General features: G+C 34.4%; 4 protein-coding genes across 6 annotated transcripts; all 4 read left to right on the top strand.

The window, feature by feature from the left end:
• Nucleotides 1–20,733: 20,733 nt before the first annotated feature.
• LOC142521651 (uncharacterized) lies at nt 20,734–33,600 on the top strand. 2 transcript variants are annotated; one of them, XM_075624768.1, is made up of 8 exons: nt 20,734–20,990; nt 21,489–22,771; nt 23,429–24,776; nt 25,532–25,811; nt 28,143–28,250; nt 28,324–28,602; nt 32,638–32,781; nt 32,980–33,600. In XM_075624768.1, exons 2-8 carry the CDS (start codon nt 21,553–21,555, stop codon nt 33,166–33,168), a joined length of 3,567 nt encoding a protein of 1,188 aa, XP_075480883.1. In that variant the 5' UTR covers nt 20,734–20,990; nt 21,489–21,552; the 3' UTR covers nt 33,169–33,600. The 2 variants fall into 2 exon arrangements, with proteins under 2 accessions (XP_075480883.1, XP_075480884.1); XM_075624769.1 differs by lacking the exon at nt 20,734–20,990 and adding an exon at nt 21,044–21,283.
• Nucleotides 33,601–35,023: 1,423 nt separating this feature from the next.
• Nucleotides 35,024–44,638, top strand: LOC142523397 (uncharacterized). The gene is given in 11 exon segments (XM_075627180.1): nt 35,024–35,582; nt 36,086–36,848; nt 37,534–38,158; nt 38,993–39,167; nt 39,752–39,791; nt 39,793–40,113; nt 41,038–41,148; nt 41,703–42,045; nt 42,835–43,060; nt 43,163–43,384; nt 44,201–44,638. Coding segments are annotated over 11 exon segments (3,492 nt in total). The 5' UTR covers nt 35,024–35,070; the 3' UTR covers nt 44,355–44,638.
• Nucleotides 44,639–51,233: 6,595 nt separating this feature from the next.
• LOC142522550 (putative cyclic nucleotide-gated ion channel 20, chloroplastic) lies at nt 51,234–56,878 on the top strand. 2 transcript variants are annotated; one of them, XR_012814489.1, is made up of 12 exons: nt 51,234–51,252; nt 51,963–52,474; nt 52,539–52,730; nt 52,973–53,071; nt 53,307–53,444; nt 53,742–53,990; nt 54,130–54,390; nt 54,538–54,683; nt 54,786–54,863; nt 55,025–55,154; nt 55,363–55,572; nt 56,173–56,330. XR_012814489.1 is itself a non-coding variant. In XM_075625998.1 (12 exons), exons 1-12 carry the CDS (start codon nt 51,968–51,970, stop codon nt 56,561–56,563), a joined length of 2,328 nt encoding a protein of 775 aa, XP_075482113.1. In that variant the 5' UTR covers nt 51,963–51,967; the 3' UTR covers nt 56,564–56,878. The 2 variants fall into 2 exon arrangements, 1 of the variants encoding a protein (XP_075482113.1); XM_075625998.1 differs by lacking the exon at nt 51,234–51,252 and adding an exon at nt 56,446–56,878 and having other exon boundaries at nt 55,326–55,572; nt 56,173–56,335.
• Nucleotides 56,879–61,441: 4,563 nt separating this feature from the next.
• On the top strand, nt 61,442–65,584 carry LOC142522968 (homeobox-leucine zipper protein HDG11-like). Its single transcript, XM_075626585.1, has 10 exons — nt 61,442–62,143; nt 62,336–62,453; nt 62,571–62,759; nt 62,855–63,325; nt 63,429–63,530; nt 63,605–63,817; nt 63,907–64,087; nt 64,182–64,450; nt 64,527–64,616; nt 64,711–65,584. The coding sequence occupies exons 1-10, from the start codon at nt 62,022–62,024 to the stop codon at nt 65,116–65,118; spliced, it is 2,163 nt and encodes a 720-aa protein (XP_075482700.1). The 5' UTR covers nt 61,442–62,021; the 3' UTR covers nt 65,119–65,584.
• Nucleotides 65,585–72,089: the final 6,505 nt, after the last annotated feature.

The following is a 72,089-nucleotide window of genomic DNA, read 5'->3' as shown; positions in this document are numbered from 1 at the left end:
TTCAGCTAATATTTTCAAAAACTTTCAAATACGAAATATTTTTCGGGGGTGTCTTTGGATTTAATGAGCCAACTTTAAGCTCTTTGGACTTAAAACTCTTTTAATCTTTTAATTAAACCATTTAGGGCCATTATCTATTTGATTAATAATTAATTAAATATTATACTTGCTACCCTACACCAATAATAGAACCAGCCGACACCCACCTTCTCATTCAGACATTTCTTCCTCGATTTTACAGCAGCCAACCATGGAGAAGATTCGTTGGTCAATTGTTTTGCAAAGGGAAATTCATCCGGGTTCCCTTGTCTCGTTCTTGCACTTCAAATCACCAAGGCACGCCATGTATCTTCTTTTACGCATCATTCACGTCATATATGTGCTGTCATGTGTGTTATGTTTATGCATTTTTTGGTATCGGCATGGCAAAGCTTTTATGCTCTTGTTTTGGCACAAAAATCGTATGTTGTTGCATATATCTCACGTTTTGTTTTCTGTGGTGCAAGGGGCTGCTGTTTTTAGTTGTTTATGTTGGATCTGGGTTTTCTACACGCCCAAATGCTGCGAAAGTTTTTAAAAATTTTTAGATCTTGACATTCAAGATGTGTTTTGCTTTGAGCGCTCGTATGATTTTAACATAAACATTCATAGGAAGTTTAAAAGTTATATCTTTTGTGAATAAATCACGTGGCACGGACTGATTCGGTATTACGGATCTAGCTCTTGATGAATCCCTACGTGTAAAGGGCCAAAAACTCCTTTCTTGAAAATTTGCGAAAAATTAAAAATTTTTCTTTTTTTTAAAAAAAAAAACTTAAATGGCCTCATTCATAAAATCGACTGATGAATCAAGTTCAATGTTTAAAATAATAGCAGCGGAAGAAAATAAAGTTTTGCCAACAATAACAATTTAAAAATTATCCAACGACTGATAAAAATTGTTTGCGGAATAAAATAACAACTGCTGCACTGAGGTCCTCGGGTGCCACTACTGCCGACCCAAGCTGGCTCACTGTTCCCCGCCCTCGGCCCTGGCCTCATCAGTACCTACAACAATCAAGTCTAGTGAGCCTAAAGACTCAGCATGCATATATCGCAAGTAACGAGTAAAAATCTGAATTAAAATATGCATGGGATAAAATATCATGTCATGAGGCATGCTGAAAATAATCTGTACTGAGCAATTATAATACGTGCATAACTGAACTGAAAATCACTGTAAAAATATTTGCTCCTTGGAGCCTGTACTGAAATATCTAGTAAAATTTTCTGTTGAGATTATGTTTTACGCCTGTGGCCACTGCACTAAGCTGAACTGATCGGTAACTGGCTACCGGGGAGGCTGAAACTGAACTGAGCTGGCCGGTCACTGGCGACCGGGTGGTACCATACTGAACTGATCGGTCACTGGCGACCGTATAAAATAACACTCCCACATAGTGAATGAACCACAAGCCATATCGCATAAATATCAAAAATAATCATTTTCTATTTAATGCACGTAAAATAATTAACTGGCATAATGAAAATGTCCCGTAATTTTACCAACTGGATTGGATTGGATCGTCCCTAGGCTCGCTGCAACCTAACTGTGCCATGAAAAATATGCAATAGCTTAAACTTGACCAACTATGCAATTTAGTTCAAAAGATGCGACTATGACGCCTAATGACTTCGCATTTAATCATGACTCCGAGCCAACCTGAACCGACACCGAACTGACGTATAGTCATGATTAAAATACGCTGAAAAATCATAAAATAATGCTCCTAAAATGATAGGGTCGAAATCTAGGTGGAATGGATGCCAAAACACGAAACGCTCTTTCGAGAGTCAATTTGGCACATTGCACCGTAAATTCTCGTACGACCTCAAAAATGATCCGAATCACGAACGGTCAAAAACATGACCTTTCCAACTCAATGAGGCACTGTACAGTCCAAGGCCATGGGCTAAAAGCCAACCAAGAACTCAAACGAGCCTTCTAAACGACACAGCAACTTGCTGTAAATTTCCTAGCAGCTGCACACCCGTGTAACTTGTGTTGTTTTCGAGACTACCGGCCATTGGGGCGTGAACCACCGACCAGAGACTCTTACCAACATCCCAAGGAATGATTTGAACCATGGCTAAGGGCCCTAGGCCAGCCACAATCCGCATCATACCAAAACTCAACCGAAACTCCAACCGAGAACCAACGTGCATGCGTGTGTAGTGTTTTGCTTAGATCGATGTCTTGCGTCGTTCCAGTGGTCATTTGATTGACCATGGCACGATCTAGACATATAGGGGCATGGTATGAACCGTGGCTATGGGCCATAGGCCAACCAAGATCCATACCAAGCAACCAAAAACCGAAACCATATGCTGAACCAATGAAGAAGCCGAATGGGGAAAGGGGCTGTTCTTGTTGATTATTTAAAAACCGATGACCCATGGACCAAGCCACCAAAAGGGCGACTTAGTCACGTCTTAGACATGTTAGGGAAGTGATCCAACCATGGCTAAGAGCCCTTAGGGCAGCCAAGATCAGATCCAAACCCCTTGACATAAAAACTGAAATTTTCGAACTCAAAAAGGGACACAAATGGTGTTGCTGTCATTTCTTGCTTTCCAGCGAGCATGGGCTGAAACCGATGGACAAATGTGGTCCTAATGCATCCTATTACATGTATATAAGTCGCCTTGGGAGCCTGGAGTCGAACCAATCACCTGAAACTCACAAACCAAGAAAAACGTGAAGCTTGCCAAGGAATATCAAAAATTCTGCATGTGTTGTTTCAAAATGTTTTGACATGTATCTCGGTTTTTGCTTGAATAAACATGATCATGTACTGAAAAATAAATGATAATATGACTTGATTGAGGTTTGAAAGAAATCTAGACATGCCTTGTTATCGTTTGAAATAGAAACGAAAAGAAAAGACGAGACGGCGCGGAGGAGACGGAGTGGCTTCCTTTTCTACCTTGCCTAACCTCTCGATTTTTTCTTCCCTTCCCTCTAGCTAAGACTCACGATTTTTCTACTGAAAATGAGTGTGAATTCACTCTGAATTTTTGAAAAGGAGAGGGGGGGAAAATGGTTAGGAGGGTGAGGGAAGTGGGTGCAAGATATAAGGAAGATCCAAGACCAAGTCTTCCCATTTTGAATTTTTGAATTATGGTTTGATATCAAATGAGTTGGTGGATGCTTCTAGGAGGTAGTGGCCGATTTTTGCTTATTTTCTAGTCTAGGATATGTCCATTTATTTAATTAAATTGTGCTCCCAAAAATCCTAGAATTATCCTACTAATTACATGCAAAGAATTGGTCAAAGTTGATGAGTTGGAATGAATTGCTTAATAAATCCAAGGGGCCGAAATCATGCTAATAAAATGAGTGGTAAGTGTTGGTTATCTAGTCAACTAATAATCCTTGAAAGCCTTACTAATCCTTTAAATAATTTAGTGAGCTAACCCCTTAATTTAATAACTTAAATAAGTTCATTTCTTAATCACCTCAAATAATTAAATTAAATCCTCAAACCTCCCTTTCTAACTTAAATGAACTTAGTTGCTAGCTAAATTAACTTCTGGAAATATTTCTCGAATCTTAAATTCTATCTCAAAACTCCAACTCCGGTCCGGCCTCACTGAAATAACTAAAATGCTAAAAATCAAACTACTGAACTGAAATAATAAATAATTAACTTCAAACAAATGCATTTAAAATAATTATGCAATGAAGTCAATTAAATTTAAAAATCTAGAATTATGCATGACTTATACGTCTACTGATTTACGGGTTCTACACTACGAACTTTCTTCAAGAGACTCCTTTCTTTCCTTCTAATTAGGTCCACGACTGGATGATCTATTCCTCTTCCAATTTGCACTAGAAAATATGGAAGATATTTTGCGTAGGAGAGAAAATAATTGAGAGACGACTCTAACCCTTTCCCTACAAGAGGTGGCCGAAATTCTTAGGGTTTGAGAGACTGATTTTTGAAATTGGTTGTCTTGGTAGGCTAGGGTTTTGACTTGCATCCCCTATTTATAATTAAGTCATAGCCTAATTACATAATTAACATTAATGAACTTGATTTAATTAATTGGGCTAGTCCAACTAATTTAATTAATTTAATCAAGGCCCATTAAAACTTTAATTAATTATTATGTTGGACTTGTACTCCTACAAGCCCATTAAACATATTACCCACCATATTTAATTTATTAATTAATCAACTCAACTTTTGAGCTTAATAAATTAAATACATTATAAATTCAACATTTGAATTTATTATTTAAATTATAAATTCAACTACTTGAATTTTCATCACCTCCAAAATTTAATATTTAATAAACCTAACATTTGAGTTTAATAAATTAAATTCTCAAATTTTATAAATTCAACTACTTGAATTTATTCTCAAAATTTAATTATCATAAATTCAACTCATTGAATTTACTATATGATATAAATTCAACTTCTTGAATTTATTCTCTCAACGGGAACAAACGATTCAGTGCTTGTGTGACCCTAAATGGTTCAGGGATACAGCTAGCCGTGGGTTCACAACTCTTTGTGATTCAGGACATAGTCCTTTATTTGGGCTTACCCTAGTTAGCCCCATTCTTTTCATCAATACCTTGATCAAGAATGTCAGAACTCATTTCTGAATGCATCCATCGGATCATGGTAAAAGCGTCTAGTAGCATCGCCCCATGATCCCCTAGGTATCACTGATAGTGCCTGCAAGAACCAGTCGATTATGATTAACGTACAGTACGATCCCTTCATCTCATATATCCCGATCGAATCCGCAACCATTGGTTCATCGAGGGTTGCATAATAATTCGATGACTATATGATAACTATAATAGTGGCATCGCGTGTACTATTTGAGAACTCCTTCTCTAACGTACATCTCATACTCTGGCCATAGATTCCATGCACTATTATTTCATCATATCACATAGGATATCCACACCCGTAGGTGAGTGGTGAATCCCCGACTACAATGCACTGGCTCCTATATGTGTCGCAACTGTACCCAACCTCGCCACCTGATGACTCTCTTGGAGCCGATAAATGAGTCAAAGCACAAGCCCTAGTATATAGAGCCTCAATGTTGTCTCGGATCGTAAAGACTAATGGTATACAATCATAACCACGGACTTATCCTCTCGATGAATGATAACCACTTGGAAAGTTCGAGGGAGAGTTGTTCGGTATAATCATCATATGACTACCCATCTGCATGTTTGGATATCTCTATGCCCTTACCAAGAAACGCAGTACATAACATCAAAGATGCTAGTCTCAAGCTCAAGCGACCTTTATCCATGTTTTAGGCGGCTGAATCGACTAGGAACGGATTTAGATTTACAGTGTTTACAAACGAGTTTCAACATCGAATTACGATTCATTTGTATTAAAGTATAATCAAGGTCTTTATCTATGTTTGATAACATGGGTATACAGATAAAGAAATAACAAACCATGAAATAATGAATTATATTAAAATAAAGATTGTTAATTACAACTGAGTCAATAAAATCCCTAGCCAACTGTTGGCTTGCAGGACATCTACTCTAACAGTTTAAGGGCTGTATTTGATGTCAAGGAGTTGCCTTGTGAGTTAGATCAGTTGCTGGACACTGCAAGGGAAGGGCCGAGAGTAAGGTTTTGAGGGGGTGTTTCAACTCTTGTTGGCTTCAGCTAGCTGGTAGAGGTTTCGATTGATTTGCTTGGACCATTGACACGGGGGGCTGAACCAAGCTATGGACCAGGCCCTTGCGGGTCTGAGACACGGTTTAAGGAGGCCCGAGCGCTGCTGGACTAGCCCCGTAGGTGATCGAGCTTGGTTTAGGGAGATTAGTTGCGCATAGCTTTTGTGAGTGGGCCTCGAGCGTACGAGCTGCGTTCCGTGCATGGGGTTGTAGCCATGGTTGCCTTGGGTCCAAAGGAGTCTTAGGATGGTCTAGGATAAGCTGAGTAGGGGTTGGTCCAGTTGGTTTTGGGTTAGAGATGCAAATAGCGAAGAGGGGACACTTAGGGTCGAGTGGGTTTGTGGGAGAATATTTCCAGCAGCATTTATGGGCTGGCCGAAAGGTTCAGGGGCTTAGTCTTGATGATTTTAGGACTTTTAAGTGTTCTTAAGATGTGGTAAAATGTTGGGAAAATTTTGGTTAAGTTTCGGTTCGATTCGGGTTAAAACCGGGACCCGAGTCCAAGTTTTAAAATAGTTTCGGTTAAGTTATGAAATGAGCTCGAGTTTACGTATACGAATGATTTTAATTATGTTATGGGATATTTTTTAGGAGTTTAGTAAGCTTCAAATCAAAATAATGAGTTTTGGATTTATTCGGGATTTAGTCGCCGCACGAAACTTAAATTAAAGAATTAATTGAAACACATAGATTTATGATTAATAAAATTATGAAAAATTATATTTAAGCTCAAATAATTATTTGAAGTCTAAGTTTTTAAATTGAGAATTTTATGCTAATGTTTGGTTTAATTCGGGATTAAAACGCATTAATAGGTTATATTTAAAGATTAATTTAAAAGTCATAGATTTAAGCCAAATAAAAATATGGAAAAGTTTATGTAGGCTTAAATAATTATTTGGGACATTTTAGAGTCAATGAAATTAAGAAAATGTCAAAGAAGTAAAATTTTACGTCTAGGGGCAAAACGATAATTTTGGGTTTCCAGGGGAAAAATGGTCATTTTCCACCCAGGTGAGATTTTGGTCCTGGCAACGCCCTGATCACATTTTATCATGTTTTAAATGTTTATGCATCACGTTCATGAATTTTATGGAGTTACGATAAATACGTTGTATGCTTGGTTTAAAGGAAAAAGTTACGTATATGCATGTTTTTATTAAGTGGTGAATATGATGATGTTTTTGAAGGATGAGAATTGGTTGTGACTCATGATGTATATGTATACGATGATATGAGATATGATGAGCTCAGGCCCGGGCTCAGTGGATGGGTAATGCTGTCGCTGATATCCCTCGCCGCCCGGTACCGTGGTTATACGTAGATGGATCCATCGATAGAGCTGATACGATAGAGCTGATACGAAAGTCACAACTAATGAACTGAATTCAATTAAAAAGAAAATGTTTACGAATATGATGACATGAGATGACATGCTTTAACACGTATATGCTGATACGATGATACATGCTATGATTATTGTCATGTTTTGAAAGGATACGATACGTTTACGTATATGATGACATGAGATGACATGCTTTGACACGATATGATTTTATACAACACATTTACGTTATGCTTTTAAGTTCATGATAGATATGTTGAGTATGATATTTTTCACTGCTGTGTGCTATGTATATGTACTTGTTATTCCTGATACAGGTGTGTTGAGTCTTTAGACTCACTAGGCGTGTGTGATGCAAGTAAGCTAAATGTTGAGGAGACTGGAGGTGCCGAACTATGAGTAGGCAGACCTGGTGCGGTGACACGACCCGAAGACCACATGTTTTCCGCATTACGATTTATGAGATTGAGAAGAGATGAATATTTTCATACGTTGATGATTTTAAGATTTTTATTAATTTATGTTTTCGTATGTTTATGGGTGAGTTTGGTTATTTTTATTGTCAATTTATTACGATTATTTTAAATGTTATTTCGAAATACGAGCTTCATAAAAAAAAATTCCGCACTTTTAAAATCAGTAGACGTTTCATCTTTGTTATGAGAAACGGGATTTCATGATTGTCTACCATTGTGCAGCTACGTTTTTACATGGAACATAGCAATCTCAGACGCAAGATGCATTACAATATATCAAAGTGGACTGAGTGACAACCAAGTGCAGCTCTCAAAATTTCTAGGCATTACTTATATTAAAATTTTGTGATTAATACTCCTAGCCCAGGGGGTTTGTTTTGGTCTCCAAACCTTATTTTGTCCCCTGGATGAGGCCATTATTTCACCGACGTTACTGTGAAGATTCAAAATCTGTTATTGTGAGGCGAGTTATAACAGTCGGTTTAATGAGCATTTGACCATCATTAGTAGCCACTAAATGCCCATAAAAATCGAGATTAACATGCATTAAATCAGCATTTTGACCAAACTTGCAACAACTATAAAAAAAATCAAGAAAGAAGGATCCAGAAATGCAGCTAAAAAATTGAAATTCAAAAGGGCATATGCAGTTGTTAAGAGTGAGTTGTAACAATACATTCAATGGACATTAACAACCTTGAATGAATAGTAAAGGCTGCACCTTTCAGCTGCTCATATTGGCCCATAAATAGTGGCCAAAGGCTAGATAACTCAGACCACAAACCAAGCACAAAAGCTGTCCAACTTTGGAAGCATTTGCAGGAGAGCCCCTGGCAACAATATTTCAAAAGCATCTTGGAGCTATATCCAATCTAAGTTGCTGTCCATTTTCCGATCAAAGTTACTGTCAAGTTCGAGCTAATTCCTGTCCAAATTCGAATCCTTGCGGTAGCTGTTTTCGAAGCAATAATCGAGCAGCCTTCCTTCTCGCAGTCTCGATCAAAGTTCGGTTCCAACTCGAGCAACCTTCCTTCTCGCAGTCTTAAAGATTTACAAACGGTAAGTGGGTTTTTGCTATACTTTTATATACAATTGCATTTCATAAGTGTACTATGTATATATAAATATATATATATATATATATTGACATACTTGTTTTTCATAAGTGTATCCACACTACAAGAAAAATGTAAAAAACCGTTGTCGTAGCCCTTTTAAAACTGTTGTTAAATAGTTCGATCAAAGACAACAGTTTTTCACCGTTGTCGTAGCTACAAATGATATTTGCGACGGAATCCATATATAAATCGTCGCTATTGAGCGACTGTTTGTTACACCGTCGCTAAACTTAGCGACGGTTTACTAATAATCGTCGCTAAATATTAGCGACGGTATTAATGTGCAAAACCGTCGCTAAGTGGTTTATACATCAATTCCGTCGTTAATATTTTAGGTAAAATAAAAAAAAATTTAATAATTTAATAAATCTGTGTTGTGAATTGGTACAATCGTATAAGAGATAAAAAAATTTAAGTGTCGTGAAGTGATAAAATCGTGTAAGAGATAAAAATTTTAATTGTTTTGAAGTAGTAAAATCGTGTAAGAGATAAAAATTTTAAGTGTTGTGAAGTGGTAAAATCGTGTAAGAGATAAAAATTTTAAGTGTTGTGAAGTTGTAAAATCGTGCAAGTGAGAAAAATTTTAAATGTTGTGAAGTGAAGTGGAAGAAAATAGAGCGAATTTGAAGGTATTTATAGAGAGTGATGGAAGAAAATGGAGGGAATTTTGGGCGGTAAGGAATTTTTGAAATAATTAGCGACGGATTTCCTGCAACCGTCGCTAATATTAGCGACGGTTATAGCTAAATCGTCGCTAATTTCAAACTAGCGACGGTTTTACTTGATTCTGTTGCTAACGTTAGCGACGGTTATAGCTAAATCGTCGCTAATTTGTCGATTGTCCAAAAAAACACGCTAATAGACAACGGTTCATGAAACCGTTGTCATAAACGTTCAAAGACAACGCTTTTACAGAACCGTTGTCATTGACCCTAAAAACCGTTGTCTTTGACCCCCAAAAGACAACGGAAACCGTTGTCTTTTGCTTAAAAAATGATCTACGACAACGGTTTTAGTTAAAACCGTTGTCGTATGTGTGTTGTTGATTCTGAAATTTCTTGTAGTGCCATGTTTGCACAAAAATAAATTATGTATGTTTTTTGAAATTCGATCGGCGTATATTATTCCTTTGATTTGCTAAATGATATTTGAAAGCATGTTTGAGAAAAATATTGTTTAAGGCACTGGTATGATTGACATTTGAAATGGTCATGAAATTCCGACATTTGATTTGGCTCTGATGTGGTGGGATATAATAACGGATACTATGGCCTCACCCCCTTAGAGGATATAAATTAGGGAACTGATCAGTTAGCCATGTAAAATAAGATGATATATATATATATATGCATTTGTTATCAACTATGATTGATCGGCTCCTACTTGCTAAGAATTTACCCAAATACTCACCCCTTACTTCCTACTCTTAGATAAGAACAAAGAACAAATTGAGGAAGAACAATAATATTTTTGGGGATGATGAAGATGTCAATTCGTAACGAGACCAGTCATGTTATTTCGTTTTTATTATTTTACGCTTTCGCATTTCGTTCAAGTTTTGTAAAGACATTGATATGAATATGAAATAGACTGGTTTTGGATATTTGATTACTACGAGACTAGTTGTTAATAGTTATATGATTATTGACAATGCTGGATGTTCTATATCTCGATCTCGAGGCGTGACAGTTATGTTCAACGTATAAATCAAAATCTAGTATTTCTGTCTTGTTTAAGTATTCGAAAACAAAATAAATGGCATTTTTGTTAGTATCATCCCTTGAATGACTTCGACAAATGAGTGTCTAGTTGAATCTCACACCCATGTGACTTCGCTGGTTGGTTTAGTATATGCATTTTTATAGAAGGGAAAGAGTTCAACTTTTATCCGGTCGATAAATTCTATGTTTATGAAAAGGAGAAGCCAACTGGCATATGATATGCATCTTGAACTTGGATCTTTGGATTCCGGGCCACATTTTGTCTCGAACATTTTATATTAATGGATTGATTCTGTCGAAAGAGACCCCTCAATGCGCGCAAAACTCCAATTGGAACTGGAGAATGTTCTTAGTTTTTGCCGTCGTGTTCTAACTTCTTCTGCTTGTCTGAATCGTATTTTTCTTCCTTAGATGGCTGTCAGTTCTTTAAATTCCGAGGAGATGTAAACGAATCCTAAACATGGTGATCATCAGGATTAGTCGAGGCGTGTCATGGCTAAACGATTCAAGAAATATCAAATCGATGCGCTAAATGCAGCTTTTGAAGAATCTGAACACTTGACTAAACAGAAGAAGCTTGAGCTTGTGGGATTGACAGGACTGGATGTGGAGCAAATTACGAGCCGGTTCAACCGAGAGCGATCCAAAAGACGAACCAAGGAGAAGATGGAGGACTTGGAACAAAAGAATGTCCATCTCCAAGAACAACTGCGCGAGAGCAAAGAGAGGGAAGCTGTGCTCCAGAAGGAGCTGCAAGCAAGCAAGGAGAGGGAAGCCGAGCTGGGGGCCGAGAATTGGAACTTGAAACAACAGCAGCTGGGAATGGATGATTGCAACTCGCACTATGATCCGATTCTCATGTTCGTGAAAGGGTTAGCAAAGCATTAGGAAAAATGGTTTTTTGTCACACACAAAAAAAAGAAATTGGATTATGAAATAAAACAATTTACAATTGACAAAAACTTGTGTGAGACGGTGTCACGGTTATATTTTGTGAGACGGATCTCTTATTTGGGTCATCCATGAAAAGTATTACTTTTTATGCTAAGAGTATTACTTTTTATTGTGAATATCGATAGGATTGACCCATCTCACAGATTCGTGAGACCGTCTCACAAGAGACCTACTCTTTACAATTTTATAATAAGCTTTCAAGAAACCCATGTTTAATCACATTCCTTAATAGATGTTATTTTCAATATTTATCCTTAACCAGCTACCAAATATAGTATTTGGGATGCAGTATTTAAAAATTTTCAATTATACTCCAACCACAAGTAATTTATTTTGTAAAAATTCAATCATAATATTACACAAGTGATAATGTCTCATGTTCGATTCCAATAAATGATAATATATACAATTATTGAGAGATATGTTGTTATGAATTAATAATTGTCTAAAGTGGGAGATCAATCAAAATATAATATTTTACACTTCTACTGTTGTATAATTTAAAATTAAATATTTAAGTTGTATCATTATACAAACTATGACTTTTGGAGAGACGACAAAATTTTAATTCTATTATCTTTATGATTGACATTATTCCCAATTTTTCTTTTAATAATTCTGTTGTCATCGTCACGGATTTGTCTAGAAATATGTATTTTAGCTGTTACTTTTTTTAAATGTATTTTGATTGCCCCACTGCTTGCTGGTGGAATCGATGATTTTTTTTACAGGGAGGTGGGCCCGGATGTGAGAACCTGAAATTCCAGCAGTAGCAGTAGCAGCAGCTAAAAAATTCCAGCAGAAGCTAAAAAAATTCCAGCATAAGCTAATATTTCAGAAGCTTGTATTTTTCCAGCAGATTGGAATTCAGCAGCAGACAACAGATAAAATCCAGCAGCAGCAGCACGAAATCCCAGCAGACAGTTACTAATTCAGACCATAGCTTGTAACTGAAGCATTTAACACGAAATAAAGATTGTTAATGTCAGATTATGGCCTTAATTGGGAGGCTAACAGTCAGTATTTCACCTATAAATATCACCCTCAAGTCTCTAAAATGGGTTACACAAGTTTTGAGATTATCACTTAAATTTTCGAGTTAAGAGAGAGTGCCTTTGTCAAGCAGTAAAATCCAGTAGCGAGAGCAGCCAAATTCCAGTAGACTTCAACCGAAATTCTAGCAAATTACGGTAAGTGGGCTTATATATAAATATCTTGAAATCAGTTTGATAATTCTGTTTTAAAGTACAGTTTCTGTATGTGTATTTCTGATATATGATTTTGAAGCACTGAAACTCCCTAGTGAACTAATGATAGGAATATATATTCTGAACATTTCTGAATTCTGATTCTGATTCTGGCCTCACCCTTAGAGGAGAGAACATATAGGGGACTGATATCAGTTTAGCCATGAAATTCATTAACGTGCTCAGTGCTTACTAATTCTGATTTCTGTTCTGAAACCTGTGATATCCGAATTCTGATTTCTGTTCTGAAAAGATGAGTTTCTGTATATTATTGTATTACTGTTTTTGTTGAAAATGGTTTCGAAAACTGGGAGTTATTCCCGCCCCTACTTACTGAGTGACAACCATATTACTCACCCACTAAACCCATTTCAGATAAGAACGAGGAAGAAATATTAGAGGAGAAAGAGCAGATCCAGTTCTGGGGCTGGTGAAGAAGATTATTGTTTTCAGTTTATGTTATATTATGTTAATTCCGCTGTATCTGTTAAGGCAATGTTGTGTCTGGTTTTACATTTCTGCTGTAAAACATTATTAATTGAGTTGTATCAGACATTGAACATTCAGTATTATGAATAAAAAACTGGTTTTCTGAATTTTGTACTTCTGAGGCTTGTTGTTTTCGAATGTAAATTTGAGAGAAACGTCAGTGTCAACCAACCCCCGTCCCGGGGCGTGACACCGGATCACTCATGTGGAGTGATCCGGGCCGTTCATTGCCCGTGCAGGCACTGCCTGCACAGGTAGGCTGAAACAAACCCTGCTGAGGGCCGTGTCAGCTATGGTATCTGTATTCCTGACGTTGCAATAAAAATAAAGATAAATATGATTTTATATAGAATTTAAAAGGTAAATTATTTTTATCATTAAAAAAAATTATGTTGTCATCTGGAAAGTAAATTGGACAAAGATATAGTGTACTAAATCCAAAATTTGAAAAATAGTAAGATAATTTTCGTTATTCTTTCGGCATTTTTCAATCTCACGTCAATATTTTTCAATATCACGTTAACATTTTGTGATGTTACATCAGTAATTAGTCCAAAGTTTAATAAATCAAAACCAAATTTCGAAAACTTAGTAAACAAAAAACAAAAAATTTAAACTATTTCAAAATTTTATATTTGTTATCGTGACTGATAGATCGATGCTGACATAATTTAGTTTAGAATTTGTTTATCTTGAACTCTCCACTTTGATGAAGACCGATAGTCGTAAAGATGCATGTTTATGCCTTCAATCATTGTTTTGTGATTGTTAATTTAATAGTACCAAAGTTCAACTTGAGTTAAATAATAGTTGAGATATTTAAATTGAGTGTGAGAAGAATTTAACTATTTGATATTTAATATCATGAATTATCTGTAATAATTATTCACACATAAATGTTGTACTCCTTCTTTTTCTATGCATAATAAATCATAATTTTTAAAAATATATATATTTCAATTAATAAAAATTATATTTATTCTTTTATAAAATATAAGTAATGAATATTTAACTCTATGAAATGTATAAATTGATAGTTTGAATTGATTGTATGAGTCATTATAATAGATGAGATGTTTAAATTGAGTGTAGGTTTCATAAAAAAATGTTATTTAGGTTTTATTGATAGCGGAGAGTTGAAATGAGGTTTTTTTTTACGTGGCGTTGATGCGGCGGAGTGGAGACCACAAAAAATCGGTTGTAAGGTTTTTAGGGTTGTGGATGGCCTTTTATTCGTAATATTATGATATTTCAATAATAATTTTTATTCAAGTGTTAGAATTTAAATAACCGCATAGTTCTGCTACATATATCAAGAATTATATATGTGTGTGGGCGCGCGACGTTAAATATATGTACGTAATTATTATGAAATATAATCGAAGACATAAAATATAATTCCGAGCATAGGATAAACAACTAATATCAATCTTTTCACCACAATAGTTAGATAAATATGATAGTTTTAATATTAACATTGAACTTACTAACGTCCAAGAATCTAAATAGCGCGAAGAGTGAAGAAGTATTGGTGTCAATGCTAATTCATCTTATTGCACTCTTGTTACATTTCCATATTTTTCATTGACCAACATTAATAAGCCACACATAATATTAAATTTTGGCTCATTAAATTTTCGAAGTTCGATTTTGATGCACTAACTTTTTTTTTTGGGCTACTAAGTCTATTTCGCCGAAGTGTTGATGTGCCACCAGAAAGTACTCCGTACTGACGTAGAAGCATAAATTGTTGTCTCATCGGATGACATATCAACGATTTGACCAAAATAACCGAAAATTACAAATTAGTGTACCAAACCAAACTTGAAAACTTAACGGACTAACCCAAAATTGGATAAGTTGTAGACAAAAATAATTATTTTCCCCCAAAATTTTACATGAAAATATTCCTTCCAATAAAACTTATGTTATTCTTGGTCACATGCACCAAACATAAAGAAAGGCAAGCCATTGAGTCAAAGATAATATTTTTAGTCTGCATGGGCCATGCATAAGCCGAATAACAAATACAGGCCGTTGATTATGGAGAATCTCCGCTAACGTCACCGCCACACAAATTTGAAATGATTCCCGAATTGCCAACCATCTTCTACTGCTGCGAGCCAATGGGACAAAAACCACCCAGGCATTTATTTATGGCGAAGATGCCATTCTTCTATGTATCTGCATCATTGCGTAAGACCCACAATGGCGCAATGACTAATTAATTTACACCTATATATATATACGTGGGTGTGGGTGTATCGGCCATCATCGGCGGAAGGACTTGTCCGGGGCTTAGATATGAAGTTAAACTTGTATTTCTTTCAATTTTTTGGAAGAAAACAAGAGGGTTTTACTCCATATCCAGTCCTGGGCGAGTTTCCTTCAGCCGCTGCTCTGTGTTTGCCCAAAGGATCAAATTAACCCACAAATATGGAGTTTTTTTATCAGAACAAATATGGAGTTAATGTACGGAAGTTTACTTTGTTTTTGGAAAAAAAATACGTTTGAAATCCACTGTGTTTTCCACTCCTTTTTTTTTTTGGATACGTATGGCGGTGCAAGCTATTTTGCCAGGCTTTTAGAGCTTATTTTATGGCTTTGCTTGAAAGAAATTTTTGCCAACTTGATCGGTACCACTGTCGAATACTCATACAGGGACTGTGTGTGTATACATATATATTCAGCATATACAGTCTCTGTATGACTATTATATATATGTGTGCGCGCGCGAGCACAGAAATTCAGCAATTATTGGGATGTAATTGTATTATAAGCACAAGTTGGGTTTGAACTCAAGACCATATGAGATTTAGGACCTCTCACTCGGCTAAACGATCCTTGGTTGTTGATTATAGTTTTGACATTTGTTAATTTTGATTTTCTGTTTTTAAATTAAAAATAAAATAAAAATCAAACCGATCATTTTATAAATAATATATGCTCAAAAAGTTAAATAGGGTAATGTATCATAAAGATTTTTCTTATAGGATTTGATCGATTGGGTGATAGAATTATTCAACTACATCATATCCAAAATGATTAAAATCAATTAGAGTAGGTCTCTTGTGAGACGGTCTCACGAATCTTTATCTGTGAGACGGGTCAAACCTACCGATATTTACAATAAAAAGTAATACTATTAGCATAAAAAAATAATATTTTTTCATGAATGACCCAAATAAAAGATCCATCTCACAAAATACGACCCGTGAGACCGTCTCACATAAGTTTTTGTCAATTAAGAATCACAACAAATACCTATTTTAAATTCTTGATGTGTAAAATAACTAAAAACTCAGTTTGATTGTATGTAATATTTGTTTGGAATTTCTCGTTCTGTATAATGACGAAATGTTCAATATTTTAGAGATCGTAAAAGAGTTTTCCAATTTTACGAGAAATTCATTAGTATTTTACTATTTTAAAACATATAACAACCGAATTCATAATCAAATGATCAAATCATAGCTCAAAAGTGCAAACTCGGATGGAAAATGTTACTTTACACTCTAAAAAGTGTTAATAACACTAGACCTTAGTTATAAAAAATTTCTTACTCGAAAAATTTACTCTTATTTATTTATTTCGTTACATTACAAGATTTTAATTTGATATTAAAAACAAAAATGTAATATTTTTGCATGTTAGAAAGTATATTTTTTATATTATAAAATTTTTCATAATTTTTTATCATCTATGAATAAAATATTTCAGGTTATTCTTAAAATTTAATATTTTAACCCAAGCATTATTAGTAGTATAAAATATATTCGTCAATTAATTTAACACTCAAAACGTTGGGATGTATAAATTTTTTATTTACCAATATTGTGTTACATTTTGTTGATAAAAATACAAAAATATAAAAGGATTTTTGTTATTTTATATCAATTTTTTTTAACCGAATATGTAAATTTTTGGGAACATATTTATTTGAATTATACTCATTTACATATACACATACTAAATTTTAAAATAAACCCATATTTGTTTTGGCTTTATATTCTGAAAATATTTATCTACAATTTAACTATAAATTTGGTAGACAATATTTTATTTTATTATAGGTATTGATATTTCCTTTATTAAGATAGAAATAAAATATATAAATTTTTTAGCCAAATACAATTAAATGATATGGAATAGAATGTTAAAAACGGTTGAGAAATGCTAGTATAAAAATAGTACCCTCACACTACATCCAATGGTCCAATTTTAATTGGCAAAACTTGTGTGAGACGTTCTAACGTGTCATATTTAGTGAGACAGATCTCTTATTTGGGTCATCCATGAAAAATTATTACTTTTTATTGTGAATATCGGTAGGATTGACCCGTCTCAGAGATAAAGATTCGCGAGACCGTCTCACAAGAGACCTACTCATTTTAATTTGGTTACGTGAGGTCCATATATTTTTTTGAACCCAAAATGTTCAAATCAATTTTGAATTCTTGGATTTAACATTAAGGTACGGCTCTTATTCTAGCATGAATTATACAGTTAAGAACATAAAAGTGTTAAAGAACTTGATTCAAAAAAATTGAAATGAAACATAAACTAAGATGAAATAAAATTAATGATAAGTTTAATAAAAAAATGTTTTAAATATTTTTTTTTGGTATTTTCTAAATTTAAGAATATCGACAAATTTAACTATAACCTTTTAATTAGATAACAATTGTTTTAGGAATTTGAGATTACTAATAATTTTACTAAAAATAAAAAACAATTAATTGAATGGCTACATTGTCATTTCATGATATAAAAAATTGACGATGGAGTGTATTTAACAAAAAATGGAATGTGAATACACTCTTGCTTTTCGGATTACACATTTCAAAACTAGAAAATCGAAAAACCAAACCAAAATTTAATAAAAATCCATCCGAAACGACCGTTGCACACCCTTAGCGTCCGAGACGCGCTTGACGCCTGCGGATGATCATTGATCTTTCGGCACGAAGAGGGGTCATCTAGAACTTGAAGACGTGAATGAATGACACACATGTTTTTGTATTATTGTTAGATGCTAGGACATTTGCAGGCTATAGCTCTTTTACTATCGCCATCTCCTGGTGAGTATTACAAAGAAAAGAAAAGTTAATGCCTGGAGTACTTGGAACTATCCATAAATCCAGAAATGTTGCTAATTAACATCCACCATTTTGGCAATACTGATGGCATTTCTTTGGGAAAAACATCCTCCTACTTTTCGACTGTCTTTCGAGTCCCTTTCGCTTGTCGTAATCAAGTTTTTTTAATCATCTAATATTGATACTAGGCATTCCTATAAGTATGGAACTAACGACGACTGCCGGCTTGGCATGAGAAGCCATGGCTAAACTGAGAAGTGTCAGATTGTTGAGGCTCTCATGTCCACATTCAAAGCCGAGCCCGAACACTTAACCAAGGAGAAGACGATAAATTTACAGGACTGGATGCATAAGGAGCAGATTGTTAGCTAGTTTAATCCTAAGTAAAAGGTTGCGCAAATAAAGCTTCGAAAGGAGCTTGTTCAAGACAACATACCAAGGGAATTAAAGGGATCATGGAGAAGAAAACAGGCGTATCCTTCGGGTGAATCGAAATTCTATTACGAAAGTTTGGATTGAGAGCAGACTTATAGCTCGTCAGATACCAAGGTCTCAGTTTGAGACGAAATATCGAGTTTGAGATTCATTTATTAGAACATCTCCCCGCTAAAAAGAAAGTGTTTAACTGAAATAGAGATAAATTGGAAATCTTTTACAATTATGATTTTAATCATCGTATTCTCCTGTTAAAACCCTTTTGTTGGTGTCTAGACATTACAGCTTTTACAAACATTTCCCTGCTAAATGTTAGATTGAAATACGAGAAGCTAGAAATATTATTGATAAGGGTAAATGTGGTGAATTCAAGAACATTTCTAATGTAGTTCAATTTATTTTGTCATATTTTATTATCATGCATATATACAAAAAATTAACTTTATTTTTTAAAAAAGGGAAAATATAATATCAAAAAAAAAAAAAGGGAAAATATTGTTTTCATTAAATTTTCAAAGTTTAATTGTAGTACACTATCTAACTTTTAATTTTCTACAATTTTTATTCAATTGTTGACGGGACATCTAAAAATTTAGCCATTTTCAAATGTCAGTATTTATCAGTGGCACGTAATAAATTAGACCAAAATAGTTGAAAAGTAAAAATTAATATATCAAAACCAAAATTTTGAAAATTAGTAAACCAATTAAACCCCAAAATTGAACAAGTAAATGGACTAAAAAACAATTTTGTCTTATAAAAATAATTCATAACAAGATGAAAAATGATTAGAATTTATCGTTAGAAAATGATGTAATGTATTATTTAAAATTAAAATTTTGTCAAAATTTTTAACATAAAAATGTTGTGCTGCCCTGAAGCGTTTTTGTTTCCAAATATAAACATTTTAACGAAATAGTTTACAGGTCATTTTAGTATATGACCAACTAATCGCGGTTAATAAAATGACGATTTTAAAATTGTGGAATGCCAAAATTTACTTGGTCTGCAAATTTATTGAGTTAGGACTGCGATTTATATAAAGATATCGATAACAGATACCAGAATTATATCACAATTGAATAATTATCAAATTATATGGATAAAAATATGTAATGTCTCATTATCTATTATCATTAATTCAATTTTTAGAGGTACAGAAAATTACTTTACAACAACAAATTTATCCTCCTTTAATAAGTATATAGAATATAATTTTCGAAAAAAAAAAAAGAGAAGAAAGAAAGAATGTATACTTTCTTATGGTTAAACATTAGAAACATTCCAAAGAAAAAGTCGGATAAAACGACTTAAGCTTGTTTACGAGCAGAAAAAAAAAAGATCGAGAATAGAAACTAAGAATATTTTGTGTGATAGTAAAATAAGTAAAAAAAAAAATGTTCTTGTTCGTAGTTTGGCATGCGAAAAAATAATAATAATACCAAAATTTATAGGATACTAAAATTTAAATTAAATCATATCATATAATCATATAAAATATAAAAGAGTCAAGCTAGAGCATGGAATATGTTTGGTACAACTAGTGGCCTAAGTTGTACCATAGATTCTTATTCATGTAATTCATTTATTCTTGGCCTAGGCTAGATCTTGATTAGATCAGTAACATATATAGGAGTAAAGAAGAATCAATCATTAATTTATGTTTACATAATGGAAAAATTATAATTTCAGTTCTTTCAAAAAAAAATTTGTCCGAAGTGTTGATGTCAATTTTGCATTAGAGTCAGCAAAAAAAAATGATTTAAATGAAAAATAAAAATAAAAATTTGAAAACAATAGATATAAAAAATATAGACAAAAACTTGTATGAGACGGCCTCACCGTCGTATTTTGTGAGACGAGTATCTTATTTGGGTCATCCGTGAAAAAGTATTACTTTTATACTAAGAATATTATTTTTTATTATGAATATCGGTAAGGTTGATCCGTCTCACATATAAAGATTCGTGAGACCGTCTCACAAGAGACATACTCAAAAATATATAATTAAAATTGAAATTCGATAACATAGTTAATCAATTTATAAAATATCAAATTTGATTTTATTCGAATACCGACAAAATCTTAAACAATTAAATTCAGACCAAACAAGGGTTCCACTTAACTCCCAACCCCAATTCGGAAAAAGCCTAACTTCACAAAAAAAAAAAAAAAAAAAAACCATTAAAGATTCAAATTAAATGTCTGAGATTTGATAAGAAAAGTGGACAAATTCCTTTTCTTTTTTAATTTTTTAGCAACTTTATCATACTACTCTTTGCTTCCATGTTTTGTTGAACCAATTCTTCAGTTTGGGGCAATGTATTCAATAGCACCGTGTTTGGTTTCGCAGGAGGAATATTCTTCGATCCGCCAGCTTCGTTTTTACTCCAGGTTTACTCTATTATATTATTTCCTGTTTCGTGTTTTCTTACCCGTTTGATTTGTTGTGGCTATCGTTTAGCATTTTTGGTTTATATTTGTATATTATGAAGAATTATTGATTCTTATTAGGGTTCGTTAAAGAGCAGATCTTCATGCAATCTCCGTTGGTTTTTAATGTTGAATCCCGATAAAAGGGTTTTTTTTTTTTCCAAAGTGTTGTGACTGTAAATCTACTTCTCTATGTTGGGATCCATGAAGTGCCGCTGCTACTTTTTTTCCTTAGCTCTTGTTTCAGTATTATGGTACTTGTAGATTGATTTCTTCTTCCTTTATTGTGGTATTTGTTATAGTGAGTAATGCGTGTTTCTTTTATTCAGTTTGTGGGAGTTAAAGAAAGTTTACTCCATTGAATTTCTCATTTGTGGGAGTAATCTCTGATTATGGATTTGAAAAGTAGTGAATCTGGTTTAACATATTCGATATCCTCTTTTTGTTTTTAATTTCCAGGGTTAATTGAGTGGTGGTATCTCTAGGAACTGGGGGTTGGATTGAGCTAATTGTATCTGTATAAATGGCTGATTCTAATCCCGTTGATGGGATACTAGAATTTCTGCGAAGGAACAAATTTGGAAAGGCAGAGGCTGCTTTACGCAGTGAATTGAGTAATAGACCCGATTTGAACGGGATTCTTCAGAAGCTTACTCTTAATGATAATGAGCCAGCTGGTAGGTCAGGAGAAGAAGCGAATGCAGGAAAAGTGGTTGAAGAGGATCGGAACGCGTTAAGTTGTCGACATGGTGGAGAAGGTTTGGATGATTCAAAGATTTTGAGTAGCGCTGAGGCTTCTGAGGAGATAATTGTGAAAGAGGTGGAGTGTGGAACATGGAAAAATGCGTCTGAGGGCAAGTGGAAAAGTTGTGGTAGTGTTGGCGAACGGAGTAAGCTCAATGAGTTTGTTGGAATCAGTGATAAAAAATTTACCTTTTCCAAAACTGCTGATGATGCTGTGCTTGATTTGTATTCATGGAGTTATAGCACAAACAATAGTCCAGTTACTTCATATCAAAATGATGGTGACAGTGCCAATAAAAATGATTTATTGGGATTCAGGGTTACTGGGAAGGCGTCGCTGAATTCAGCTGAGGCTCTTGAGATTTGTAATGTTAATTCCGTATCTGGGGAAGATTGCTTTGCTAGTGAGAAGGGATTGTCTTGGCCTGGTAGTGTTAGTGACTCCATTGTAGAAATGAGGCACAAAAGCGAGAAAAGTGAGCTCAAGGAAGTCGATCAACAACGAGAGCCTAGCATTACAAGCTCTAAAAATGACATTGTGGGTAATTCCTGGTCCAAAAGTGATGTATCTGCTCATCTTCCTTTTCCCATCAAAACTGTTTTTCCCTTCTCCAGGGAAGGTACTTCAACCAGTTATGATTGTCCTGTCTCCATTGTTGATAAAAAGGAGGAGAAAAGAAAAGTAGAACGGAACGACTCCAGGACAGCTATAAAGGAGCAAGTGGATGAGGTGGGAAGAGCTCTGTACTTTGGGAAGACTCAGGGTATGCCAAAAGGTTTTGATGAATTAGAATTTCATCTTGCATCCGAGAACCGAAAGGAAGAGTTGCCAAGGCTAGCACCAGTAAGACTTAACTCAGAAGACAAGTCTTTCAATATTCATTGGGAGGAGAAATATGAGCGTGATGATAGTGATGCAAAGATTTTAAATGCTGACAACGCTTATCTCATAGGATCATTTCTCGATGTGCCTATAGGCCAAGATGTCAATCCTTCAGGTATACGCTGAAATCTTCAATATTTAGTTGATTATTTTCTCTTTGTGCTGTTACTGATAACACACGCAATGAGTTTTTCTATCCCGCACGTCGTTTGCCCCATTAACTCAAATGCGAACAAATGAAAAGTATTGTCGTGTAATTTACCCCTGTATCAGAAGCGTGGCTTAACCATGTATGAACTTATTATTGGATTGAAGAACAAATTTTTTGAATGTGCTGAATGTGTGATGTGTACTTGTAGATGCACCCCAATAAATCAGTTCAAAAACTTTCAATATGTCAAATTGTGTAAGATATTACCTGTTTTGAACAATGTGGACCAAAAGTTACTTGATCACAATCTTGATGCTACTTGTTATGAGATTCACTATTTTTATGGTTAGGAACGAGCTCTCTACGATATCTGGAGAGGGAGAACTTATAGAAGTAGATTTTGGGTAAATTAAGTTGTGTAATTTCCTCGTGAGTGTGCTGTTGTCTATTCTCTCCCTTTCCTTTCAATTTTTATTCCCCAAATCAATTAATACTTGGAACTATTTTACACTCTTTTCATTCCCACAATCCCATCTTATTATCATTAATAAAACATTTCTTTCTGCCTCTTCCATGAAACCAAGAGACCTTGATATGAAGTTGTCTTGTATCGTTTTATAGGGAAAAGGACAGGAGGGAGTTGGCTCTCGGTGAGTCAAGGCATTACTGAGGATGCTTCTGACCTTGTTTCTGGTTTTGCAACTATTGGTGATGGATTGAGTGAATGCATTGACTATCCGAATGAATACTGGGACTCTGATGAGTATGAAGACGACGATGATGATGGATATATGAGGCAACCTATTGAAGATGAGACCTGGTTTCTAGCTCATGAAATCGATTACCCGAGCGACAACGAAAAGGTTACAGGTCATGGAAGTGTTCCGGACCTTCAAGAAAGGGAGCAGGCGAAGGATGATGAAGATGATCAGTCATTTGCTGATGAGGATTCTTACTTCTCTGGAGAGCAGTATTCCCTCTCAAAAAATGTTGATCCAGCTGTATCTTCAGATGATCCTCTTGGTTTGACAAAGAAGGAGATGTACCAGAAAAGTAATGAGAATGGGTTGATTGGTCAATATGATGGGCAGTTGATGAATGAGGTGGAGCTAAGTTTAACGTGCTCAGAGCCCGTCTGGCAGGGCTTTGTCGCTCAGACTAATGAACTAAGAATGCTAAGAGATGGAAAGGTCATGGATGATTGTGGAAAGCCAAATCTGGATGATATCTGCTTGGATGATGATCAACATGGTTCAGTTAGGTCTATCGGTGTTGGAGTCTGCAGTGATGCTGCAGACATAGGCAGTGAAGTGCGGGACAGTTTGGTTGGAGGTAGTAGTGAAGGGGACATAGAGCACTTTCACTATCACAGTGGTGGTTTCAATGGATCTAGACACTCACTGCATGAATCAGATAAGAACACCGGTGAAAGATCCAAGAAACAGATGCACAGAGCAATGAAAGATAGTTCTGACAATTATGTAAAGTGTAATGACAGGAATGCATATATACAGGCAAAAAGCCACATGGATGGGGGCTTTTCTTTTCCTCCTCCTAGAGATGGGAAGTTGGTGCAAGCAAGTTCTGGTAAATCTTTGTTGTCAAACAAGGACACTGCAGTCAATGGTGTGGGTGGAGAGTCTGTAGTGGCTAATGGTGACATATTTTTATCAAGAAGACGTAAAAGCAGCGACTCTTCTCCGTATAAGAGTTCAAGGGAAGGAACTAATGCTTATGCTGAGGAATCAGCAAATTCTAGTCCTTCTTCTCTTTCAAAGTATGGTTATATTGAAAATGAACTTGCAAAGAAAGAAAAGGATGCTTGCATAGAAGATGGAAGAGGAGAAGATCCTTCCTCATTGTTGGAGGATGAGGAAGCTGCTGCTGTGCAAGAGCAAGTGAAGCAGATCAAAGCGCAAGAGGAGGAGTTTGAAACCTTCGATTTGAAGATTGTTCACAGGAAAAACAGGCATGCAAACTTTTTTACCGCTGATCATATAACATGATGAATAGTCTTTTTATTTAGAATTAAGGTTTGTGAACGAACTCTTACCGTGGTTCGCTATGCTAGTCTTCACACCCCATAGATTGTCTTAAACTAAAAATAGCAGTTCAATTTCTATATGACTTTTTAGTTCTGATATGATTATATAACAGGTTACAGCAAACTTTGACGCGTGTCTTGTTTTAATTTAGCAATTTCAGAAAAAGCCTGGGAAATTGGTTTCAAACTCTGGTATTGGTGGCAATCTATCATGAGTTGAGAGTGCAGCACACTGTTAACTATATTTAATCTTGTTTCTAGTTTCTATGCAACATAACTTTAGCCTTTACGATTTGCGGATGGGAAGATATGAAGCACTGGGTTTGACTGAAGTATTGTGGAAATGTACTGTCTGCAAAGTTAATAACTCTGAAATTTTTCCACAAGATTGAGTACATTTTATGTTTATCACCAGGAACCACATTCTTTTCTATGTCCTAATTAGCCTAATTGCTCATGCTGCAAATTGTAGTTTGTTAGAATTCGATTTAAGTAGCTTTCTTCTGTTAAGTGGCATCTTTGCACTTCGCTTTTTAACCTTTTTATGAAATTTAGTTTCAACTATGATTGTTTTCATCTCTTCACACTGCCTAATGTTGGAATTCCACTTATTCAAGTCTCTCATTTTTACACGTGTAATTTTGGAATGTGTTTCCTTATTTGCTTTGCTTTTTGTTCAGAACCGGCTTTGAGGAGGACAAAAACTTTAATGTTGTTTTAAATTCGGTCATTGCTGGGCGCTATCATGTTACCGAATATCTGGGATCAGCTGCATTCAGCAAAGCCATTCAGGCACATGACCTTCACACAGGCATTGATGTCTGTGTGAAGATCATAAAGAACAACAAGGATTTTTTCGATCAGAGCCTTGATGAAATCAAGCTTCTCAAGTATGTGAACAAACATGATCCTGCTGACAAGTATCATCTTCTTCGATTGTATGACTATTTCTATTATCGAGTAAGTTAGCTTTTCCTTCATCCCTTTGGCGAACACAATGCTTATTGAGTCTTGAATTTTCAATATATTATTCTTTAATAGTTTACTAAGTACATACCGTTGATTTTTAGAGCTTGGATCTAAGGTTTGAATTTTGAACATACTTTCTCTGTGTCGGTTACTCCATGGTGGGCTGGATTTCCTTCTTTTGTCTAGCCTTCTTCATTTCAGAGTAATTATTTTCTTGAGTTTGCTTTCCATGGGAAAAGGCAGTGCAAGATGTAAATGTCCAAAAGAATCATGTAGAAAGGTTATGTAGTGCTTGGCAAAATACGTATTTTGTGTCATTGATACAATCATGCTGAATCGTCCAAATTAGCCCTTGGTTGGCATTAAAATGAGGGAAATAATAGTACATGCAATCAAAATTTTCTCATCTCGAGCACACTCACCTGGTGTGAACATGAGCTTGATAGAACTGACTTGTGGTGACTAGCGCAACAAGCACGTGTCGCTTTACCGTCCTTACAGCTGATCCACTCAACCAAAATCCCATTTGATTGCCGAATAACCTCAGATCAGCATAACATATCTATTAATAGCCCACAAGGCATGCATCTAAACTTAAGACTCGTTGCAAGGCTCTGCCTTTGCACCTCAAGACAAGGTAATGTACAGTCCTTTAACGAAGTGGGCTCCTTAACCATAAAGCCATGGTGTTGGTGCATGATTTAAATGCTCGAGACCATTTATAAGCACGCCTCCAGTATGGAGATAGAAAATTCACGATGAATGCAATACAATGAACTTATATAACATATTTTGTTTTGTTGTTCTTTAATACTTTGTAAAATACATGTTTAGATTCTAGCATGTCGTTATTCAGGGTGCTTCACTTCAATGACTTGCCTTGCCTTGTGTCTTGCGTCTAGGCTCTAGGATACATACTTATGAGCTTTAGTGTGTCTTATGGTACTAGAAACTATGAAACCATAAAAACCAGATTTATTTCAAATAACTTGCAATGTCATATCTGGTATCAACCTGTTAGAGAAAGGGTAGAAGACTCAAATGAATTTATAAACTAAGAGGCTGAGACGCAAGTTGAAGTTGTGGCCCGAGAAAGAACACAAATCTACAAAGTGTACACAAGAAGGCAAAAAGAATAAACAGGAAGTTAAGTTACTGCATATTGGGGGGACTTGGGAATTAAAATAGGGAGTGGGGAGAACGTCAAGGGAGTTAGGGAAAAATATTTGTTAGTTTGAGTTATCTCTTAAGATAGGGGCAAGGAGAGGGTTTGCAATCTGAATATCTGATGATCTCCTTATTGTTGGTTTATTCCTTGTAATTATTGATGAACACTGTTTCTTGTTTCCTATTGTAAGATATAATAGCACTATGATATTTTCTATATATTCTGAGGAGCTATTAGAACCACTCTAGTTTCAGCTTTTTGAAATGGGGCCTAAGATAGGATTAGCTGAAACAAGACGTGCAACTGTATTTAGGGATGTAAATGATTCAAACCGTTTGTGAGCTATTCGAAGTTCGATTCGATAAAAGTTCGTTTGAGATCGTTTAATGAGGTTCGTTAAGATAAACAAATCAAGCTCAAGCTTTACAATATTCGGTTCGTTAGCTCGTGAACATATCCGTTGGTAAGTTCATGAGTCAACTTTTAGATGAAAAGATAATAGTTTTGATATTTGATTTTGCACATTAATTACGAAATATATAGAAAAATCTATTAAAATTATTTATTATAATAAATTTACATATTTTAATATCAATGTTAGATTTCTCTCTAAATGTATAATTTACTTTTTAATGAATTTGATGGGAATATAAATTTATAATTCATATTTATTATGATCGTTTAGACTCGATAAAAGTTTGAATAAGTTCGTGAACCATGGATATATTCGTTAAATAAAACTCGAGTTCGGCTCGATTATAAACGAGTCAAGCTCAAACATTCAAGAGTTGCGCTCGGCTCGATTGCATCCCTAACTGCATTGATGAAGCCACTGCAAGCTGTAGAGTGTCTGCTTCATTGTTTTAAAATTACCATTAACAACAGAGAAATGATTTTGAATTAGGGGCTGACAGGGCTGTCTTCAGCAGCTTAAAACGTAGATGAGAATCAAAATTTCATAAACAGTTTAATGTATAGCTTATTATTTCTAAACAATTTTACGCGGTAGGTTTAGTATATTTGGTTACAATACATAAAAGCCTATCTTCTTGACTCTGTGTATACTCCTCCTGGTACATGTCCCTGCTGATGGTAAATGCAATTTATGTTTTGTATGCTCATCTTGCTTTTATTGATCTTTGTTCTTTATGCAGGAACATTTGTTGATTGTATGTGAACTGCTTAAAGCAAACCTGTATGAGTTTCACAAATTCAACAGAGAATCTGGAGGAGAAGTCTACTTTACAATGCCAAGACTTCAGGTTTGTCTGCACTTGGTGCTTGTATCTTTTTTTATGTATTCCTCTCTAACTTTTACAGCCTGGATTTATGCAGTCAATTACTATTCAATGCTTGGAAGCACTTCAGTTCTTGCACGGTCTTGGCCTCATACATTGTGACCTGAAGCCTGAGAATATATTGGTTAAAAGTTACAGTAGATGCGAGGTGAAGGTTATTGATCTTGGAAGTAGTTGTTTTGAGACAGATCACCTTTGCTCATATGTTCAATCTAGGTCCTACCGTGCTCCGGAGGTCATTTTGGGGCTTCCATATGATAAAAAGATTGATATTTGGTCCCTCGGTTGTATCTTGGCTGAACTTTGCACAGGAAATGTAAGCTTTTCTATTCTTTGTTCATTTTTCATCTGTGATCAACTGGGTAATTTCAAGCTTTCTTTTCCCATACTAACCTAGAAATTATGAATCTTGTTATTTCTTTTCTTAGATCTAGGTTCATGCTTGTTTGGCTTTTCTTGATTTTGACACTCCATTTGTACTTGGAATACATTTCGAAATCTTAACTGTATTGTAGATTAGTGATTACCTCTCCTTGTATTCCTTGCATTTATACTTTTGTACTAGGAAATTCTTGTTGCTTTGACTAGTTTCTGATTTCCTTCGAGTATTGTGCTAAAGTATAGTCTAATACTTTCTTGCAGTTGATGTTTCATACCTGATCTTTAGTTGTTCTATTCAGAATCTGAGTTCAGGGCAGGGCATGTCTTAGGCTGAAAGTTGGGAAACCCAATAGGCTCTAAATTGCTACATGTGTATAAATTCTTCGATATGCGAAATGTGCTTCATTTCATGTTCTTCTTCAAGTATCTCGCTATTAGAACACTTCCATAATGTTGCTGTTTGTTACAGGCCAAATTATTATTGGGCCTAGATATATGACAAGATTAAGGCCCAATTCCGGAAGGGCCCATAGGTATTTTACAGTTCACGTGGAAGGAGAGGAAATGAGAAGAATAAAAGGAGAGGCCAGGGAAGAGGATATGCATTTAGTTATTCTTTGAGAGCTATGTTGCATGGATATGGGTACATGTATCGTATCGAATAAGATACGGATACGGCGATACAGAAAATTTTGAAAATATAAGACACGATACGGCTAGGATACGACAATTATTAAAATATATATAAATATCATTTATATATATGTATATAAATTTAGTATCTAAAAATTGTAAAGATATACGTATTTATATAAATATATTGTAGAAATATATATACATATTTATGTAAATATATACAATGTACAATTTCAGAGATTTAAAAAGAAAAGGTAAAACAAAAATTTGATTTTTTTCCGAAACGTATCCAAAAACGTGTCTCCGCCGTGTCCATGGCGTATCCGACTGGTCAAACATGCAAAAAGTCAACAACACCTATTTTTCCTTATACGACACACGTATCTTTTTTTTCTGTGTGTTGTATCGGTGTCCGATACTTCCAAAAAAAAATAATTAGGAGTGTCTGTGTTACATAGTTTGAGAGTTTTGTCACCAACGTTGATATGGTCAAACATGCAAAAAGTCAACAACACCTATTTTTCCGTATACGACACGCGGATACGCGTGTCGTATCCGTATCTGTGTTGTATCGGTGTCCGATACTTCCAAAAAAAAATAATTAGGAGTGTCTGTGTTACATAGTTTGAGAGTTTTGTCACCAACGTTGCTAGGGTGAAGGGAGAATTATCTGGGTTAGCGGATTGAAGGAAAGGTGCTGAAATTAGCAGAGGATATGAACTCGATGATGCTGGATTTACAGGAGAATGTGAATTCAATAGGCCCAACAGTGAAGAGTTGGTAGACTTAAAAAGGTGGTTGTAGCAGCTAATTAGAGGAGAAGAAAGGGCCGAATTGGGAGACATGATTGATAACCAGTTGCTCAACAAAGAGGAAGAGAAACCCATCAAGCAAGCTGTTAAGGATAAAGTCTCGATCGGTGAAGAGAATGATCAAGGCAATGTGGACGCGGGACAAATCATGAAAGAGGTTTAACGGCCGGAATTTGGGGGAGTTAAGGCCACAGGGGGAGTTTTCAGCAGAGGAATTGCATATCATTGAAGGGAAGCAAAATATTGAAGAAAAATCCGAGGACATAGAGATAAAGAAGGAGGTTCTCAAACAAGGAGTTCTACCTGAGATTGCTGGAATATACCTAGTTGGAGGGGCATTCGAGGCTGAACCAAACTCTGAAATAACCATGGATTCCCCGATCAATCACTCAGAAATTACGTTCAGTTGTATGAATGATCCTGCACATCCTTGGTTCCGATGGTTTAAGAAGAAACCTCCAGATAAGGCAACGTGGTCTCGCTGCATGCATGCCAGGCATCACGATGGAGTGAGTGGGATGTGGCTAACCCAGTGGGCCGTGCAGGAAGAAGAATTTGTGCCGAAAGATGGCGTGTGCAAGATGTGGTTCTGGTTTTTGTAGGAGCAGATGAATTGGACTTTTGGAGGAAAGCAGACGTGAGCATTCAGGGGATAGGGGTTTGGTTGGAGCAGATGCAAAACACACAGAGCAATGACCCTCCTCCCCAAGTAATCGTATTATTTCAGGCCATTGATATGAAAGTTTGGGATGGTCAGGAGTGGGCTAGGGTTGTAGAAGAATATTTGGGCCTTATCATCCATGAGGCCCAAAGAGGTGTTATAGACCAGCCAAATCAATGCGTATGTGCCACAATCCACAAGTCGGGCAGAGAAAGAAGAACTTGCTGGAAGCCAGGGGGATGGGATATGTCGAAGAGGGGTGGCCGGAAAAAAGGTTGAAAGAAAAGCAGATTGCACCTCCAAATTCCTAAAGCTATGGCTGAATTTGGTGGAAGAATACAATATAGGTGCTGCTGGGGTGGTTGATCATTTTGCTGCTGGAATAATAGGTATAAAGATGTTGGTTTTATGCTGGGCACATGTAAGCTTATGTTATGGTGTATCCTCTTTTGTGGGTTGTGATAGCTGGAGAGGGGTTCGATTACTTGTTCATTGCACATGATGTGGTGGAAAATAATCGGGTTGGATTCAGTGGCTGGTGCATCATATTAAGTAACAAAAATTATCGGTTACACTGTCAAGGATATAAATATGGTTGTTGATGTTGGGTGTATCCTTGAGGATCAAAACTATTTTTGCTTACTAACCATGCCGAGAATAAGTGGATTACAAGAAGAAAAGAGGTGAAGAAGGTTGACGGTTTTTTCCAGGGGATCTAGAAAGAACTTGGAGAAGTTAATCCTTTGATACTGAAGTCAATTACATGAAAGTTGTGGAGTAAAGGTTCTTGTAAAAGGAATGGGTGGACTGCAACAACATTGGTTGCTTTTCCACCCAAAGGAGGTCTTCTTGAGCTTAGCAGAAGTGCTCCTCATGCCGATCAATTTATTGATTTGCTGCTCTCAATTCGTCAAAACTACCTTGCATATGTAATGCCTGAACGGTCCAGACAGCAAGGGGATGTTCAGGGACCTTACCTAATCAAGGTTATGACCATTGCTTCAACATTGTTGTTATTGACTAGGCATGTTGAGTTGAGAGAAATCAAATTCCAAGGCCACTTTTCCAACTTGGCAGCAGGTGTAACCAACGGCTCCATTTTAGACAAAGGGAAACTGAGACCACTTTTTGAGAAAGCACTTTCTCTGTTGATGGACATTATACTTGAAATCAAGGAGCATATCTGTGGCGACGACGAGAATTTCCAGCCTTTAGTTGGTGATGAATCACTAGGCAGAGTGACATGAATTTATTGATGACATGGCCAAGGCCTTCGATGGGGACCTAGAAGAGTTTCTCCCCACATCTTTTTTGAAGGCTTTTACCTCACTCCATCCACAGATTGCTTACCGTTTCCCAGCCAGTACTGTGTTTGAAAAATCACGCATAAAAGTGAAAATTCAAGTTGACAACATGTTATCAAATTTGAATTCTGGAGCCAAGCAGAAAAGGAAATTTAAAACCCAACTACCAACTCCTGAGCTTGAGGACGAGGCTAATCTTAAGGAGGGTGGTATTGTTACCTAGATATTTAACAAGATTAAGGCCCAATTCAGGAAGGCCATAGGTACGTGGAAGGAGAGGAAATGAGAAGAATAAAATGAGAGGAGAAGGAAGGGATATGCACTCAGTTAATTTTTTAGAGTTTTGTTACTAGCATTGCTAGGGTGAAGGGAGAATTATCCCTTGTACAAAGATTTCTTCTCTGGGAAAGATATTTTAATATATATAGTTCATTTGATCTGTTAAAGTGCAAAGATACTAGATTGTGTTCCTAACACTGTTATTGTTTGTATTATTATGATCTTGACGTTGCTTCTTTGGAACTCTAAAATGGAGTTATAATTTTTTATTCATGTAGGTGCTTTTTCAAAATGATTCTGCTGGCACTCTACTTGCTCGAGTAATTGGAATCATAGGCCCTATCGACCAAGAGTTGCTTGCAAAGGGACGAGATACATTCAAATATTTCACCAAAAATCACATGCTTTATGAAAGAAACCAGGTAAACTTATTTTATGCCATGTCTTGGCTATATTCCACTCACACGCAAAACTTGTTACCAACTTATCATATGCTAATAACTTGACAAACAGAATTGGAAAAGATGCCTATCAAAGTATGTATTGATTGAATGCATGATGATTTGTATTGCTGTTGTACTCTTTTTCACCATGTAATCAATCGGTTCGATCATTTTCAGGACACTAACAAACTGGAGTATTTGATACCCAAAAAGTCATCCTTGAGACATAGGTTGCCAATGGGAGATCAAGGCTTCATCGACTTTGTTGCTCGTCTGCTCGAAACAAACCCAAAGAAGCGGCCTTCTGCAATGGAAGCATTAACACATCCATGGTTACAATATCCATATGAACCAATATCTTCTTAAAAATATGAAATTCTTGGATGCATTATTACCTATGAAGGCCGCGTTTTAGTGTGCGTCCACTCACAGGATTGGAGAAAATCTCCCTCCATCCCGGCTTACTCATTGAATTGACGGGATTGTAAATTTCAAGTGCCTTCTCAATCGGTAAGTGTAATTGGTATTAACAGGTGGTTGATCTTCCTTTATACACGGTCATCTTGCGTTCTCCTTCATCATGACTGAAATGTAACCCGCCAACGGTATTGATGCCTAGGATTCATTTTTTCATCTTGTTTGGTGGAAAGAAAAGTCTTACACTCTTGTTGTACATGATGTGTGATCTAGCAACTGCATTAGCATGGCAAATCTCAGAGAAAAATCTGTTGTATTTTCAAGAGATTGCTCAAAAAATTAGTGTCTGGTGTTATTTTGAGTCCTTTGTTTGTTGTACAAGTGATCTTTGAAATTGTGCTGTGAGGCATTCTGTCTTTTATGCCTTCCGCTTGGTGGGAAGGATAGGGGCCGAGCCGGAGTGGCCGAGTTTTTGCCCAGTGGATGCTAACCTTCATTTTTTTCGTTTAGGTAACTTTAAACTGCATTCACATGTTCGTTCATACATTGTTTTGTGTTTCAAGTTTTATTAAACTATTACACGAAGTAAATAGTATGTGTATGCGTGTGTTTATTCGCTACGTGATGCACAAGTAGAACCAGCGTTCTAGCTTTGCTCGCGCGCATCGCAGCACGATGAGTGGTGAGGAAGGAACGGTTTGTGGTCGAATATATGTTTATTCATATTAATTTTATCCTAGCAGATGTGCGACCTGAACAATGGTCATCCTGACTATCTGAACCTCGCAGCCGGGTTCTGGTCAATCCGTCTCTCGAATAAAAATAAATAATTTCTCATTTGATATGATTGTGAAATTATTGACAAAAATTGACGATGCTATTTTGCAACTTCATACATATTATTTATGATAGTAGATTTAGTAATCATTTGGATGTAGGGGGGACCGATCACGAAATGTTCGTATCATCCTTAAACCAAACTAGTGACTTTTTGCATGTGTATTTTAAATGTGATAATTTTTGTAATTTTTAAATTAATTAATTTTACATATTTTTTTATTGAGACTGATAAATTATCTAAAAAGTTAAAAATATAAATAAAGATATTATTGAATTTAAAAATATAAAGTGATAAATTACTTTAAAATATAAATAAATATATGATTGAATTTAAATTTTTTTAAAAATGTGAATATAATTAAACTTCAACTAAATCAATTAAAAATTAGTTAATAAAAGGCTATAACTTTGATTGAATTGTAAGATAGTGAGATATAAAAAATAGAGTTATTTCTCTTGAGATTTGACATAATAATAATAATAAATCTTAACTATATTTAAATATTTCATATATCTCATTTAAAGTTTGTGAAAAGTAACAAATAAATATGATAATTTTTATTATTATATACATAACCTCATGTTTGTATTTTTCTATATTCAACCCCTAAAATATAAAATTATTAAAAATTTAAGAGTGTAAAATATAAGATAAAATATTTGTAATTTTAAAAGTTATTAGATTTATTTATTACTTTTCACAAAATTTATAAAGATAAATATAACATTTAATTATAATTAAATTTTTTATAATAATAAAAAGCCTCGGGATAGATGCAATTATCCCTAAAAAATATATTGTTGATCACCCTAAAATTTTAAAAATTACAAAAAAATATCTTATTTAAGTTATTAATTAAGAAAATATAAAAAATTTATTTTTATATAATTGTCCAAAAATCTAAGGATAGATCAATCCAATCCAAAATCCAAAATGTATAAATATAGATATAAATAAAACAGCAAAAAAATGGTGACTTCCGTTACTTCTGCGCGATTCAATCACTTAGTATGGAGGAAGGAGAGGAACCCTCCTCCAATGCGACGTCGCTCTTCCCCGCTTTTCTCCCCTCTAAGCGGCCCCAAATTCCCTCTGCAGCGGTAGCCGACGCCGACACTACATCCGCAGCCGCCGCCGTTAATTGGTTGCAAAACTCCAGCTTCACTACCGACCTATCCGTCATAAACGATGCCGTTTCAAAATATGAGCTTCCGTACGATGCACTCGACGATGAAGAACAAGTACCTGAAGAAATTGACGCCAATAAACGGCGGGATCAGTACGAGATGGTGGCTTCCTCGGCTTCTGATGAAGATGCGTCCGAAGGTGAAGGTCGGAAGAAAAGGAGAAAGCAGAGGAGGAGGAGTGAGGCTCGTCCATCTTCATATGATTATCCAGCTGCTCTCTCTTCTTCGAGAAAACCGGGTGTTCAAAAATGGGCTTCTTCTACTACTGGCGAGAAAGAGTATTTCTTTGATTCTCGTGGGGATCGCGATAATTTGGCTTTTGGTTCAGTTTACAGGTAAAGTTCATCATTTTTTTTCTGCTTTTCTAGTGCTTCATGCATTGCAAGAAAGGAATTTTCACTTGACTCTTCGTTTGCCGTTTGTTCTTTTCCGCTTTATTTCATTGTCTACGAAAAGGATGTCTTAATTTCAAAGCTACGATGTCTGTCTCATATTTGATTAATTATTGATGCAAACGTCTCGAATTGTATGTATTCTGTATTAATTTGCATTGATTTGAAAAATGTAACCTTTATTGCAAACAAGTAATCCGTCCCTTACGGTAATGACACTTAGCTCAGGCTTCTGTTTTTTCTGGTCACGTGGGAAGATCTTAAGTCTGTTAGTGCCCCGCTTTTTTGTTTTCGTTGGTGTTAGTTACTTAAATTTTTTACTGCTGCATCATCTTTTTACCAGTACCAAATGGATATTCTTGTGTGAAAGGAGGAAAAAATGTTGTTTGACAGCAATGTATTATTGTGTGCTGATTTTGAAAGTACATTTATTTGATAAAATGCAGAATGGATGTTGCTCGTTACAAACTTTATAACTCTAAGGAAGTTTCTGGGTACAGCAATTTTCGACAATATACTAGAGTTGGAGGTATTGATGGGGATGAGGACATTGATTGGTTAGATACAAAGCTTAAATCTGGGGGTCGGTATTGGTCTGCGAAGTATGCTGCTGTCGAACGTCATAAGAACCTGAAACGAGTGAGAATTCTTGTTCCTGCCAAGCCTATAGTGAATATGGTTACTGATTTTATTCCCTTATCATCAGATGAAGATTCAGGTAGTGCACCAGTTTTAAATGTGACAGTCATTGAAGAGTCTTGGGAAGATGAGGTGCTGCGAAAAACAAAGGAGTTCAATACAATGACAAGGGAACACCCGCAGGATGAGAGTGTTTGGTTAGCATTTGCGGAATTTCAAGATAAGGTTTCTAGAATGCAGCCTCATAAAGGTGCTCGTTTACAGTCTCTAGAGAAGAAAATCAGCATTTTGGAGAAGGCGACTGAGTTTAACCCTGATAGTGAAGATTTGTTACTTGCACTTTTGAATGCTTATCAAACTAGAGATAGCTCTGATGTCTTAATTAGGAGATGGGAAAAGATACTAGCATTCAATTCAGGGAGTTACAAGCTGTGGAGAGAATTTTTGAGGGTTGTTCAGGGTGAATTCTCCAGATTTAAGGTTTCTGAGATGAGGAAGTTTTACACAAGCGCAATCCAAGCCTTAGGTGGTGCTTGTATCAAGCAGCATAGGCAGGTTCTCGCTTTGATGGTTCATATTTTCTTCCCTCTGCTAGAACTTCAACAAAACTTTTATCTTGGCTGCATCGTGTATTTTTCACATTAATTAAGTTTTAGAACTGTTTTGACATCGATTGAAATTGATAGATGTCCACGACTGTCGCCGTGTTTTTTGAAAATGAGCTTTGTGTTGTTCTGATGAAATTGCTTCGCTAGAAAAAGAAAGACCATTGGGTGATACCTCATTAGGCTTATTTAAATAAAAAACCTATCTGCAGACAACTGGAGTGATTATAAGTAACTTGGTTTGCTGTCTCCACTTATTTAGCAGATGCTCTTTGAGGAGAAATTGACTTGCTTCTATATACTGTTATTTTCAGTAGTACACTTGCATTTTATGTATGGGACTGGGTAGGGCAAGTTTGCAGTTGCCAAAGTACTGGTTAAATGCATGTTACTGAGATGTGGCAATCAGCATCATCTTACCAAACTCTTGTAGAAAGCCTTGTGGACTTTAATGCTCTTTGCTTCTTACCATGATTTGTCATTTTCTGTTTTATTCCTCCCTTAAACCTGAATGGTCACATAATTTCTCGCAAAATGGTTGTGTTTGTTTTATTTAGCTACAAGGCTCTCTATTTTGGAATCATACATGTCATTCATGACAAACTTCCAAGATGTTGATCCTAAATCCTCACAGTTAGTTCTGAATGCAGGCATTTCCATCTGGCAATGAAACTCATGTTGATCCGTCAATTGTGCAATTGGAACTTGGTTTTGTTGATATATTTCTTAGTCTTTGCCGCCTAGAGTGGCAAGCAGGTTATCAGGAGTTGGCTACTGCTTTATTTCAGGCAGAGATTGAATATACTTTGTTTTCTCCCTCTTTAGTTATTTCTGAACAAAGTAAACAAAGACTGTTTGAACACTTTTGGAGTAGTAATGGTGCCAGAATAGGGGAAGATGGTGCATTTGGATGGTCAACATGGCTAGAGAAAGAAGAAGAACAGAGGCAGAGACTTATTAGTGAAGAGACCTCAACAACAGCTGAAGAGGGTGGCTGGACAGGTTGGTTTGATCCGATATCACAGAATAAGGAAATTGATGAATTTCCACTGAGTAATGCTGAGAATGATGTCATTGTTGGGGAGTTGGATGATGAATCTGATGCTAGAGATGTTGAGCAGAAGGATGATATCGAGTTTCTGCTTAAAGAACTTGGGATTGATGCAGCTTCTGAAGCTGATATCAAGGTCAAAGATACGAGAACATGGACTAATTGGTCAAAGGCAGAGTTGGCCAGAGATTTTGATCAGTGGATGCCTCTTCATTCAAAATCTGGTTTGCCTTCACTCATATTTACTCTGATTAGGTGATTGATTGTGTTGCAAAACGATGATTTGAAATTTGAAATGAAATGTTGCTGAAATTACATCTTTTTAATCTGGAATGGAATGTAATGGTGAATGTGTTTCCCATACGTAGGAGAGAACCTTAACCTTTTCCAATTATATTTCTATCAGGGTGTAATAAAAAGATTGAAACGTCGATTCAAATTTTTTGTTATTAAAAAATAATAACTATAGCTGAACCAAATGAGATGGTTTATATTTTATGCATTCTGGCACTGGTACCATCTCCAGGTGCATGATAGCTTAAAATTAAGGTGTTTCAGTTACTTATTAGAAAAAATGGAAAGAGTTTCAAAAACATTGAGAAATGTTTCAGTTTTGGTCTTAACTTGTATTGCTCAAGAAACTTAGAATCTTAAATTTTTTAAGTTTTAGTACTTTTTCTTGTATTGCCATTCTATAGCTTGATCATTACCAAAATGATTGGATAAAGATTTGTTCAATTCTAACGCTCTAGAAATGAAAATACAACTTTGATCAAGTAATCAATAATTTTCAATGCACCTCCTATTTTTCGTTTTCTTTCATGTAAAATGGAACTTATTGGCATATTGATGGACACTTTTGGAAATTTCATTGCATGCTCACTATGTCTGATGTTAAGCCTGAGAACTGACTCTAACCGGTTTAAATGATAATATCAACACCTGTCAGCAATTCATGCTTCGTTGTATGGGGACATGCTATATTGGTTTTTGTGGTAAATGTTATTGTTTATGCATTATTTTGTCGGCATAATAATTTCAAACAATTGGCGAAACAGATCCGAATTCATGTAATGATGATACAGCTGATGATGAAGACAATGAGCAACTATTCAGGACAATATTATATGAAGATGTGTGTGATTACCTGTTCTCGCTAAAATCCGAGGAAGCCCGGTTATCTCTCGTTGCCCAGTTTATAGATTTCTATGAAGGGAGAATAGCTCAATGGTGGTGAGTGTTGTGGCATTTTCAAAGATATGTTCCTTCTTTAAAATTTTCTACCATCAATTCGTTGTGGAATTCCTCGACTTCTGTTTGTTTAAATAACTGTTGATGTGCTTAATTGCTGTTATTATTGAGGAAAAAAACTGATTTTATATGAATTTCCAGTAGGATGTAGACATTTGGTTTTTAAATGTTCGTTGACAGTTAGCTTTATCTAGATCCTGTTGATGCTGCTTGAGCACTTTTTTAGATAAGAAACACAATGACTATTAATATTAATAAATATAAAATGTGCAATTGAAGGATAAAGCATTATTCCGATCAGTGTTTCCCAAATATAGATTGACAACCCTATTTGTTTCTTGTGCACTAAAACCTGCATATAATATACCTCAATTGTTTGTACCATAAAATATAGCAATTCCACATTCAAAACACACACACACACACACATGTATATATAATGATTACATAGAACAATTGGCTATGACCTGGTTCATACCATGACTAATAATTTCTCAACTTTCATCTCTTACTGGGCAACAGAGGGATTTTGCTATTGCTGTTCTGATGCTGGCTCATGTTTACAGGACTTGTACAAACAGTCCAAGTTGGGTTGAAAAAACCTCTCAGTTTGGAGACTCTTCCGTATTCTGTTTTAGAGAACTTGAAAAGAGTGCATGATCTTCTAACAGAAACAAGAACCAACTCGAGGAGTATCAGTTTGGAGCTTCTTATGCACAGTTCCAAGGACAAAAATGTGAGGAGTGACACCATGAAATTCCTTCGCAATGCCACGTTGCTTTGTTTAAAAGCTTTTCCTCAGAATTACATGTTGCAAGAAGCTGCTCTCGTAGCTGAAGAGCTATCAAACACGAGTACTAATTCAACCGGCAGTTCTGTAACCCCGTGTCGAGCTCTGGCAAAAAATTTATTGAAAAATAATCGGCAGGTTTGTCCTTTCTCTCCCCGTTGACTTTAATATTTGAAACATGCCAATTATATATTTACCACTGTGTACTATCCTGTAACCAAATCTGAGAAAATAATTACATATTGCGTTTCTTACTTTCTTTTAGATGCTTGTGTATGTGCATTATTATATTCTAGGGACATTTATTATGGAAGAAATTGTGATTTTATGTTTTCTGCTGAGTATTTACAACAAATGTAAGTGCAACTTTGTTTTGTTATATATAAAGGTTTTTTAGCACCGCCTAGATAGCAGTCTATGAAAGGCTTCAAGCATCAAGATGATAGCTCTGTAAAGCTTATAAAATGGAGTATCGATTCATAGCATAAGTCACATAAGATTATCTTTTAATTAGTTTAACCAGCCTTAAAAATGTCAATAGAATCTTAAACATATTAAGCTAGATTGTTTTTGACTGGTAAATTTCTTATTGGTCATATTACTTTGTTGTGCATGATAACCATCAATCAACCCTAATTTGGTCTCTTATTTTCAGTCTTAATGAACTATATTTCTGCTAAGCAATCACCAATTGAATGATTGATGTGTTAACATTGTTAAACATGTTGGCATATTTGTCTTGGAAGTGTTAGAATGGCATCTGAGAGTTGTTAAGTGTGTCGTCGAGGATTTGTTTGTATCCTTGCATAAATGCACGAGGTCTAGGTGACCCACTTGTGTCAACATGTGTGTGTGCTATTTTCTAGGTGTTTTTTAGTATCAAACAGAAAGATGTCCAAGTATAAGTAATCCTCAATTGATAACTACCTTGTTCTTATCATTTCTTGAAATCCAACTGAGGATTGTCAAGATTAGTTGACGGTTTGGCTGATATTCATTTTTTTTATAATGAATGCTTTTGCATTGCTGCTTTGACATTCTATTTGTGCTTCATCGTTATAGGATGTATTGCTCTGCGGTGTTTATGCACAAAGAGAAGCACTTTTCGGCAACATTGATCATTCCAGGAAGGTTTTTGACATGGCATTAACATCTGTCGAGGGGCTTCCACAGGCATGATTATATATTTACTTTTTATTGCTCTTGATGTCACTTGCTAACACTAGTTCAGTTGAAAGACTGCAGTCAATTACTCAATTTACTGAGTAGCTTTTTCCCTACTAGAAGTGAATAAAGGATTTTTAGCGAACTGTAACTTTTTCTAGTTTGATGATTATCTGCCAAATTAGTATTTTCTGCTGGTATTTTCCCTAATCTCAGTGTGCATATCACTGGGAAAAGTTTTGGACAGGAGAGAGAGTATACTAATTTTTGTTGAGTCGTTTTATTTCTTTGTTTTGGTTGAAGTTTTTTTCCTTTCTTTTTTGTCCCTACCTTTTGTTAGTCAACTAGGTGAATTTAGATTATGAAAGGAATGTATTTGCTATTCCGATTAGTAGCCTTAAATCCTACTAAATCTGGTGCACTGCATCTGGTGATACTGAGATAATATTCTTGCATTGTAAAATCCCTCCCTGCATCATAACTGTGCTCTCCTCGTACAGTCCTTTGTCCTTGAAAAAGTCCAAATGATGACACATTTGTATGTTGTTAAATTTGCAAAGCAGGATGCTCGTTCGAAGGCTCCTCTTTTATATTTCTGGTATGCTGAAATGGAGCTATCAAATGATAATACTGAGTCAACATCGCGTGCGACACATATCTTGTCTTGCTTAGGCAGTGGAGCAAGATATGATCCATTTAATGGTCAACCATCAGCTTTGCAAAAGCTTAGAGCCCGCCAGGGGTTTAAAGATCAAATAAAAATGCTAGGTTCAGTGTGGGCACGTGGTATCATAGATGATCCTTCTGCTGCTGTCATTTGCTCAGCAGCTTTATTTGAAGAGCTGACTTCTGGATGGACTTCTGCTCTGGAAATTTTGGAAAATTCGTTTGCAATGGTGCTTCCAGGTGAATAAGCTTTTTCTGTGATTTTTTTTTATCCTTGAATTTTTGAGCTCTTTTCTCCGAACTAATGAATTAGAAAGTTTTCCAAATGTCCCAACTAACAAGTTTCAGTTGTCTGAAGAGAAACAGAAGACTGGTTCATTGAATGGCTGCGAACTGCTCAATCTTCCTCGTTCAATTTTTGGAGATTTGTTATTTTGAGAAATAGATGTTATCCCTTGATGAGATTAGATCTATCTCGAACTCTTTCATAAATAAACAGTTCATATTTCAATCATGTTAAGTTTAAGCCATTGCAATCTGGTGTGGATCAACAAATTTTTTTAAACGAGGCAATAGTCAATAAGAGCAAATAAAAGATATGCACAAGTTTCCCTTGAAAAAAATTATGTGTCCCAGAAGACAATGTGGTCATTGAACTAATAATATCCAACCCTAAACAATGATTTTGGGCAGTGATCATAACCAATATACTTCATCCACCAAAATTGAGTCTATTTAAGCATCTTCTAGCACTAGTTATTGTATTATAGTCATGTCCATGAATGGGTGATTTAGCTTAGATTATAGATGATTTATTATCCATCTGTGTATACTGTATCTACGGTTATTACTTTTATAGAAGGTGATAATTTTTTTATTTTTCTTATTTTACCAAGTAGAAACGTAGTATCATACCTTGCTATTGGTTTCACTGTTCAGTCTAATGTTTTCATTTTGTCTGTGTGTATCATAGCAACTTTTGGTCGTTTCCTCAACAGAATGACCATGTACTATAAATTTATAATGCAGAGAGAAGACGGCAAAGTCGGCAACCTGAATTTTTGATGAACTACTATGCGAGGATGCTTTGTAGGAATCATGTGGAACTTAAGATTTCAAAAGTATGGGAAGTTATCGTGAAAGGGTTACAGATTTATCCCTTTAATCCACCTCTACACTATGCTTTGGTTGAAATCAGCAATCTTTATACTTCACCCAATAAACTGCGATGGACTTTGGATGATTACTTTCACAAGTAAAATCTTTTATCCTCTTTCTTATTTGGATTTTTGGTGATATTATTAACGCAAGATGCTCAAATTCTTAAATTTGCTTGCACTTTTGCTTGTCGTCACAGAAAACCATCTGTGATCACATGGCTCTATGCATTGTCATTTGAGATGAGTGCAGGGGGCTCCAAACACAGAATACGTGGACTTTTTGAAAGGGCGCTTGAGGATGGCAAATTGCAGAATTTGGTGATTCTCTGGCGTTGTTATCTGGAATATGAGATGAACATAGCATGCAACTTTGCTGCAGCTAAAAGAGTTTTCTTTCGTGCAATACATGCTTGTCCCTGGTATCATTTCTTTGACATTACTCGGTGCATGTACATATACACTGTTGGACATAAAATTTCTGTGCATTAAAGTTATCATCCTTGTACTTCGAAAAATACATAATTTTTTGCATGTGCGTCTTCCAGTTCAATGTAATCTGGATGTTGCATGCAATAATGTACTGAATCCATCCTCAAATTCAAGCAAATCTTTTTATCCCCTACTTTTTCATTGTCCTTTCACAAATTGTCTTTGGTTCAAAGCTTTTGTGGAAACGAGTTTGGTTTGGGTAGTTCCAAGGTCTTTGCATAAACTTTTTGCTGCAGATCTTGGGCGTGATCTTGGTAGGAGGGGTAGGAATTTTTGGACAGTGATAATTCATTGAATTTGATGGTCAATTTGACTGGAGCGAAATAGAAGAATTTTTGACAATCTAGAAAAGTAGTTGAAAAGTGTTGGGACAAGGTTAAAACTCGAACGTCTGGTTGGAAGAATTTCTCAATCTCTGATTTAGTGAGGGTTTTTTGTAACTATTAGCTTTTAATTATTTACTATTATATCGTTTCCTATATAAAAAAAATACTTCTGATTTTCTTTTTCATGGTAACGAGAATGCCTATTCTAGTGCTAATGGTGCTTGCTTTACCGGGATAAACAAATAATGTTTTCATATTGTTTATAAGAAATAAGAAGTGAATGAAAAATAGAAATGAACAATAGGGCTTGACAGAAAGCATGAAACATATTGTTTATTTTCGTCATGTTTTCTCCATTCTAATTTTTATATGACATTGACGATTCAACCTATCTTTCTTTCTTTGTTTTTATCTTTCCAGGTCTAAAAAGTTATGGCTCGATGGATTCCTCAAACTCGATTCCATACTGAGCGTTAAAGAACTCTCCGATCTCCAGGAAGTCATGCGGGACAAGGAACTCAATTTGAGGACTGATATATATGAGATTTTATTGGAAGATGATATGGATGTGTAGCTTTTCAACGTCTCGCCTATGTTGAGTCGAGCTCCCCACTTTTAAGTGATTGTTGTTCAAGTCAGTTCGATCATAGCCCAATAATGAATTACTTGTGCCATAAATAGCTGTAAATCAAGATCACTAGTGTTGCTGGAATAGGCCAATTCAAGCGAGAAGTCTCAAGGCATTGTGCTCTTGTATATTGCCTGTACTGGTGGACACTTTAATATTTGTGACAATTTTGTGTTCACTTTTTGCATGTTCGAATATTATGAATTTTTCGAGATTCGATATTATTCACAGTTATTTTATCATATTATTTGAAGGCAAAAATTTGTGTGAGACAGTTTTACGGGTCGTATTTTGTGAGACGGATCTCTTATTTGGGTCATCCACGAAAAAGTATTATTTTTAATGCTAAGAACATTATTTTTTATTGTGAATATCGGTAGGGTTGATCCGTCTCACAAATAATGATTCGTGAGACCGTCTCACAAAAATCTTCTCTTGAAAGCAAATGGCTTAAGAAAGTGGATTTGTAAGTTGACTTAGATTTATACGTTGAGAAGTGAGTCCTAAAATCCATTTGGGTATTTTACTTTTTCCTTGATACATACCTGTAATTATATTTTAGATGACAAGAATTTGTGTGATACGGTTTCACGGATCGTATTTTATTAGACAGATCTCTTATTTGGGTCATTCCATGAAAAAATATAATTTTTTATGCTAAGAGTATTATTTTTTATTGTGAATATCGGTATAGTTGACCCGTCTTATCGATAAAGATTCGTAAGACCGTCTCACAAAAGACCTACTATAATTTAGGAACCAAAACTGAATAAAAAAATCATTGATTATCCACTACGTGGAAATATCATTATTGTGTGTATAATCTATTAAATAAATAATTATATTTTTTAATTTATTAATTAATGAGAAGTATAATAGTAATATTATTTTGGTTTAATTTAGTCATACCGATATGTAATTTTTGACTTAATATACATAACATATAATTATTAGAACCAGTAATCTTGTCTACACATTACGCGCGTAAAAAAATTAATAACAATATTTTAATATAATAATATTTTTTTTCATAAAAAATATAGATATCATGTTTAAAAGAAAATTTAATTGAAAAACTTTATTCAATTTTTAAATTTTAATTCAAAAACTTTATTCAATTTTTAAATTATAATATCTAATAATATTTTTTTGGATTTTTTATTCAGTAAAAAGAAATCAGCAATCTTATGCACGCTTTGTGCGCGTAAAAAGAAAATAACTTTTAGTAACAATAATTTTAATCTTAAATATTATTTTGTGTAAAAATTAAGTATTATTGTAACGTACCGTAATTTGAACTACTTGAAATTTGCGGAAAATAAAAATTTTCTTAAATGCAAAATAAACTTTCAAATTTGCATTAAAATATCTTGCTCGTCTAAAAACATTTGCAATAAAAACAACTAAAACAAAGTTTGCCAAAAGTAATAATCGATTAAACATCATAAAACACTTCATGAAATCAGGGTATTAAAAATCGTCATGCATAAAATCTTAAAACATGGGCGGTCCTCGGGTTTAGCCTCCTGCTCAGTCCAAGTCGGCTCATTGGTCCCCACCCCTCGTCTCCTCATAGTCATCATCACCTGCATCGATCAAGTCTAGTGAGTCTAAAGACTCAACATGTATAAACTGGAAATAACAAGTAATACGTAATAAAACCACATGCATCTTTAAAATAGAGCGTACATACTTGAAACTTGAACGTAATAGCATAAACATACTTGAAACTTGAATGTAGTAGCATAAACGTAGACGTGACATCATCATAAAACTTTTCATAAACATGCTTGTTTCATACATACTTGAACATGCATAAAATTCATCATTTTGCGTAGAGATATGTTTCAAAGCAAGTGACCCATACATGAAAGTGTCTGATCAAACTAAACCACAGTACTGGGCTGGCAGGGAAAGTACACTACCACAGACATGAGATCCCCGTTCATGCTTAACGGGTGGATTGGTCCCTGGTCATGCTTTACCGGGGTGAAGAGGTCCTCGGCCACGTTCACCGACTTCCAAACTCATTCATAATTTGGCCACAAGACATTTAGCATACCTCAAAAACTTAAAAATATTTTCTTTTTGCACGTCGAACATACTTACATGACGTTGAGGGATTCGTTGGATCTCGCTCGAGTCCTTGTTGCACATGCTAACGCGCTACCATGAACCTTAACTTCCACAATTTAATCATGTCTATCGAATGCATCACTCATTGACTTGCTAACTTATGACCTTCTGGAAATGCTCGGGACTTGACCGTGATAAACAACATGTTAACCCCCGACTCGACCCCGAAAAAAATCTTGTCAAGAAGTAAGAATTTCCCCAAACAATAGAAGGTGCGGACCTTGCTTAAAACATAGCTCAACATTCCCCAATCAAACTTCATACATCTAAATTAAATTTTTGTATACTCGAACATAACGACTTAATAGTACCCAAAAGAAGCAAGAGTGTTGGAACTTTTCAAGTTCGCAATCTTGATTTTGATGATAACAAAACTTGTTAATGGTGTTACTAATGATCTACCTTAGTGTGCAGCATCTAGGATCACTCACGAGATGTTTACTTCGTAAAACTAAAGACTCAACTGATCGCACGAATTGAATCAGTCTAACTGATTACGTCAATTGAGCAGTCCAGCTGATTGTCCAGTTGATAGGTGATTCAGCAGGAAAACCTCAGAAGCCTGGCCAGCCGAAGGAGTGTTCAACTGATGAAGAAACCCAACTGATCAGCCCAACTGAACAAGTGAGAAATCAGTTCAACTGACGAGTCAACTGATTTCACCAGCCCAACTGAAAGATCAGTTCAACTGACCAGTTCGAAGTATCAGTTAGAATCCTTCAGGTTATGGATGAAGACAAACTCTTTCAAGTGGAATCCAGCTGTACGTGAAGGTACAAAGCCATTATCCAGTCAAAGGACAATAATGGACGTTGCATCCGTGTATTAAAGACAAAACGTTTCAGAAGGGCAGTCGAAAAGTTGAGACACAAAGTCCAAGAAACGAATTCAAGATGCAACAGATACAATGAATGAGTCTCACTTGCGATCAGTTTTCCCACTTATATAAAGAGAAGATCAGTGAAGACTCAAACAAGTGAGACAATACAAGAGAGAAAAGAAAGGGACACTTCAAAGTCATATCAGCTTAAGAGAAGCATTCAGCCCAGTCAAGGGAACTCTTCACAGATAAATCAGCTTAGATTAGAAGCGTATTTCCTTCAATGTGTGAGAACATCATGTTCAGTTCTCACACACACAAACACTCTCTATCACTCAAACACAGTCTTGCACAAAGACGTTAAACTTGTGTATGTAGTCTTTCTCACATAGACATTAAAGAAATATTGACTGAAAGGTGCTGCCTTCAGTCTAAGTCTAGGAGTTCAGTTTAGGCAGTGGATAAGTCCTAGCTGAGTGGCTTTGTACAAGTGTTTGTATAAATCAAAGTCTTCTAGTGGATCCTACCCGAGTCGGTAGAAGGGGTGACATAGGAGCAGTTGAAGTCTCCGAACATCCATAAACATATCTTGTGTATTTAACTGCTTAACTATTGCTTTTAAACTGTTTGGATCAGTTAGAGTATCCATCAGTTCAGTTGTCACCATAACTGAACTGATGAATGCAAAAAATAATATGTCCTCTTTCGGTTATTCAGTTTACATAAGATAAAATATTTTCTAATATAACAGTCTTCTTCACGAAAGATTACTTCGAGTTTCTTCCGCTTGGTTTTTAACCAAACTCGATTTAATTCATCGGTGTTAATATTCTTAGAGCACGAGCTATTGCAGCTCATTGAAGAATATTTTGTTTGAAGCATCCGAAAGAATGCTCAGCAAACGATCCTTCAAAGAGCACCTAAATTCGAAGCCTAAAATTCGTCTGAAGCAGCGCTGCAGTGCCAGACTGGTGCCTAGGCGCTGCCTGTGCATACCTGCAGGGCCTATGCGCTTCTGGGTACGTGCTAGCAGGCGCTGCCTGTGCATACCTGCAGCCCCTATGCGCTTCTGGGTACGTGCTAGCAGCGCTGCGGCGCTAGTTCTGCGCAAATCGATCCAAAATTCTGCACAAGAGTTCCCTATGACTTCTAATGCATGCACAACCTCACCAACCCGAGATAACACACCAAAATTCACATGATCACCCCATTGGACACTCCTAAACACAGCAAGGAACACTCGACGATTTCCAACGAAGCCTGCAACACAAGAAACTCAAGAACATGTCAAGAACACATTTTCATAAAATCACAGTTTGAGCAGTCCCACGAAAACGATCATAACTCACTCATTTCTTATCCAAATATTTTGAATTTACTGTCAAATCGAAGGTATCAAAAAGTTCTACGTTTTATATTTTGAAATTTTTCCAGAAAATCGATCGAAAAGTCGCAGTATTTAAAATGGCAGCAAATTTTGAGTTTTCAGATCTAAAATCGTTTCAAAACCGATCCAACAAATTTTTGCTCAAACTTTTTACAACATACATGGATTTTTACGTATAATCAACATAAGAACACATAATATAACAAGATCGATGCAGAAATAAAAGATTATTCATGTCTTTTGATAATCAACGTTACCGAAAACGACGACACCGAAACGGGAAGGATGCGAGAGACGATCCGGGATGAACGTGGCACGATTTTCTTGAAGAAAAGCCAACGAAATCGCTGGGAAAAATCAGAGAGGGGAGAGGCGGCTGCTGAAGTTCTTGGAAACCTAGGTTTCTCCAATAAAAATCTGAAAAGGGAGTGTAAGGAATTGTGTGTGTAGGCGTGAATGTGTGTGTGTTAGTGGGTGTGTGCGTGAGTTTAGATGTAAATTAGGGAAATAATGTGCTTAATTAATAATTAGAAAACAATTAAAAATGCTAATCCACTTTTAATTTAATAAAATCCCTTAATTTAAAATGAAATACACTCTGACTAAAATTTAAAAGTTTTAAAATACTAAAATCACTAAATGAATAATTTAGGATTTAAAATGCTTAAAACTTAATAAATCCTTTAAATGTCCCAAACCTAACTAAAATAAAATACCATATTTTAAAATTGCCAAAAATCGTCGCCGGTCTCTTTTCCTCAATCCCGCATCGAATAATCGCCTGAAACATGAAACTCAAGAAAACGTTTAATGTGCATTACATTAACATAAATAATTTAAAATAATACATTTAAATAAATCATGCATCACTAAAAAAATAATTTTAAACTTAATTAAATAATATAATAATTAAATAAATGCATGGGTTTTACGTGTACTGAATTTGGACTCTACAATTATATTTTTAGAAAAACAAAAAAGAATAATTTTATGTAATTTTTAAATAATATCTAATATAAAATTTTGGATCTTATTATATTAATATATTTCAATACATAATAACAATACACCAATATTATAAATTTAAGACGAGATTTCGAGTTCATGACCGATGATAACAAGCTCGAACCTCGATTCTCAAAAAATAATATAGATAATATCTGCAAATACAAGAGAATGAAAAGATTTGGTTCTAATTGATGTTCGAGTTGATAAAATAAATGAACATGGTTAGAAGTTCGATTTTTCCATCAATATTTTTCATATGAGTATGTCTATAAGAGTTTACCCATTTATGGTATATCGAATATGAGTAGGTCTCTTGTGAGACGGTCTCACGAATCATTATCTGTGAGACGGATCAAACCTATCGATATTCACAATAAAAAGTAATACTTTTAGGCATAGTTTGGTACACATGATAGGATAAACATGTGATATAATATAGATAAGTTAAGGATAAATAAGATGTAGGATATTATATTTAATGTTTGGTATGATTTTAATAAGAGTGATTACATTTATATATTAGATTGTAATGACAAAATTAACCTTATCATAATAAATTTTATAATTTCAAAGTTGTTGCTTGAGTTCATATTTTTTATCTGTTTATGCGTCGATAGTGCTTGCATGATTTATTTATTTTTACCTAATTTTATATATTATATAATATGATAACTGAGCCCTTGATTTTGTGAGTTAAGTCAAATATCAATTTTTAATGTTAATCGAGTAATACTAATAATTTTATTGATATTTATAAAAATTATTTATATAATTATCTCGAATTCATTTATATAATTATCATATTATATAATATATAAAAATAAATAGAAATATTTATTTGATTTTAATTTCTACCTACTAGCATAGATTTATAAAAATCATTTATAAATTGAGGGCAATTAAGTAATTTGTAGTGTTTTTATCATTAAATTAAAAATATCACACCTAATAGAAGGGATATTTTATCCTTCTAAAAAATTATGTATCAAGGGCCCATGATATTATCATGTACTTTTTAAAAATGTATCATACATGGGATAAGGATGATTATTTATCAATCCCTCCCTTATCCTATGTACCAAACTATGTCTTAGCATAAAAAGTAATATTTTTTGATGACTCAAATAAGAGATCCATCATACAAAATACTATTTATAAGATCTTCTCTCCCAAATTTTGGCCATCGAATATTAGCGCCAGCTGCCGGCGATGTCCGTTAGTACTTTGTCTTTAAAAATTTTTTGATAAAAAGTGATGGAAAGAAAATAGACTTTCGTGCAGTCAAATACGGCTAAACATTGTTTACTACGTTAATCCTTCACCACGTAAAAGTCCCGGAGCTAGAATGGCAACTCGGGAAGCTTCATATGGAAAATTCTTCCCCGATTGAGCCACTGTTCGTTTCTCTGCTCATTTTTGTCGCACTTTTCTTAAGAGACTGGTTGTTTTACGGGATGGTTGGTGCTTCCTGTTCCCCTGATCGAGTTGCTCGGGTCTTTTCTTTTCTCTTGTTTTTCTCTGATGGGTTCTTTGATCACGTTGCTCTTGGGTGTTCTTCTTTTGTTCAGGGAATTGTGAGAGATGTTCTTCTTGGTTTTTGTTTTGCATTAGTTTTCTGTTGTTTAATTTGCTTCTTTTTCGGGTTTCTGTTGTTTGCTGTAGTTAATGAACAGTTCATAATCTGGGGTTATCCGAGTAGAATCGTAAATGGCCTCTGTAATGTGTGTGGGCTTATGTAATGCGAAAGAAGGAAGAGACTGGTGAAATGACAGAAAACGGAGGTTTTGAGCAATTTATTACAGTCCATGTTAAATATTTATTCCTATGTGTTGGAGTAGAATCAAGAGAAACAAACAATTGCAATCCAGAGTGTAATTTCTCAAGATAAACGAAAGAAAACCAAAATTGAATGAACTCGATATGTAGCCATTTCTACTGAGTTGATATGTTGTATACTTGCATAGCTGAGAATGAGATGCTCATGGAGTGTGCCGGATTCCGAAGACCCTTTATTTCGTCTATGGATGAAAGTGTGCGAAAATGGTGACTTGATCGTTGTAAAGCGTTGCGTAAATGATTCGTTTTGCTGCGCATTGTGGCTTCCTGGGTTGTTATTGTGGACATTTGCATTATGATAATTGCTCAACCGAAATATCAACAGCCAAAACATTTTCCCTTCATTCTTAAATTTCTTTTTTTATAGGTATAATGGATCCTTTGGAAAAAGAAGAGATACCAATGCTATCAGCCACATATTTCCATGTAGATGACAACAGCAGTTCAACAGGCAGGCAATTTTCAACTAGGACAAGGAGTGCATCGATGTCTCTTCCTATGAACTCTTTCGACACCTCTGAAAATGTGAACAATATCATGGGTTTCACAGGTCCTTTGAGGAAAGAAAGACGTAATTCCTTCATTCAGAGGAGTGGTCCTTTGTATATCAACCGTAACCACGAGGCTGTTTTTGAACCACCCCAAAGCGTATTGCAACAAAAGAATACTGAACCTAAAATTGAAAGATATTCTTCTTCTATTAATGGGACGTATAATAATCAATGGCCATCAGACAACTATGTTGACAAAAATGAACATCTTCTAAAGTCTGGACAGTTGGGGATGTGCAACGATCCGTATTGCACGACATGCCCTACTTATTACCATCTGAAAGGGCGCCAGAAGCAATCAAGAACATCGGAATTATATGATGCCAAGGTATAGTTCTTATGCCAGCTGATCTCCTTATAGAGTGTCTCATAAGCATATATTTTCTTTGCAGTTTCACAATATGTTCTATGGAGATGCAAAAGGTTGGGCAAAGAAAACATGTTCAGTTCTGCTTCATTATATTCCTGGAATCATGAATCCTCATTCAAAATTTGTTCAACGGTGGAACAAGTTCTTTGTGATTTCTTGTTTGTTTGCAGTATTCGTAGACCCGTTATTCTTCTTTCTGCTGTCCGTGTTGCAGGTATACTTCTTAAAGTTTTTCATTTTTAGATCCTTATGCATTTTTCTCATGGGATTAATAATCCCACTTAGATGGTCGTTTTCACTTGTACCATAAAATAGTTTTTGCAATCAAATGGACAAGTTATCATTCAAAATCCATGTTATAATAAGTCAATAATTGTGTGGTAAAAGGGGTTATACAAGGACTTTAGTAAATGCCCAATGAAAACGTCCTTACTTTTGTGTTACCACTTTTGTCAGGGTAACAAGTGCATTGTTTTGAATTGGCCCATGACAACAACCGTTGTGGTCTTGAGGAGCCTGACTGACTTCATTTACTTGATTCATATCTTCATTCAGGTATCTGTACTCGGTATCGTGAAGAAGCTTTGTATTTTATTACTTGATATTGTTAGACCAACTTTGTTATTATTGTGATTTTGCCTGCAGTTGATAAATATTTTTTTTTATTTCTCTTGTTGTAGGTATCTTCTTGAGTTGTCAAAAGCGTGAGAAGACTCGTAAAATTATTTCTTGTGCGTATTTCTTTTGATGCACATGTTTTTACAATTGAAGATACATCTTCATTTTGCAGTTTAGGTTGGCATATGTTGCTCCCGAATCTAGAGTTATGGGAGCTGGAGAATTAGTTGATGACCCTAAAAAGATTGCCCAGAACTATCTTTTTGGATATTTTACAATTGATTTTTTTGTTGTACTTCCCCTTCCACAGGTAAGTATCCTCTTCCCCTGCTCTTCTGCTGAATTTATATTATATCCTAACAAGTTTTAATTTTTCGTCATGATATTGTGATCATTGAGACATGCCAAACTTGTTATCAAGATTTAGTGCTTATTTTGTAACTTCCATTCTCATCCACCAATTATTTGATTTGTACCATTTTTTAAATTAGGCATTAGGTCTTAAATGAATTTATGTCACAACTATAAGCATATGGTCTAGTTCTTTTTCTCGAGTCTAGTGGTCTAAACGTGCCATACCTTGATACCTGGTTATTGCTTTCTGTAGATCATCATACTATTGATCTTACCAGATTCCGTGGGATCATCTGGAGCCAATTATGCAAAAAATCTTTTACGTGGAGCCATACTTGTTCAATATGTTCCGAGGCTGTACAGATTCTCACCTTTGCTAGCTGGTCAATCTCCTACGGGATTCGTTTTCGAGTCTGCGTGGGCAAACTTTGTCATAAATCTTCTCATTTATATGTTGGCTAGCCATGTGGTGGGCTCATCCTGGTATCTCCTCGGTCTACAGGTTGTGTCCTGCGTTGCTTATATTTATTTTTCGCCATTCTTCGTATTTTTTCAAGCTACTTCCGTCTGAATTTTTTTGTAGCTAAACAAGTTTTCTTTTTAAATGTTGATGTTGATTTCTTCCTGAAATTCAACAATAGAGAGTGAACCAATGCCTTAGAGATGCTTGTCGCAGCACCAACATGACGAGGTGCATGGAATTCATTGACTGCGGACATGGAAATGACTATGGGGATTTTAGAAGCGATTCAACATGGGAACTGTGGAAGAGCAATGCCAATTCAACTGCTTGTTTCGGGCAAGGCAGTTTCGATTATGGAATTTATCAGAATGCTGTTGATCTAACCACTGAACAAAGTGTGATCACGAGATATGTGTACTCTTCGTTTTGGGGATTCCAGGTATTGTGTCGCCGTATCATCAATTTATTTTCTGACACAGTTTAGCAAAACACAAGATAAGTTTTGGAATTTCGTTTTTGTATTGTTGGAGAGGTGGACTATTTCACTTTATACCACTGATACTATAATGTTTTGGTGTTGACAAAGCAAATTAGTACCCTGGCTGGGAATCAGGTTCCGAGTTATTTTGTGTGGGAAGTTGTTTTCACCATGAGCATCATAGGGGTGGGCCTCCTGCTTTTTGCTCTGTTGATTGGAAATATGCAGAATTTCCTCCAGGCGCTTGGCCGCAGGTAAGACCTTCTGAGCGACTTCCGTTGCAGTGAACTTGATATCTTCTCAATTAGAATATATATTTTTGACTAATGGAAATTATTCTATTCTTTTCCCATTAGGAGGTTAGAAATGTCTTTGAGACGCCGTGATGTTGAGCGGTGGATGAGCCATCGTCGCTTGCCAGAAGAACTAAGACGGTGCCATCTTTATTTATCCTGTTACAATATTTCATCATCTCATTTCCCATTTATTTTTAAATTTATGATCATCTCTGTGAACCTTTACAACCCAGTTTTATTCTATAAAAACAAGTAGCAGCACCAAATTGATTGGATGGAGTGTGGTGTCTTTCATGCAGGCAAGTCCGAGAAGCAGAGCGTTTCAATTGGGCTGCCACTCGGGGGGTAAATGAAGAACTGCTGATGGAGAACCTACCAGAAGACCTTCAAAGAGAAATAAGGCACCATCTCTTTAAGTTTGTCAAGAAAGTATGTTCCCTTGAGAAATTAGTCTTTTTTTTTGCTTACAGGTAGCACGTAGAAACATGTTTTGAAGATGTCACATGAAACATGAGATACAAATAAGTACTCAAGATTCTGCATTATCTGATGAATTTCTTAATCATATGCCAAATGTACTTGATTATATGCCAAATGTAGGTCCGGATTTTTCAACTATTGGATGAACCTATTGTAGATGCTATATGCGAGCGGCTGAGGATAAAAACGTACATCAAAAGAAGCAAAATCCTATACCGTGGCGGTCTTGTTGATAAAATGACATTTATAATTCGAGGCAAGATGGAGAGTATCGGGGAAGATAACAATGTGGTTCCCTTGTCTGAAGGAGATGTTTGTGGAGAAGAGCTACTCACATGGTGCCTAGAACATTCTTCTGTAAATAAAGGTAAAATTGCGGCTGGTACTCAGTTTTCTTTGTATTGCTTGTGTTCTGTACTTGTATCCTGTGTTAAATTATATAAGCCTTACTGAACCAACTCCCATTGTTTCGAGCTTTTGGCTTAAGTGGTTTCGAATGATACCAAAATAGGATTTCTCAAGTTTGATCAACATCCATTTGAGCTACTTGTATATTGTTTTCGAGAATATATTATCAGTTATCGGCTTACACGAGAGGAAGAACGTTAATGCACTAAATTATTCTTGGGTCATTCATACGTTCAGGTTCTAAAATCCTACTAAAATTTAGGTTTGTTTGGAGCATCTGTTTCTGCATTCGAAGTTTTACTTGCCCTTTAGAACCTAGTGAAGAATGAGATAATTAAACATCTGAACCGACCATCAACAAAAGGAAGACGGACATGCAGGTTGGATAGCCTTAAGAAGAAAGCATTTTAGATGCATTCACTGGGATCAAATTCATTGCAGCAGCAGCTTTATCAGATTTGCACTTGTTAAATGAGTATTGCATTGACCTTTCGAGTGAAGTACAATGAAAATCATCTGAAATTGGTGAAAATTAGTATATTTATCTTCTATTTTGCAGATGGAAGAAGAATCAGGATTCCTGGACACAGACTGTTGAGTAACAGGGTGGTAAGATGCATAACAAACGTGGAGGCATTTATTCTGCGAGCGGCAGATCTTGAAGAAGTTACCAGTCTCTTTGCTAGATTCTTGCGAAGTCCACGAGTTCAGGGGGGCATAAGGTAATTGTTACAGCTTTATATTCACCAACAAAAAGAAAATGTCAGGGCACCACAACTTCCTTATATAGCATCCATTAAGAAACCCCTCGTAACTCGACTCTCCCTCGCAGGTACGAATCACCTTACTGGCGAGCACTTGCGGCTAGACGAATACAAGTTGCATGGAGGTATAGGAAGAAAAGACGTCTTAGCCATGCCGACTCCTCCATCAGCCCACCAAATAATTAAATTCCCGTACCATTTCTTGAAACTAGCATCATATGTTCTAGTATACACACACATGCAGACACATCCTCTATACGTACTACAGTATTGTTATACATTCCATAGGTCAATATTATAAGATCCAATAGTATGTCTTCTCATTTTCTTGAAACACAAGAACACGGATGATACACGTAAAATTCGATCGGTATACACATATATCAGCATATATAACTTACATATCAGGCTCTTTTTAATTGTTTGCTTTTTTTTGTGCTTTACTACTACCATACCAAATTCAGTTTGGGCAGAAACTTGTCATTATTTTGCATAATTGTATATGCTCTAAAGTTAAGATGCAAGCTGTTTCATTACATGGATGGGTGCATTATTGTTATTAAAAGTTCCAATTTAATGGAGTTTCTGGGGTCTCAACAGTAACAGGTGAGGAGAGGCTGTAATATCTGGACAGTGGTTGGCATGAGAATTAAGGTTATTGAATACTGTTTCATCTTCTGTCTTGCTATTTTTTCCATAATAATTTCACACGCAGTCATTTTGGTGAGGAGTGTATATTTTTTTCAAAAAATCTAATGTGCTTGAATAGCAATAATACATTCAAGTGAGAAACTAAATGGGGAGCACGAGCAGAAGTAATTAATAATGAAAATTTGTGGGCATATATTATTTTTCAAGAATAATAAATGGTTTTATTTGCAAATTTGGAAACCGATAGAATGATGCATAAATGATACATATTTGACATTATAGTAAACGATTCTGTGGGCATAATTATTTTTTAGTGATAATAATAAATGATTTTGGCTTCGGACGCTCATACTTTCAACCAACCAATGTTATTTGTTTTCGGGCTACCTCGATTCATTGTTTTCTTGCCAGAATGAAGGGTGGGTTAAAATTGATCTTGATAACAAATGGTAGGTATTTTGTGAGACGATCTTACGAATCTTTATTTGTGAAACGGGTCAATCCTACCGATATTCACACTAAAAAGTAATACTATTAGCATAAAAAGTAATATTTTTTCATGGATGACCCAAATAAGATATCCGTCTCACAAAATACGACCCGTGAGACCGTCTCACACAAATTTTTGCCCAAAGATTAATACGTAATTTTCGTATTTTCGAAGGGTATTTGTTTAGTTTTTCTCTCATTGTTTTTTGTTGTGATAAACCAAAAGAGCCATTGTTTTTTGTTGTAATAAATCAGTAAAGATTTATCTTACACTTTGTCTTTTCGATAGTTTTATCATATATATATTTTTATAAAAATAAAAGGTATTATTTATTTATGTTGATTTTCTTTTTTGAAATTTATGTAGGTGCTGGCCGGTGTAATTTCATGTGAAAAAACAAAAGACCACCAAAGAAGAAAATTTTCGGTCCTATAATTTTAAAGTCATGTCAACTTTTTCATAGGGATTTTCTTGTCGAATCACAAGAAATTGTAAAAAAAAAAAAAATTAATAAAAAATCAACTTTATTTTCTCAAAAAAAAAATTTGAAAAAGTAAACTATTTCATTGTACATTTTCAAGCAAGAAATATTAATATAGTTAAGTAAAGCTAGGCTAGGGTGGGTATATAAATGGTTATTATGACTAAAATTCCTATGAAGTTCAATAGGTTTTAAATTTGAGAAATTAATTTTGATGATTGTATCTTTGAAGTTTGAACTCTTAAATAAATAATATTTCGAAAAGCTTTTAATTTCATTTACACACTCAATCAAAATTTAATTTCCATATAATCATTAATATTCAATTATTAACATTTCAATCAAATCCTTTCCCATAATTGTTAATTTTAAAGAAGATTTATAGGCACTAACACTACCTCAAAATCCCAATTACTCCAAATAAAAATATTTATGATGTCCTTCTCCTTTCATATCTTAAAACTTTCTTACACCAAACTAAAAATAGTTTATTACACAAATTCATGTAATAATTTCTCTAACCCCATCTTCTTTTATTGTTGTTGGATTGGGTTCATGTGAACCGGTCCTTCATAAATCACCAAGACAATCAAGATCTTATTGTTATCCTTCTTTCAAAATTAATTATCATATGACAAAATTATATATTAATAAAATATACTTTCAAGACTCAAATCATATTTAAAATTTTGATTAATAAGTTACCATTCATTTATTAACAATGGCATGTGAAGCAACGTGTGGAATTTGATCGAGCACAAGGAAAACACATTAAAAAAAAAAACAAACAAACAAACAAACAAGCAAGCAAACAAATAAATCGACGGGTAGGACAAAATTGTACTTCGATATTGTTCCGCCGGGCGTTAATTTTCTCCGGCGAGCTTTGAAAATATGTTCATATATACATAAATTTTATCAAAAATTATAGTTTATGATAGACTTATTAAATATGAGGTCATTGAAATAATTAGTTTTTATTATTTGGCATATCAAAATTGTGTAGAGTTCTTGTAATACGGTCTCACAAATCTATAATGAAACGGCTAGACCTGATTTATACGTACAGTGAAAAGTATTACTTTGACATAAAATAATATTTATTCATATATTTGATCAAGTAAGATATTTGTATCACAAATTTGATCCGTGAGACGGTTTCATAAATATTTTTTTGTGAAATTTCCCAAACCACTTCCTTAAAATAATAAAATAAAAAGAGCAGGTCTCTTGTGATATGGTTTCACGAATCTTTATCTGTTATACGGGTCAACCCTACCGATATTCACAATAAAAAGTAATACTCTTAACATAAGAAGTAATATTTTTTAATGGATGACTCAAATAAGAGATTCGTCTCACAAAATACGACTCATGAGACTGTCTCACATATGTTTTTGCCAAATAAAAAACTCTAACGTTTTTTGGGAAATTAACCGTTCCAATATAGTCATATCTTATTCGGAAATTTAATAAACTTAAATTATAATTTATATTAAAATTTATTATATATTTACGCGTCACATGATAGAAGTACTATTTCACATTAATTTTTTGGATGATTCATGCTTCAAAATGAAATTCAGTTTTCTCTAATATCAATTTGAACTTTGACTTTTCACAACAATATCTGAAAAATTCTTGAAAAAGGAGAAAATACAAAGAATGAGAGTTGAAAATAGAGAGTCAAAAAACAATTTTTTTTAAAAAAAAAAACGTAAATGAATGGTTCTTCCTATCAAAATTTAATTTTACCTCATATTTTCCCTATAATTATTTATTTATACACGTTAAAATATTTCTCAAAATTATTTATTTTCATAAAAATATAAAATAAATTTTATTTAGAAGGAAAAAATAAAATAAAATTTACACATACTGTAGTGATGGTATATTACAAGATGAATAATTGAATAGCCCCTACCCCCCTTTCCCTCTCTATTAATTACTTCCTTTTTATTTCTATCTCACCCACTCATCACTAATCTCTAAACCATATATATATTCGTCGGTTACAACTTATAAGTTATTAATTAATATGTAAATACAAAAATTCTTCTAAAATCGTCTCACATATTAATTTCGTGGGACAAATCTTCGATCCAAATATCATATTATCGTTGGATTTGTGTATTACATTCGAAATATTTCACAATTTCATCGAATCAATTCGAAGTTTTGTGTTTACTCGAAATCATTGTTTACGAAATATCGTCATTATCCTTATTATATATTATACCAAAAGAAGAGGTGACTCCAAACGGCGTTTAATTATTCGAAATTAACTTTTGCAAAAAAGATTTTGTTTCAAAAAGTACTTTTTTGAGTTAAGATTTTTAAAATAATTTTTAAGTAAAAACTGTGATATGTTTTTGTGTTTGTATACATAGATAAAAGACACTTTATAATTTATAAAATTTCACAGGATGAGTGCTTTTATTAAGAATTTGATTACCAAAAATATTGTAAGTGCTTTTTTAAAAAATTGAAAAACTTTTTAAAAGCTCCAAAATTTTGTTTTTTGAAAAACACTAATTTTAGTTTAATTAATTTTTTGGCAAAAACTTGTATGAGACGGTCTCACGGATCGTATTTTGTGAGACGGATATCTTATTTGAGTCATCCATGAAAAAGTATTACCTTTTATGTTAAGAGTATTATTTTTTATTGTGAATATCGGTAGAGTTAACCTGTGTCACAGATAAAGATTCGTGAGACCGTGTCACAAAATATCTACACTAAGTTCTTTTTAAGCCGATCCAAATTCCAATCACACATACAATTATAAAAGCATTTAAGAAAACACTTTTCTAGTACAAATTTTTAATCCAAACGGACTCTGAGTTTGTATCGATGAATTTCAAATGTATTATTTTAAATTTTTTGACTTGTATAATTGAGTAGGTCTCTTGTGAGACGGTTTCACGAATTTTTATCTGTGAGACGGGTCAACCCTACCGATATTTACAATAAAAAATAATAATCTTAGTATAAAAAGTAATATTTTTTTTATAAATGACTCAAATAAGAGATCTATTCCACAAAGTAGACTTGTGAGATCGTCTCACACAAGTTTTTACATGTTGAAATAAACAAAATAAAGCTAAATTTCAAATCAATTATATACTAAGTTAATCGATTTCAACAATAAATGTGATGTATATCAAATTAACTATAATCAAATTACATCATATCGAACCAATCCTAATATCCAAATATAACCAAACAAAAGAAAATTTTTGACTCTGGGAAAAAAATTTAAAATATGTCAAAATTAAAAAAAAATTGTAGAAAATTGTACACATACTGTATGTTCCCGATATACCATTTCTGTGTGTGATAGAAGTTGATACATATTGTGTAGTAAAAGTGTGTGGACGTAGCAGTATAGCGTAGGTAGCCAGCCTACTGTTACAATTAATACGGTTCGTATTATTATTACGAGGGGCGTTGGCTATCAAGTCTGAATTCATCTCTCCTCCTTGATTTTCTGCAATGGCTCTTTTACCAATCTCCTTCCTCTCCTAAACTCGCTCTTCGTTTCCATATTAATAACACTATACATCGTACTTTTCATCTCTACCAGACTCCAAATGCCACCCCTTCTGTGTTTTATTTAATCTTCATCCGTACATATATGTATGTGTGTGTGTGATTGATTGTTCTTTTGGACCGTTACACAAGCCAAACTTTCAAAAACGGGAGCTTTGCTCGTGCCTTGACCAATGCTGATGAGAAAAATCCACTCCCAAGACTGGGTGTCGTTTCCGAAATCAAATCACATATATTTTTCTTCTTCTTTTATTGTTGTTGGTTGATTTCTTGGTCTATTTGTTGGCTGAATTCTTGTTGGTATTGGGAGTTAATGTTGTTATCCGGAGCGTAGTTATTACGGTGTATTATGGGAATTACCTGTAATCTGGTGGAGATTCTTGAAATATTCGGTATATGTACTTGTGCTGATACACACCGGAGCTTTTGCTGCTTCTGAGGCTGCGAGAGTGGGAAGAATCGATTTTTTCATGGAGTTCAGCAGCGGAGGAGGCGGGGGCGATGGCTCCAGCGGCGGCGATGGTTCCGATCCTCACCGGAGGAAGAAGCGCTACCATCGTCACACAGCCCACCAAATTCAGAGGCTTGAAACGTAAGCCGTTTTTTTCGTTATACATCCGCAACAGAACTCCATGCACAAAGACCATGATAACTTTAAAAATGATAAATTCTTATCTGGACCCAAAAAAAACATTTATTTTCTTCCTTCTTGCTGCACATAAAAGATTCTTGGAACTGGGTTTGATGTTACTGAGGTTTTTGTGCGTGATTTGTGTGTGTTCAGGATGTTCAAAGAGTGTCCCCACCCAGATGAGAAGACAAGAAATCACTTGAGCAGAGAGTTGAATTTGCATACTCGGCAAATCAAATTTTGGTTCCAGAACAGGAGAACTCAGATGAAGGTTCTTCTTCCATTCATTCTTTAAAGGCTGAGTTTTTTTTATTAATTATTGTGTTTGCTATTTTCGATGATGTTAATAAGATGATTTACTGAAATGTGCTATGTGCTTTTGCCTTAGGCGCAACATGAAAGAGCAGATAACTGCGCTCTTCGGTCAGAAAATGATAAGATTAGATGTGAAAATATAGCAATCAGAGAGGCCCTGAGGAATATAATCTGCCCCTCTTGTGGAGGCCCTCCTGTTTCTGAGGACTCTTACTTCGACGAGCAAAAACTGCGAATTGAAAATTCCCATCTGAAAGAAGAGGTTCTTTTGATTATCCGTTCTTTTATTATGTTGATTGGATTGATTATGTTTTGCCCGATTTTTCGAAATTTTGACGCCTTACTTTATTTTCTTAGCTCGACAGAGTTTCTAGCATTGCAGCAAAATACATAGGGAGGCCTATTTCACAACTGCCACCAGTGCAGCCGATTCATGTATCTTCGTTGGATTTATCTATGGCTAGTTTTGGAAGTCATGGAATTCCTGGACCTTCTCTTGATCTTGATCTTCTTCCCGGAAGTTCTTCCAGTGTAATTCCGAATCTTGCCTTCCCTCCAATGGGCATTTCGGATATGGATAAATCCCTCATGGCCGATATTGCGGTGAACGCAATGGATGAATTGGTTAAGCTCTTGCAAGCCAATGAGCCAATCTGGGTGAAGTCCACTGCTGATGGCAGGGAAATTCTTAATCTAGAAACCTATGATAGTATTTTCCCAAGGTCTAATAGTCACTTGAAAAATCCCAACATTCGGATCGAAGCATCGCGAGATTCGGGTGTTGTTATAATGAACGGTATGGCATTGGTCGACATGTTCATGGATGCGGTTAGTTTTTTATGTTTTCTTGTTTCCCTGTAAAAAAACTACTTTATTCAACTACATATATCTTTTTTGAATAATTTTGTGCCATTTTGCACTAAAATGCTAGAACAAGTGGGTGGAATTGTTCCCCACAATTGTCTCAAGGGCAAGAACCATTGAAGTAATATCATCTGGAATGCTTGGAGGCCGAAGCGGCACATTGCAATTGGTAACAAAATATTAATCTAATCTAGATTAATTTGTAAACTTAATTTCTTCTCAAATTCCTTCTGTTTGTGGCAGATGTGCGAAGAATTGCAGGTTCTTTCGGCCTTGGTGCCGACTAGGCAATTTTATTTCCTCCGATTCTGTCAGCAGATTGAACAAGGCTCGTGGGCAATTGTCGATGTTTCCTCGGATATTCCTCATCAAGGCAGCCAATTTACTTCTTCATGTAAAGTTCAGAAGCTTCCTTCTGGATGCCTGATACAAGACTTGCCTAATGGTTATTCAAAGGTCGTTGAGTGTACTCAATACTTGTTTTTGGTATGTTATGATGTGATACGAATTTTGTTTATAAGAATTTTCTGTACTTTCACTATCAGGTAACTTGGGTTGAACATTGGGAAATTGAAGACAAAACTCCCATTCATAGGCTATATAGAGAACTCATTCACAGTGGATTAGCCTTTGGAGCTGAAAGATGGCTTTCGAATCTTCAACGGATATGCGAAAGATTTGCTTGCTTGATGGTTACTGAAAATTCCACTCGTGATCTTGGAGGGGGTAAATCGTACTAAAATTCCTCCCATTCTTGTATTAGAAGTGAGATATGTTTCAGTAACCAATTCTGATATTTACAAATGTCCTGTGTTGATAGTGATTCCATTGGCTGAGGGCAAAAGAAGTATGATGAAACTTGCCCAGAGAATGGTAAACAATTTTTGTTCAAGTATAAACCCTGCTAATGGCCAACAATGGACCACAAATACAGGGTTGAATGAGTTTGAGGTCCGAGCAACAGTTCACAAGAGCACTGATCCTGGCCAGCCAAATGGAGTAGTGCTCAGTGCAGCCGCCACTATTTGGCTCCCTATACCTCCACAAAATGTTTTCAACTTTTTCAGGGATGAAAGAACTCGACCTCAGGTAGTTTCCTGATCTTTATTGATCAGATTTTAATGTCCCAATTTCACTTTGATCTTAATTTTATTTAATGTTTCAGTGGGATGTTCTGTCAAATCAAAATCCAGTTCAAGAAGTTGCTCACATTGCAAATGGCTCTCATCCTGGAAATTGCATATCTGTTCTCCGGGTAAACTCTTTTCCACTATCGACTTTGTTTGTTTCAAAGTAAATTTGTGCTCAAACCACTCGAAATTGATGTCTCCGGAATTCTTGAAAATTAGGCCTTCAACACAAGCCAAAACAACATGCTGATACTTCAAGAAAGCTGCATAGACTCATCAGGGGCACTTGTTGTGTACTGTCCTGTCGACCTTCCAGCAATCAACATAGCAATGAGTGGCGAAGACCCTTCATATATCCCTTTACTGCCATCTGGTTTCACTATCTCTCCCGATGGCCAGCCTGAACACCACCATGCCAGAGGAGGTGGCAGTGATGGTGCCTCAACAAGCTCGAATCCGGGCATTGGTGGGAGGTCCTCAGGTTCACTAATCACTGTTGTGTTTCAAATACTCGTGAGCAGCTTCCCATCAGCCCGAATGAGCCCCGAGTCAGTGACCACCGTTAATAACCTTATCAGCAACACTGTCCACCAAATTAAAGCCGCCTTGAATTGCACAACTTCTTGATTCTACTGGTTCTGCTAGTGTTTGTGTGCCATCTATGAATACGGTTACAGATCAGAAAAAAAGAAAACATTTACAGCCCCCGTACTATCTTGATGATATTGAACAGAGGAGGGAAGATCTGTCTTTTGGTTAGTTGGAGAATTTGAATGCACCTTAGTCCTATCATCAATATCTGAAGCTGACTTATCAGCTGCTGCTGTTGCTGCTGGCTCCTGCAAAGTCTCATTACAGTTTACAACTACTTTTTATCGTCGATTTTTTTTTTCCTTTTTTTGAAAGATTTGTACTTTAATTTTCTAGGCAACCCTTTATTATTTTACTCGAACGAGTAGTCAAGAACGCACCATTCGCGACTTTCCTGCTATACACAGCAAGAGCGTCGTATGGTTCGGGTATTGACTTCTGTTCATCAACTAAATGGAATTTCCTGTGGAATGAATTAGCCAAGAGTTTTTCGTCTGCTGTCTTATTTTTGATGCTGAGTAAAGTTTCATTTAGTTTTGTGGTCCATTGTAGGAATAAAGAGGCCCACGCATGCATGAGTTTAAAGACATGGCAGTGGGGTAATAAAAGAGAGACTGGATAACTTGATCGTCATTTGTATAACAATAACTTAAGCAAATAGTATAAATGAGTTGAACTCGAGCCTCGACTTTTGAATCTCTTCAAATTGATATTTTGGCTCATGAATTTCTTTGTCGATTTCAACATCATCAATCCAGCTAGTTTCTTGGTTGATCAGATTCATATATATATACAAGTTCATCAACCGTGTTTATCTATGTATTCACCTCACTGCATATGCATGTATATCTACTAGTTTGTCACAGAAGTTTACAAAGTTAATATGTTTATATATATGTGTATCAGCGCACGTGTTACCCTATTAAGGCACGCATTTACTCTATTTGCTACTAATGCATAGCCATTTCAAATCACATTTATTTAACAATTAATTGAAGATGATCTTTATTCGGATTTTTTTTTCCAATTTATTACCCTACCTTCATGTAATATTAGTATTTAACTCGTGTGATACAGAAAATTATATTATTAAAAAGTAATCAATACAAAAAATAATAGATATTTAAATTGCAAAAAAATAATATAATTATAAAAAGAATAAAAATAAGAAATTATTTTTCACTAATTTTGAAAAACTTTCTTGAATACAACGTATCTCGATTAATTTTTTTGGCTGATGATCACTATCATATATTACATTTTTAGATTGTGTTAGTATCATGCAATGACAAGTTGTTTATCGTGTTTAGTGTATTGATGTCGACTACCAACCTAAATACATATTTAATTTTTTAATTTTCGACAAGTTATATTATTCCTAAAGAAAAATAAAATATATGATTATAAGTAAATTATTTATAAACCAAAAAAATTATTTTGTTCACATTTACTATGTTTATTCCAAAATAATGCCAATGAGTTTTATAAGGTGTCATTTAATAAGATGCGTACTTCCTTTAGAATTGGTTTAATCTTTTTTCATTACAGGAATTTTATACTACCATGTATCCGTGAACTTTGTAATACAGAAGAAAATTATCACATTGACAAATGCGTAATAATTTAAATTTTGTACAAATAAGATAATAATATTTTTTACTTCTCGATCATGAAAGACACATTCCAAATTTAATGTCTCATTGTTCTATTTTTTTCATATGTAGGTAATTCATAACAACGAACAAATCTAAGTTTAAACGTCCATTACATCTTGGAATGATTCAACTCATAGATGATGCTGAAAAGAGGATTAGAGGAGTCATTTCAGAAATCAATTTTGAAGTATATAAATTTAGTAAGATAAATAGAATAAAATTGGTTTCCAATAAAATATGCAACATTGCATTATTTATCGTTTAAAATTCAAATAAGACAGTTCAAGAGACAAAAATTATACAACGGGTGCTTTTGACAAAATTATACAATGCATTAACTCTTCAATTATGGAAATCTTGAATATTGCATGTATTAAGTGTCAAACATTTATCTTTTGAATATCTCCATTTTAACTTTCTTGGGCTCGCTTATTTGAGTTTTAAGAAGGTAATTCAAGATATTCAATATACATATAGCTTGGAAGAAAACTATCATGTATTAACTCTTTCAAATTAAGATAATCTCAAAATAGCATGTATTTGGGGTCAAACGTTTATGATTACTAAATGATGATTTAACGTGCATTGGCAAACCTTGTTTAAGTGATAACTTTTAATACTCAACTATTTTCTTTTACGTAAAATTAAATAAATAATTACATATTGAATTTCTTTTTTAGTAAGTAATTTGGACGGAAACTTTTTATTTTGACAAAAACTTTGATTTTATATGTATAGATTCGAAGGGTTAATCAAATGGCCATAAAAGAGCCACATTTATTTTCTCACGTAGACTAATGCATTACATCGCATGAAAAAAATGATATGACCCTTTTTACACAATTGAATCTATCATCGGGGTAATACCCTACATGAACTAACATTTTTTCTCATTCAAGAATGATGTTCATGCACCAGATAACTGTATGTTAGCAAGAATATCTAGCAATCTAATCTAGCCGAGCGAGTTAATCTATAATTTTTTTTCGCTTTTGGGAATGCTCTAGTTAGCTGCTAAGCTAGAGTATCCAAAGTTAAATCGACATGAATTCGATAAAGACGTAAATTAAAGTAAAGATTGCATATGAATCGAGTAATGAGACAATTTTTAAAATTGTGTCATTCAAGTTGAATTTAATATAAACTTTCAAATTTAGATTAGATCCTTCGAACAACAGTGGCACGAATCGTACTAAAGTTTTGAATAATTACATTCAATTTAATGAAATTAATTCAATTTGAACTGTGACCGAATCCAAATGGATTGAAATTAACGTGTGTATATATATATATATATATTTATTGTTTGTACATAAGAAACACCCTTTCCAACCTCTGCCATATTAGTCCAACTCGTCATTTTCGACCTAGTTCTATATTTCGTGCGCCAATCCAAATCAATCGTTGTCATCGCAACTCTTGACATTGATTTTAGTGATAATCTTTACGGGAACTTTTTAGTAGATAGTACATAAGATAAATTTATGGAATCTCTCATATGATAAATGTATTGTTTATTTTGATCTAAGTTCTCGTGAATTTGTCTTTGGATCTTATCCAAAACGTTTCATGCCAATAGATATGTCATTCTATCTTATTAACCATGATTTTCCTCTTGATCTTCTAATATCGGACTTTGATTACATTATCAACACACTCATGTCTTAAATTTTGCAAGCGGTTCTTATTAGTTAGTCGATTTAGAGAATTTGAGTTGCACTTGTTCATCATTCATACTCACGACCCATGATATTACTTTAACTATATCGATAATATTCATATGACCACATTTCGCATGCTCGCAATAGATCAATTTTTTAGAATGGAAAGCCTAACATCGATGATGTTTTTAGGAAAATCCGAATGAATGTTTTTCGAATTTTAGAATTATTGTTGGATATTTTGTATGCTTTTCCTCTTGAGTATGTCTAGTTTATTTGTATGAACAACAAACATTTAAGAAAATTTATTTACCTGTAAAAAAAATCATCATATTTATGACTTTATTCCAACTCTATGAGGTTCATAACATGACAAGTTCGGCTGGTATTTTTGTGGAAAAATTAATTTTGGCATGTAATTTGGACATTTTCAATTTAAGATCATGTTGTTGATCAATTCACGGTCTTACTTAACTAATTTGTACTTTTAAAATTTTACTCATTTTTCACGGATTGTTGATGTGACGCTGAAAAATTACTGACACAATACGTCAAACATTGTTGAAGTGTTTGATATTGCGTCAACACTTTGGTTAAAACATACTAAAATTTAAAAACATGTAACAAAATCTTGAATTCATTGACAACATTAAAAAAAAGATGAAAAATATGTAATTTACAAGTGAAGAAAATATAATTTTCCCTAATTTGGATGAGTTTTTGGGAGTGTCACTTGTACATAATTGATTTCGATCAAGAGAAATCTCAATGCCAACAAGAATATCTAGAAATCGAATTAAATGAAGCGACTTAATCCAACGTCGAAACATCAGAATCGCCATCGATTTCTCATGAAATTAAATTAGGGTTGCTAACTGATCAAGTAATGAACCCGACCTTACATGGAAATTTTGGGTTTTAGACTTGTCGCGAACTAAGAAGATAATTCTACAAATTTTAGAAAATATTTAGCTAATTTTCAACAACGAGGACAAAAAATATGTGGATAATTTTCATTGCTTTTTTTGAAAGTAAATCAAGACATGTTATCTTCCAATTAATTTAATGAACTCAATTAAATGTGATTAGTAACAAAATCAAAGCTGGGTTGAAATTAATGGAAAATACCCCTTTTCGAACTTCGCCTTATATAATAGTCCAATTTGACTTTTCAATCTGCTACTATATTCTTGCCAAGCTTTTGATAGTGATTTTGAAGATAATTAATATTGGCCATTACTCATTTGGAAAGTTGATAACTTAAGCTTGAATCGACTTCAATTTTATTATTATTAGTGTTCAAAATATTTGAATATAATCAAATAATAAGAGTAAAACTATAGAATTCTGGTGCCAAAAGTATCTCCAATCCAACGTCATTTTAGATTATTTCACTAAATTTGTAATTTTTTTAAAAAAAATTCTATAAATAATTAAATTACTTAGTCTTGTATAATGTTATATTTAATTATTAAAAATTATATATATATATATATATATATATATATATAAACATGTTGGATTATCTATTTAAAATAATAAAATTGAATATTTAAAATATTAAAATTATTTTTTAATAAAATTAATATATTTTATTAGTTATTTAAATTAATTAATTTTTTAATCATATATTATTTATTTAAATTAATTAATTTTTTTAATCATATATAATATAGGAATTAATTAAGATATTAATTAATGTATTGATATTTTTTTTAATGTGTTGATAACTATTTTGTGGAATAAATTAGTTGTTGTAAATAAAATAATAGGGAATATTATGAGAATGTTTCTTTTTGTTAAAGTTTAGAGTTGGAAATAAATTTTATATTTAGTGTAGAAATTATGCAATTTTGAAGTTAATGGTTGGAAATGACCTAAATAAGTTCACATAATTAAGATGTTCAACTAACTATATTTTGTTGTAATCTACTCTTTATGTAACATAATTGATCCAAGATAAGTCTTTACTAACTTCTGCTTGAATAAATTTTTTAAATTAATTTATGCTTTGTGCATTTGTTGATTTATATATATATATATTAAAAAAAGCATATGTTAATATTAATCAGAAGTCCAGTTGAATTTAATATCATTTTCAATTAAATGTTATTGTATAATATTTAGATATCATGTTTCGATCGCTCTTCCAACAAATTTACAGTTTCACCGAATCTATATTTTCCCCTTTTTATCACACAAGTAAATGTTTCTGAGTATGTATCTTGTGAGACGGTCTCACGAATCTTTATCTGTGACACGGGTCAATCCTATCGATATTCACAATTAAAAGGAATACTCATAACATAAAAAGTAATATTTTTTTCATGGATGACCCAAATAAGAACTCTGTTTCACAAAATACGACCCGTGAGATCGTCTCACACAAATTTTGTCAATATTTCCAACGAAAGAATCAAACCAAATCCAACAGCTACAATAATGAAATATCAAGTATCTCGAACTTACCTTTTGTTGCCATCACATTCATCGAAATAAAGATTCGGACCAATATTTAAGTACTACGTCGCCTCAAAAATTAAATAAATGTACTTAAAAAGGATACTAACTTCACCCAACATGTTATTTAATTCATTTGAACAAAACATTTTAAAAAGCTACAAATTTAATTTTTGCATTATTACATTAAACAGATCCCAATACTTATTCAGTAATTATACAATTCCAGGTGAGGCTATGGCTCTACAAATTAGGTTTGCTGTTTTGTCGGGACTAATTTTAGAGAAATACACATTTAGAAGTTTAGAATTTAGATTTAGATACAATTAAGTGTACGGGGATGCTTAATTATCCTAAAATAGGTTTTTTGTGAGACGATCTCACGAATCTTTATCTGTGAAACACGTCACCCCTATCGATATTCACAATAAAAAGTAATACTCTTAGCATAAAAAGTAATACTTTTCATGGATGACCCAAATAAGAGATCTGTCTCACAAAATACGATCCGTGAGATTGTCTTACACAAGTTTTTGCATTTGTTCCTGATATTGTAGCTAATAATTACACACTGCGCGTGTAATTATATAATATACTTTTAATATATATTTTTAATTATAAAACACAAATTTAAATAATGAGAAAATAATTAATATATATTTAAAATAAATCATATATATATATATTTATAATATTGAATTGATAGAAAAATAATAATTTAATAAAATTATGTTGTATATGAGTTGATAAATTTCAAATTCTCATTCTTGTTTGGACGAATTAAATATAAATTTCAAATGCATTTTGGATCAAGCTCAACATTTTAAACAGTAGTTATATTGAATTTCATATACACCTAAGATAGATGTCAATATTTGTCATTTCCTCAAATATTTTCCCAATCCAAATATGTTTCTCAAAATCAAATCATATTTGTTGAAGAGTAGGTTTCTTGTGAGACGGTCTCTCGAATATTTATCTGTGAGAACTGTCAATCCTACGGATATACACAATAAAAAGTAATATTCTTAGCATAAAAAGTAATACTTTTTCATTGATGACCCAAATAAGATATTTGTCTCACAAAATACGACCCGTGAGATCGTCTCACACAAGTTTTTGCCCTCGTTGAAATACAACTTTAAATAATCCAACATTACAAAATTTGTCAAATTCATAGACTTGCTTCGATGGACTAATTCAATTGAATTTAAAATCTATTTTATACCAA

This window comes from Primulina tabacum, chromosome 13 (assembly GCF_025594145.1).
Source record: "Primulina tabacum isolate GXHZ01 chromosome 13, ASM2559414v2, whole genome shotgun sequence".
NCBI classification, from domain to species: Eukaryota; Viridiplantae; Streptophyta; class Magnoliopsida; order Lamiales; family Gesneriaceae; genus Primulina; species Primulina tabacum.
Note: the sequence above shows the minus strand (reverse complement) of the source record. Positions and strands in the feature narration are given on the sequence as shown.

Coding starts and splice junctions, on each gene's coding strand:
- LOC142521651 (XM_075624768.1), top strand. CDS start 21,553: ATGGCTGATTCTAATCCCGTTGATGGGATACTAGAATTTCTGCGAAGG. Junction 28,251..28,323: donor TTACAATGCCAAGACTTCAG/GTTTGTCTGCAC, acceptor GGATTTATGCAG/TCAATTACTATTCAATGCTT. Junction 28,603..32,637: donor CTGAACTTTGCACAGGAAAT/GTAAGCTTTTCT, acceptor TTATTCATGTAG/GTGCTTTTTCAAAATGATTC.
- LOC142522550 (XM_075625998.1), top strand. CDS start 51,968: ATGGATCCTTTGGAAAAAGAAGAGATACCAATGCTATCAGCCACATAT. Junction 52,475..52,538: donor CGGAATTATATGATGCCAAG/GTATAGTTCTTA, acceptor TTTTCTTTGCAG/TTTCACAATATGTTCTATGG. Junction 55,573..56,172: donor ACATTCTTCTGTAAATAAAG/GTAAAATTGCGG, acceptor TCTATTTTGCAG/ATGGAAGAAGAATCAGGATT.
- LOC142522968 (XM_075626585.1), top strand. CDS start 62,022: ATGGAGTTCAGCAGCGGAGGAGGCGGGGGCGATGGCTCCAGCGGCGGC. Junction 62,454..62,570: donor ACAGGAGAACTCAGATGAAG/GTTCTTCTTCCA, acceptor CTTTTGCCTTAG/GCGCAACATGAAAGAGCAGA. Junction 63,326..63,428: donor TCGACATGTTCATGGATGCG/GTTAGTTTTTTA, acceptor CTAAAATGCTAG/AACAAGTGGGTGGAATTGTT.